Source organism: Carassius gibelio, chromosome A15 (assembly GCF_023724105.1).
Source record: "Carassius gibelio isolate Cgi1373 ecotype wild population from Czech Republic chromosome A15, carGib1.2-hapl.c, whole genome shotgun sequence".
In the NCBI taxonomy this organism is placed as follows: Eukaryota; Metazoa; Chordata; class Actinopteri; order Cypriniformes; family Cyprinidae; genus Carassius; species Carassius gibelio.
Window position 1 is genome coordinate 22,942,215 of NC_068385.1, and position 72,089 is coordinate 23,014,303.

Below are 72,089 nucleotides of genomic sequence, written 5' to 3' on the forward strand. Positions count from 1 at the left end.
TTGTACCGCACATGCTGCCTTGATGCTAGGGTGTTGCTCTCTAGGGTATTCTAAATGTTTGCTTGGCAGCTGCTTACTTGCCCGATTTAAAATAGACAGCAGAACTACTGAAGTTTTTCCTTTAGCATATGTCTATACCTAAAAATATATTATAATAAATAGCATACCGTAATTCCTCAAATAAAAACCGGTAGTCAAATAAACGCCGGGCCTCGTGGCCGGGGGCATGGTCAACATGGAAAAATAAAGGCCGGTCTTAAATAAAGGCCGGTGGAAAATTTGTGCAGAAGAGCCAGATAACGAACATACACACACACTGCCAGAGTGTTTCTCGTTCTCGAGTCAAGAACCGTTTGTATCGGTTTTCGGATCACCAGTACACTGAACCAAGAACCGTTTCTGTCGGACGCGTCCGATTCGAAAACCGATGAGTTGATGATAATGCACATGTGTGATTCAGCGTGAAGTGGTCACGGTCCCTGCCTCACATGCATGAGCATTAAGCATGCTTAGGTGGCGTTCGTGGATTAATAATAATAATTATTATTAATCGGAACCAACCTCCTAGGGACTGTCACTCTTCCAGCCTTGCAAGAAAACGGGTCAGGGTTGAAAAAGGTGAGAAGGATATTACCCCTCTAGGGGGGTCTGGGGCATGAATTTAAATATTCCATATTTTAAATTATCAATCTGGTGCATTTTGAGATGTTTTTTTTTTTTTTTTTGCCAACCTGGGGAGAGCTGGAGGAACGCAACTTCAGCCATTAGTCAAAAATTATTACTAAATATTATTACGATTACTGTAGCCTACTGTTCATCAGTCAAAAGGCGGGAGTGGAAGGGGGATCAAGTGGGAATCTTTATTGGTGTCAATATTCAGTCTCTTTTTAATGATAGGCTTTACGCATCTGTCAATCATCCCCACTTGCTATTTGGGGGAAGAACCTAGCACTATGATTGGTCGAACTCTTCTTCTTTTGCTGTTGCTTGATTTGAGGACTGCGCATGGACAGAGGCATCACCAGGTTTTTGCGTAGTTTAGAGTGACAAATCGTACCAGCGTACTTTGAAGTCAAAATGCGTATCCGCTACACAAATTGCGTACAGGTTGGCAGGTCTGCTTATTGATAGAACGGTGAACCACTTTACCTTCTGCCTTGTCAGTCCCCGTAGCTTTAGCTAGCTGGCTAATGTTGCGTTCTCTCCTTCTGTGTACAATGACTCAATTCATCAAGCTGTAGCTAACATTAGCTAAGTCTGTCAACAGAACTCCTGAGTAACTTAACTTAGATATACCATAACATATAAATTATTGAAACCATCACTCACCAAATTCAGTCAGGTAAATTGCCGAGGCCAGACGTGCTTTCAGCTTCTGATGGTGGTCTGCACTGGTAATGCAAGGCCCTTCACGTTAATATTTCCATGCACTCACGCTCTCTTCTGGCAAGCGCACCTGTTCGCAATTCACTGAATCGCAGTTCGCAGTTCACTTAATCTCACATTACATTCTGGCACATGCACCTGTTCGCAGTTCATTGAATATGAATACCCCCTCCTCCCCCCCAAATTTTTTCTCACATCCAAATCTACACAATTCACGTAGGCCACCTATTTTGGTTCCAAAACAGCAACTTTTGCTGGAAGGTGAGGGATTTTCATGTATGTTCCAGCACTCCGCAACCAGTTGAGCTCCCTCAGGAATATGTTGGGCCCTCTACAAGGAGTGTATCAGCAGTATCCTTTGGGGCTCCTCCCGACCATCGGATGTCGATTGCTGCATCGGAGGACAAGCTGGAGCTATTTGGAGAGGAAGATTTGTCTGAGCTCTGGGATGGTAACAAGGCCTGACTCGGATCCAAAGAAGACGGCTTTGCTTTCACTGGCTGCCGTGAGGGTAGGGCTCGAGTGGAGACCTCCACATCCCTCAAGGTTGGATGACTAGTTTTTTGGGGTGGCCGGTGCTGGTTCTCAGCATCCCTCAGATGTGCATGAGAAGCTCACCAGGTCATGGATGGCACCTTTTACTGCCAGGAACTGGCCTGGTAGTCCCTCCTCCCTCACCACCCTCGACGACAGAGCAGCCGGGGGTTTACAGCGATCCCCTGGTGGAGCAGTTGGTAGCGATGCAGTTGTGTCCTAGTATTGCCTCCACCTGGCGGGGCAAATTGTCCCTTCCCTCCCGGGCCTGTAGGTACTCATCTGGTCTGACCAGCAGTGCTTATGCAGCCATGCTGAGAAATGTCATGTAGCTTTACAGTTGCTAATCTTTTTTATCGAAAAAGTTACATGCCTGGTCAGCGCAGAGAAGTTTCTGTACGTCTGTTTGATTAACTGGTCAAAATTTATAGCAGGGCATGTAAATTCGGTCAGTTTTTGGGCAGACAGAGCTTGCGCACAGATTAAATGTTAATATAAGTAATTGGTCCTTGCGGGACGTGCAAGCCTAGACACCTGTCTAGAATGCCAATGCATAAATCCGGCCCTGTCTAGATTTTTACATGGAAATAGGTAGTAGATTGATGACTCTTGTTCCTCATTCCTCATTACAGGGCTGTACATTTGTTTTGGAAGTCTGTAGCAACCAGACGAGGGCGCTTCATTTCTGAACACGTGTCCACAATGCAGCCGAAATCAGTTGATTCGTTTGGGGATTGCATTCAGTTCTCAAATCTGACATAGTAATTTTAAAGATGATAATGATAAAGATTTAAATTTATATGTAATTTCACAACAGAGTGGGGATATTATATAATAAAAATATATTATACTACAATTCAAAAGTTTGGGGTCATTAAGATTTTTTTTAATAGAAGCTGTCCTTTAAACTTTTATATTGATCAGAAAATCCTGAAATAATGTATTAAGGTTTGCACAAAAGTAAATCAACAACACAATTGTTTTCAACATCAATAATAATATGAAATGTTTCTTGAGCTCCAAATCATATTACAATGATTTCTGAAGGATCATGTAACACTGAAGACTGCAATGTTGCTATTTTATGTGTATAATCCTGTTTCTGTAATTAAAAATAAATAAATAAATAAAACATGCTAATCTAATTTAAAGTATTTTTTTAAAGTATTCAATAATTTATGTATTATTAGTATATATATTATTATTTATTTTAACAGAAAATACATGCACATTTATGCTGAAATATTGTAAAAAGAATTTATTTACATTTTTTAAGTGAAAATGAAATTCATATGCTTATAAATTATGTAAAAATGCCATTTTCTAGAGCTTGGTGCTTCAGATGTCACAGCTTACACAGAAAATAATTAATTCTAAAGCATGTGGATATAGCTGACACTCATTTGACCTGCAGCCAGCCTCTGACTGCTTTAGAATGGATGTAACTGTGAGCACTCAGTGTCCTTTTGCTGTCTCTGGCTCATAAAATTTCTGCCTCTTTTGTTGCCAGCGGGAGGAGAAAGAGCCAAGGTATTTACAAAAAAAAAAAAAAAAACCTCCGGAGGACATTCTTTATTTAGTGTTGGATGGGATTCAGAAGAGTAAAACCTGTTAAGAACTGCATCATTGCAGCTCTGGGAATGGATTTCAACATTCTTTTTACTCCTTCACTCAAACTTGGAGAATTTATGTAAATGTAGAAGACAGTGAACGGCCCCTGGACCAGTTGAATGGATATTACAATTTTGCTGAAACCGGAACTAATGTGGCATCCCTGACGCTGGCACTAGATTTTAATACAAATTGAGGCTAATTATCCCTCCATCCTGCTCTGAGGTTTTACACTCAACAATATGAGATGGCTGAAGGCCAGAAGATTGAGGAGAACACCCAAGAATAAAGTGTATCGTTAATGAACATTAAATGCAGACAGGAATGTTACAACATTAAAACTGCTTATGGTTAAAACAGCAGGAAAACAACATTATTAAAGGAATAGTTTACCCAAAAATTAAAATTTGTTGGAAATATATACACCTTCAGGTCAACTGATATGTACAGTAGATGGGTTTTTTTCTTCATCGGAACAGAAGTTTAGCGTTACATCACTTGCTCACCGATGAATCCTCTGCAGTGAATGGGTGCCATCAGAATGAGAGTCCTCCAAACAGCTGATAAAGCATCACAATAATCCACAAGTAATTCACATAACTCCAGTCCATTAGTTAACATTTTATAAAGTGAAAACCTGTGTGTTTGTAATAAACAAATCCATCAAATCAACTTCAAACCGTTGCTTCTGGTTAAAATTTGTCTTATTAAGATGTCTTAACAATAGATTTGTTCATTACAAACATGCAGCTTTTTACTTCACAAGATGTTAAATGTGGTGTGACTTGTGATTACTTGTGTATTATTGTGAGTTTCTTCAGTTGTTTGGACTTTTTCATGCATTCGTGAAGATGCAAAATTTCTCCAAATGATATTGACATTCAATTCATTTTAATGCAAAAAATTTAAATGACACTTACTGAAATGTATGTGTGCTTATAAGATATAATATTTTTTGTATGTGTATTTATATTATTATTATTATTATTATTATTATTATTATATTTTTATCTTTTTTGTTTGTTGTTGTTTTTTTTGTTTTTTTTTTTACTAAAACAGTTATTTTCTTCATCAGACTTCTTTTATTACAGATTGACCATTTTGGCTTTTTGGAGAATGGCACATTCAAATAGAGGTACCTTCTTAATGACCAGCACTGGCACAAAGAAGGAGACCCAATTCTGTTTTACACGGGCAATGAAGGAGACATCACATGGTTCTGTAACAACACTGTAAATATACATTTTCTTATATCTCAGAAAAAAAGCAATAGAGATTTCGGAACTGACCAAAACTGTGAACTACCACTTCTGTTAATTGAACTGCCAAGCAGGAATGCGGCAAGTGCAACAGCAAGGTTCCTGAAGTAGAAAGAACATTATTTTTCTCTATAGGGGAATTTATGTTTGTGAATGATAACTTACAAACCTTTTAAATGCAGACCTACTGTGAGCTATGAGGTTGTTAATCAATGTTATATGCTTTTGTTGCCATCAGCCGACATTATTTCAACTTATTTTTAAATAATCATGTTCAAAAGTGGAATTCCTTGTTGAAAAACAACTTTATGAGTGAGTGAGTGAAGTGACATTCAGCCAAGTATGGTGACCCATACTCAGAATTTGTGCTCGGCATTTAACCAGAGCACAAACCCATCCGAAATGCACACACACAGAGCAGTGAACACACACACACACTCTGTGAGCACACACCCGGAGCAGTGGGCAGCCATTTATGCTGCGGCGCCCGGGGAGCAGTTGGGGGTTCGATGCCTTGCTCAAGGGCACCTAAGTCGTGGTATTGAAGCTGGAGAGAGAGCTGTTCATGCACTCCCCCCCACCCACAATTCCGTCCGGCCCGAGACTAGAACTCACAACCCTTCGATTGGGAGTCCAACCCTCTAACCATTAGGCCACGACTTCCCTGATTCATGATTTTGCAAAGAAAGTCTTGTACAGAGTCATGAACCTTTGTTGGTTTGTCTATTATTCACATACTTTTGCTTCATATCAAAAGTGTGTGAAGTTTTTAAATGGGTGGGGAAAATACTTCCAGAACCAAAGCTACTGAAAAAATGGACAGGCACTGTTATTCATTTTGGTGTTGATAATAATGCAGAAATGATCAACTTCGCCTTTAACAGTTGATGATAATAAAAAGCACAGTGTCCTTAGATAATCAGCATCAGCATAATGTACCTCATAATTATATCATTATTAAAAATACTGCATCAAATATGAAATATTGCCATCTGTAGGAAAAATGTCTTGCAAAAGTATAACATTTAGCAGAGATAGTATGCTAATTCATAGTCCAAACGAAAGCTCAGTATCTCCATCTCTATGTGGGATGTAGCAAAAGAGCTAGGAGCCATGCTGGTTTTTGATGAACATCGCTACTATGGAGAGTCTATGCCATTCGGCGAGGAATCTTACAGCGTGAGTCAATACCGCTGTCGAGCAATAAGGGTCATTTAGCTAACACTGTCCTTGACCTTCTGGGCTTGTCTTTGCTTTCCTCCAGAATGCAAAATATCTGAACTTCCTGACATCAGAACAGGCTTTAGCCGACTTTGCAATGCTCATCAAAGCTCTGAAAACAACCCTGCCCGGAGCTCAGAAGAGTTCGGTCATCGCCATTGGAGGCTCTTATGGGGGGATGCTGGCGGCCAAGGATGAAATATCCCATTGCAGTTGTAGGTTGAGCATTTGCCTCGTTCAAGTTTATATATACATTTTACATTATATTATAATATATTCATAATAAAACAAATTTTCATAAAGAATAACTTTCTATACATATACATTTATTCTACATAAATAAACATTGTACATAGATATTATACTTAACAATATATATGTGTATTTGGGTTGCACTTTATTTAACAGTACTTGTACTTACATGTACTTACAGTGTATTTATCTAAGAAAGTTCAGGTAATACAAGGTAACTACATGGGTTATGGTTAGGTTTAGGGGTAGGTTTAGGGTTAGTACCTAGTTATTACATAGTTATTGTAATTACTATAAGTACATAGTATGTACATGGGGAACAGGACTGTAAAATAAAGTGCTACCTGTATGTGTGTCTGTGTTTCTATGTATGTATACAATTATACACAATACATACTGTATACACACACACACACACACACAAACACACACACACATATATACACACACACACAATATAAATCTATGAACTGCTTAAGGGTCACAGCTTGTGTAGTTTATATCTAAATGTGAAATATTAGCTTATTAAAAATTCATAAGTACAGTATATATTAATGGAGTATTATGCCTAGAAACTAAATAATATGCCATGGGATTCTGGAAAATGATTTTTCTACTGTGAAAGAGGATGATCAGTGATTGTGACTTTCTGGTGTTCTCAGTGCTCTTGCCGCGTCCGCTTCCCATCTGGCAGTTCATTGTGCCATGTGGAGAGTTTTACAAAGTGGTCACCCATGATTTCACCATCAGTGGTACCAACTGTAGCAGCAACATATGGAGGTCATGGGCGGCTATTGACAGGGTCTCAGCAACAGGTTTGTGAACTTGATTGCTATGCTGCTTTGCCCTTTGTTAAATTTTTGTGATCATGTGATGCATGTGTAGATACTACTGTTGACATTGTTTACAAGGTGTGGTTCTGATTACAAAAGACACAGTTAAAATGATAATCAATAATACTAATCAATAATTTTTACTTAATGTATGTTTTGGCCGTCCAGTGCCACCGCCGCGCACCGCGAAGGAGATCACCCAGCCGGTGGAGGGCCGAGCAGCAGTGCGTCTGGGAACCGGATTTTTTATTTTTTTTCCTCTCTCCCCTCTCTCGTCCTTGTCGCTCCTCCTTCCATCTCCTTTTCTCTCGCCTCGTCTGTCCTACCCCCAGGTTCCTGCAGGTCCCCGTGAGCGGTCCCCCCCGGAGGGAAGGGGGGGGGGGGGGGAGTAGAGCGCAGTCTCGAGGGTACGCCCTGGCCTGCGAGGGGCGATGGGGGTATGTGGCGAGTGGGGCGGGGCCGAGAGGCGTGGGAACGAGGAGTGAGGCCAGGTGTAGTGATTGGAGATGAGCTACACCTGCGCCCCACCGCCAGTATCGAGTACCACGTAGGAGATGGAAGGATATAAAACTGGAGTGACGACCGTGAAGGACGAGAGAGGACCAGGCCTGGGACATTATTTTATGTGTTTGCTTTTATTTGTGCGCGTCAGTCGCCGTGAGGGGCTGACGCGCTGTTTTGTTTATTTTTGAATTATTAAAGTATTTTGATTGTGCGCCGGTTCCCACCTCCTTCTTCCCGATGATTACAAAGTTAATATTGTTACAATGGAGTATAAATTCAAGTATAGCAGTTAAATTAGTTAACTAGTCTAGTTTACTCGGGCACAATCAGTAAAAATGGTTAACTAATTTATTACCATTACCTGATACCTGGTAATCAATTCAATTCAATTCAATTCAAGTTTATTTGTATAGCGCTTTTTACAAAATAAATCGTTACAAAGCAACTTTACAGAAAATTATGTTTCTACAATATTTAGTAGTAGCTAGTAGTTTGTGCACATTTGACAGGATTTTAGAAAAAAAAATAATAATAATACAAGACGTAGTCAGCTAGACGATGAACTATCAATATTATTAAGTTATTATATGATTCAGTCACACATTTAGCAATAATTGTTAGTTCTGTTTGTTGATTCAAGGTTAGCATCATCTGGGGTCCTCTGAGGGTCAGCATCTTCTCTTCTCAGGTGTTCTGGATCCAGACTGGAGCTTGTTTAAATCCTAGTTACCACGGGATGTAAATCCCGTGGCGAAACATAGAAACAAAATACAGACATCATTAGCATAGCTGCTGATCCAACAAAGTAAAATTAGTTTAACCCAAGCTAATGAATAAAAATGCAACTTTGAACAGATGCAACTACACTCACAATTAAAAAGAAACATTATTCGAATGCTTGGCGAAAGAGATGTGTTTTTAATCTAGATTTAAACAGAGAGAGTGTGTCTGAACCCCGAACATTATCAGGAAGGCTATTCCAGAGTTTGGGAGCCAAATGTGAGAAAGCTCTACCTCCTTTAGTGGACTTTGCTATCCTAGGAACGACCAAAAGTCCAGCGTTTTGTGACCTTAGGGTGCGTGATGGGTTGTAGCGTGGTAGAAGGCTAGTTAGGTACGCTGGAGTTAAACCATTTAGGGCCTTATAGGTAAGTAATGATAATTTGTAACTGATACGGAACTTAATAGGTAGCCAGTGCAGAGACTGTAAAATTGGGGTAATATGATCATATTTTCTTGACCTCATAAGGACTCTAGCTGCTGCATTTTGGACGACCTGTAGCTTGTTTATTGAAGAAGCAGGACAACCACCTAGAAGTGCATTACAATAGTCCAGTCTAGAGGTCATGAATGCATGAACTAGCTTTTCTGCATCAGAAACAGATAACATGTTTCGTAGCTTGGCAATGTTTCTAAGATGGAAGAATGCAGTTTTTGTAACATTGGAAATATGATTTTCAAAAGACAAATTGCTGTCTAATATAACACCCAGATTTCTGACTGTAGAGGAAGTAACAGTACATCCGTCTAGTTGCAGATTGTAATCTACAAGATTCTGTGTAGTGTTTTTTGGTCCAATAATTAATATCTCTGTCTTATCCGAATTTAATTGGAGAAAATTGTGTGTCATCCAATCTTTTACATTTTTAACACACTCTGTTAGCTTAGATAATTGGGAAGTTTCATCTGGTCTCGTTGAGATATATAGCTGAGTATCATCAGCATAACAGTGGAAGCTAATTCCGTATTTTCTAATAATATTACCAAGGGGCAACATATATATTGAAAATAGAAGGGGACCTAGGACGGATCCTTGTGGCACTCCATATTTTACTGATGATAAATGAGATGACTCCCCATTTAAGTAAACAAAATGGTAGCGATCGGACAGGTAGGATCTAAACCATCTTAGAGCCTGCCCTTGAATACCTGTATAGTTTTGTAATCGATCTATGAGTATGTCATGATCTATGGTGTCGAACGCAGCACTAAGATCAAGTAAGACTAGAAATGAGATGCAGCCTTGGTCTGACGCAAGGAGCAGGTCATTTGTAATTTTAACAAGTGCAGTTTCTGTGCTATGGTGGGGCCTAAAACCTGACTGAAATTCTTCATACATATCATTTTTATGCAGGAAGGTGCTCAATTGAGCAGACACAACTTTCTCTAAAATTTTAGACATAAATGGAAGATTTGAAATAGGCCTATAATTTGCCAGTACACTAGGATCTAGTTTTGGTTTCTTAATAAGAGGCTTGATAACCGCCAGCTTGAATGGTTTTGGGACGTGTCCTAAAGTTAACGACGAGTTTATGATATTGAGAAGCGTTTCTTCTGCTACAGGTAACAGCTCTTTCAGTAATTTAGTGGGTACAGGATCTAATAAACATGTTGTTGGTTTAGATACAGTGATAAGTTTATTTAGCTCTTCCTGTCCTATGGTTGTAAAGCGCTGCAGTTTATCTTTGGGTGCAATGGATGAAACTGAAGTGTTAGACGCTGTAGAATCTACATTCGCTATTGTATTTCTAATGTTATCTATTTTATCAGTGAAGAAATTCATAAAGTCATTACTATTTAACGTTGGTGGAATATTTGAATCAGGTGGCATCTGGTAATTTGTTAACTTAGCCACTGTGCTAAATAAAAACCTAGGATTGTTTTGGTTATTTTCAATGAGTTTGTGTATATGCTCTGCCCTAGCAGTTTTTAGAGCCTGTCTATAGCTGGACATACTGTTTTTCCATGCAATTCTAAAAACTTCTAAGTTAGTTTTTCTCCATTTGCGTTCAAGACTACGAGTTAATTTCTTGAGAGAGTGAGTATTACTGTTATACCATGGTACAGTACGTTTTTCTCTAACTTTTTTCAATTTGATTGGGGCAACAGCTTCTAATGTATTAGAGAAAATAGTGCCCATGTTGTCAGTAATTTCGTCTAATTCATGTGTATTTTTGGGTACAATTAGCAGTTGAGATAGATCAGGCAGGTTATTTGCGAATCTTTCTTTGGTGGCTGGAACAATAGTTCTGCCCAGACGGTAACGCTGAGACATATAGTTAATATCAGTTATACGCAGCATGCACGATACAAGGAAATGGTCTGTAATATCATCACTTTGAGGTACAATATCTATAGCAGTAAGATCGATTCCATGCGATATAATTAAATCTAGTGTATGATTAAAACGATGAGTGGGCCCGGTGACATTTTGCTTGACTCCAAAGGAGTTTATTAGGTCAGTAAACGCAAGTCCTAATGTATCATTTGCATTATCAACGTGAATATTAAAATCTCCCATGATTAGCGCCTTATCAACTGTAACTAGAAGGTCTGAGAGGAAATCTGCAAATTCTTTCAGGAGTTCTGTATACGGCCCTGGTGGTCTATACACAGTAGCCAGAGCAAGAGATACATTAGATTTCTTTTGCATGTCTGACAGAGTAACATTTAGCAGAAGTATTTCAAAAGAGTTAAACCTGTATCCTGTTTTCTGGGTAACATTGAGAATATCACTATATATTGTTGCAACACCCCCGCCACGACCAGTCTGACGGGGCTCATGCTTATAACAGTAGTTTGGTGGAGTAGACTCATTTAGACCAAAATAATCATTTGGTTTTAGCCAGGTTTCAGTCAAGCAGAGTAAATCAAAACTATTATCTGTGATCATTTCATTTACAATAACTGCTTTTGGTGCGAGTGATCTAATATTTATGAGCCCAAACTTTAAAAATTGTTTTTGTTCATTTACTTTACATTTTTCTGGTTTAATTACGATAAGATTTTTTCTAGATCCTACATTATATTTATATTTTGACCTCACTATTCGGGGAACAGACACAGTCTTAATAGGTTTTACAGCGCAAGTACCTTTAGCATTTAAGCGGTTAGAACAAAACTCATCATAATGGTTATTTGAGAATTGTCTTACTAGTCACATGGAGCGAAGTGTCCTGGAGATGTTGTCAGAGAGAAGCTCCGCTCCAATTCTGCTGGGGTGTAATCCATCAGCGCGAAACAGTCTAGGACGCTCCCAGAAAAGATTCCAGTTATTAACAAATAGCAGTTTCTGTTCTTTACACCATGACAACAACCATTCATTTAAAGCAAAAAGTCTACTGAACCTTTCGTGTCCTCGTCGATACGTGGGCAGTGGTCCTGACACGACGATCGTCGCCGCGGGTGTCGTGCTGCGAACCGTCTCGATCAGGCTCCTGAAGTCCCTCTTCAGCGTCTCCGTCTGCCGCAGCGTGGTGTCGTTAACCCCGGCGTGAAGCACGACCGCTCTGGGGCTCTCGCCGTCCTTCAGGATCGCGGGTATCTGCGCAGAAACATCGAGAACACGAGCACCAGGCAAACAATGAGTGTGCACTTTACCTTCGGCTAACGTAGCACTTACGTGTCGGACGATGGAGTCTCCGATGATCACAGCGTCGCGTCCTGTCTCGCGGAGGGGAGCGAAGCGGTTCTGGATGGAGAGCTCGAAGGCAGGAGGGGGAGAAGTAGTCGCCCGGGACCCAGCTCGCGTCCTCCGCTGTGGATTCACCCAGGGTCCGTGGTGTCCCGGCGTCGCAGTGAAGGACATCTGGGAAGATCGCGTCCTGGGTGCACCGGGCCTGCGCAGAGAAACACACGGAGTAGACGTGGTGGGACTGTTAACAGCACGCTGTATACTTACCCCGGACTTGTGAGCGTCAGCCCGGGATGATTCCAGCGCGGCTCTCCGCTCTCTCAGCTTGGCCTGCCTCTGTTCCAGGTCGCGAATCTGCTTCCCCACGGCCTCGAGCTCGAGCTGCACAGAGTGGAGACATTCATCCGCCATTAAAGCAAGTAACAGTGAGTACAGCAGTGGTAATGTGTGAGAATAGAGTATTAGCAATGTAAGCGCAGTTAGCAGCAAACACGCTTGCTGATGCTAACTGGCTAAAAGCTAATAGCGGACCCGGGAGATCAAAATAAAACTAGTGATAGCGAGGCGCTCTGATTGTTTTTGTTGTAGAATACAATAGAGGATATATTCACGCGTTATATAAACGGAAACAATGATGTATAAAATTGATTTTTAAGTTAAAAATAGTCAATGAAAAGAATATAGTGACGGAGCTCAAACGCAGTACAGCCGTCAACAGCAAACAGCAAACAGGAAGTCTGAAATTATTAAAAATGAATAAATAAAACATACATCTCTGTAATCTAATTATGTGTGTGTAAATTCCAAGGACTTGATTTTTGTTTTGTTGATTTTGATTAGTTGAATATGTCATCCAGATTACCTGTACTTCTTTACTAGCCAACACTGATAGCTGCAGGAATTTGTTCTAGTTGTTTTACACCAATTCTCTTCACGGTTTTGTAATTCTCTTTTTGAAGCTTATGGGTTTTTCTGAACTTATTTGATCCGCTTTTCTTTTATAGGTGAGGGTATGCAGTGGCTGTCTCAGGAGTTTGGACTGTGTAGTTGTCACGCTGTCTAGTCTCTGTTTCCCTGGGTGTCCACTAGTGGGCTCACTTCCCCTTAGGCACTTCACCATAGGCACTAGAATTCCTCTAGTTTGGTCCTGTCTTCAGAGTAATTGCACTCCAGTTAATTGCACCAGGTGCAGGAAATCTATTGTCATTAGCCTCCTTATAAATACCTGTCTTTCCCTGTTGTTTGTATGGAGTCCTTACCCTTCATATGTCCAGTCTTCTCGCTCCCCAAGAATCTTCCTTCCTCACATTCTGAGTTTCCGTTCCTATTCCTTTCTTGTTTGTTTGTTATTGTTTGGACTGCTTTCTGGTTTTGACCCTGGCATGTTTGACAACGAATTTGGATTATCCCCAATAAAGCATACCTGCGATTGGATCTCTCGTCTCCCTGTGTTTCGTTGGTCGCGAATCATCACAGAAGGACTCCATCACAAAGGATCCAGCGGAATGTCTAATCATATTTCCTCCCCAGTCACTGAGCGGATGAGGAATGGCTTTGAGGGTACCCGTCTGGTCGTGTTCCGTGGAACCAGGGGAGGTCGCTCAGGAGTAAGTGGTCGAGAGGAGGTCCGGCAGCGATATCCACTGTGGCCAGGGGTTTGGATGGGAACCACCGTCTCCCCATTGTGGACAGAGAGGGGAGAGGAGGCGCAAATCGGCTGAGCCAGCGCCGCTGCGCAAGATGGCCGCCAACCCAGCACCACGAGGCAAGATGGAAGCCAGCCCCACACCACATCACAAAATGGCCGCCAGGTCAGCGCCACGAGGCAAGATGGCCGCCAGCCCAGCGCCACAGCACAAGATGGCGGCCAACCCAGTGCCACGAGGCAAGATGGTCGCCAGCACAGCGCCACAGCACAAGATGGTCACCAGTCCAGCGCCACAGTGCAAGATGGTCGCCAGCTCAGCCCGAACGCCCAAGATGGCTGCTGAGACGTTTTTGGATTATTTCTCCCTGCTGTCAAAGATCCTAGATATTCCCAAAACTGTTCACATCACGTCTGCTGAGCAAGCACTACAGTACAAGATGGCCACCAACCCAGCGACACTGCACAAGATGGCTGCCAGCCCGGAGCCACTGCAGAGGATGGCAGCTACAGTAGGCTTTCCTGAGTTGAGTCAGGTTCCCTTTGACCCTCCAGAGTTGAGTCAGATTCCTGTTGACCCTCCAGAGTCGAGTCAGGTGCCAGTTGACTTTCCAGAGTTGAGTCAGGTTCCGGTTGACCCTCCAGAGTCGAGTCAGGTGTTCATGGACCCTCCAGAGTCAGGGTTAGTCACCATCGACCTTCCAGAGTCAGGGTTAGTTACCATTGACCTTCCAGAGTCAGGGCTAGTTCCTGTTGACCTTCCAGAGTCAGGGCTAGCTCCTGTTGACCTCCCAGAGCCGAGTAAAATTCCAGTTGGTTATCCAGAGTCGAGTCAGGCTCCTGTTGACCATCCAGAGTCGAGTCACATTCCAGTTGATCCTCCTGAATCAAGTTAGATTCCTGTCAACCTTCCAGAGTCGAGTCAGGTGCCCATTGACTTTCCAGAGTTGAGTCAGGTTCCGGTTGACCCTCCAGAGACGAGTCAGGTGCTCGTGGACCCTCCAAAGTCGAGTCAGGTGCTCATGGACCTTCCAGAGTCAGGGTTAGTCACTGTCGACCTTCCAGAGTCAGGGTTAGTCACCGTTGACCTTCCAGAGTCAGGGTTAGTCACCATCGACCTTCCAGGTCAGGGTAAGTCACCGTTGACCTTCCAGAGTCAGGGCTAGTTCCTGTTGACCTTCCAGAGTCGAGTCAGGTGACCGTTGAATTTTCAGAGTTAAGTCAGGTTCCGGTTAACTCTCCGGAGTCGAGTCAGGTGCTCATGGACCCTCCAGAGTTGAGTCAGATGCTTGTGGACCCTCCAGAGTCAGGGTTAGTCACCGTTGACCTTTCAGAGTCAGGGTTAGTCACCATTGACCTGCCAGAGTCAGGGTTAGTCACCTTTGACCTTCCAGAATCAGGGCTAGTCACCGTTGACCTTCCAGAGTCAGGACTAGTCACCATGGACTTTCCAGAGACAAGGCTAGTCACCGTTGACCTTTCAGAGTCAAGTCAAGTCAAGTCACTGGTGATCTTCAACGACAGAGTCAAGTCAGTGGTGATCTTCAAGGACTGAGTCAAGTCACTGGTGATCTTCAAGGACAGAGTCAAGTCACTGGTGATCTTCAAAGACAGAGTGAAGTCACTGGTGATCTTCAAAGACAGAGTCAAGTCACTGGTGATCTTCAAGGACTGAGTCAAGTCACCGGTGATCTTCAAGGACTGAGTCAAGTCACCGGTGATCTTCATGAACAAAGGCAAGTCACCACTGATCTTCATGAACAAAGGCAAGTCACCATTGATCTTCATGAGCAAATACAAGTCACCAATGATCTTCATGAACAAATGCAAGTCACCAATAATCTTCATGAGCAGAGTCAAGTCAGCACCGATCTTCTGGAATCCAGTATAAACACCATGGGATTACCATAGTTTCGTCCTCCCGTTGGTCCGGCCGCACGGATGTGGTGGTCTTCTGCTCTGCCCTGGGGGCTTTCGGCTTAGACCACAAGGATGTGGTGGTCGTCTGCTCCACCCTGGGGGGTGTCTGGTTCAACCACATGGATGTGGTGGTCTTCTGCTCTGTCCTGGGGGCCTTTGGACTCAAACACAAGGATGTGGTGGCTTTCTGCATTGACCACAAGGATGTGGTGGTCTTCTGCTCCGCCCTGGGGGGCTTCTGTCTTGACCACATGGTTGTGGTGGCCTTCTGCTCCACCTTGGGGGACTCTGGCCTTGACCACAAGGATGTGGTGGTCTTCTGCTCCGCCTTGGGGGGCTTCCGCCCTGACCACACGGTTGTGGTGGCCTTCTGCTCCGCCTTGGGGGACTCCGGCCTCGACCACTATGATGTGGTGGTCTTCTGTTCTGCCCTGGGGGGCATCCGTCCCGACCACATGGTTGTGGTGGTCTTCTGCTCTGCCCTGGTGGGCGTCACGTGATGTCCTTCATGGACTTATGTTTTTGGGTTTTTTGTTTTTTTCTGTCTGTTTCCTCCTATGGACCTGGCCCTCCGTCCCTCCCCCTGATCCTCCGCCGGTCCACCTCCCTCCTGGGTTTCTAGTCTGTGTCTTTCGTTCTGTTTGCCTCTAGGATCTGGCCCTCTGTCCCTCCCCCTGATCCTCCACCGGTCCACCATCCTCCTGGACTCCTTGTTTTGTGTTGCACTTCTCTTGTCTCTGTTTCCCCATTTTACCTGGTTGTCTTGTCTCTGTTTCCCCTTCCTATTCCTTTCTTGTTTGTTTGTTTTTGTTTGGACTGCTTTCTGGTTTTGACCCTGGCAGGTCTGACAACGACTTTGGATTATCCCCAATAAAGCATACCTGCGATTGGATCTCTCGTCTCCCTGTGTTTCACTGGTCGCGAATCGTCACAGTAGTTCTTTAAAGACTCCAGACGAAGTGTATGGTTTCAAGGCTTGGCTACAGGAACCCTGGGTGAACTTAGCCATGGTGAATTATCCATGTGAAGCCAACTTCCAAAAAACAGCATTAAGGGACCAGTGGATGGAGTTTATTTTTACAGAGCGTCAATGGAGTTGTGCAAGTGTTTTTGTTTGTTCCCTGCACTTCGAAGATGCTTGTTTTACAAACAAGGCCCAGTTTGACGCAGGATTTGCACATCGTTTATTTCTTAAGGATAATGCAGTCCCAACGAAAAAGGGTCACGATCGTGTGTTGGAACCGCATGCGGTGAGTAAAACTGCTTCAAATATCTCTGTGTTGTTAACTTCGCTATCGGCGCGTAAGCACATCAAGTAAACAACACGCGATGTTGTCATCAAACTGCACTTTCCACATGTACAGCTTAAAAAAAAAAAAAAGACATAAAGTGGAACTTAGTCATTTTCCAAAACCGCTAAGCAAATATATACAGTTTCAGTACATACCGCATAGAGACGTCGTTGCTGGTGCTGCTCTTGTTAAATTTCACTCTCTGGATCTGATTCTGGATCATAAATATACACTGAATCTGACTGTTAGCCATGGTTTGTTTTGGATGTTTTTTTCCTCACGGTAATGTCACAGCTTCCAAACGCTCTCAACGCAAAAGCCTATTTGCGCTCGTGATTCTTTAGCTCTGCCCACACGTCACGCCTCCAGCCGGTCGTGTTATTCCGGGACAAATTGGTACAGACTATCTTTCTCTTATGAATATAATAAAACTAAAGACTTTTTGGAGTTATGAAGGATGCAGTACTACTCTATAGGTACTCAAGATTAACAGGATATTGAGTGAAAACGAGCATTTCACCCCCCCCCCCCCTTTAATGCATCCTTACATAAAAAAAAAAAAAAAACAAAGATTTTACCATGGTATTTATTTTGTCTTTTTTAGGAGCTTTATCCTAAAAAGTTATCATCTTTGTTTTTTGTTGGTAACTGTATCTTATCTCTAGCCAGTGGTGTAGCGTCTGGGCATGCAGGGTATGCCTGTGGAGCCTGTGTCTTTTTTTTCTCTCTCTACCCCATACACAAAATGCTGTTGCAGCCATTACAGTATTTCAGTTTTGGTTTTTAATGCCAGAGTGGTCATATTTCTTTTCGTTTCTTTATTAAGTTAATTTAGAAATATGTTTGAAACATTTTATGTTTGTTAAATTCAAGGTTTTATTTAAAAAATTTTAAAGGAGCGACCAATTAAAAAATTAACTGAAACTTAGCGGATACTTGCCTCATAGACATGAAAAATCTATAAAATGTTTTGAATTACTACTAATTACTACTTTAAAACAAAATAGTTCAATTTGAAAAGAAAAACTAATTCATAATGTAATCCGTAAAGAGGCATTTCTCTCTAACGGCGCGTTATATTATTATATTGTTAATGTCACATTTAACATGAAAAACAGCAATAAAAAGTTGACTTATTGAAGTTTTTTTAAACTCTGATTGATCGATTTCATGCGACATTTTTTGTAATAAATTGTTCTGATTTAAAAAAATAATATATATATATATATATATATATATATATATTTTTTACATACATTCAAATATTCATGTTTATTTCTTGTTGCAAATATTAAATTGCCTTTATAAAAATAAATAAAATTTGAATAAAAACACCTTTATTCTATATATTTTTATTATAAAATAGTAGTAACAAAGCAAAAAGCTGCAATTATTGGGTGGCTTGCATGCTACAAATTGACTTGAAAACTTTAAATATTATTTTCAAGCATTTAGGCCATAAATAAAACAGCTTGGAAAGCATGATCCACAAAACTTTATTTACTTCACAAAAATTAACAACAGGGCCTAGGTGAAATGAACCGAGCTGGACATTTGGGGGGCCCATACAATATTTTTTTGCATATGGGCCCGGACTGACACTGCCTCTAGCCCATATGAATATGCAGACTGTGTAGACTTTGCAAGAGCTCAGATGGTATACTCTTGAGTAGTTTTCTTTTTCCCTTCTCAGATCTGATAATCTATGCAACCCCTATGTGTGGTTAAAGCAGTTTAGGCAGTGGGTGCAAATAGGCTTTTTAATGACAGAGCTAATGTGATTATGTGAGTGACTGAGAGAAGGGGGTATTGAAGGCTTAGGAGTGGGAAATCTGTTGCTGGAGATGAATGTGTAAGCCTAATCCCATCTGAAAAGTAGAGAGAAGGTGCTTTGGACAGCCTCTGCTGCTTTTGTTATAGTATAAATCTCTGCTCGGACATGCGTGTAGCATACATTGTTCTCAGACCACCATCTTGGAAGAATAGGTTAGCAACAACCTCAAAATAAAACATGACAGATGTCAAACAAGGCATCCCATTAAGGGTGATGTGTGTTAATGTATGTGATGTGGGTAGGAATGTTAAAATAAACTGTACTTTCCTAGTTTAATCTGTAGAGATAGCAATGGGTAAAATTGTGGTCACATTTAATGATGCATGGCGAAATTTCGCATTTGAATTCATTTTAGTAGGAATCTGTGTGATTGGGAGTTTGAAATTAGAGCGGAAAATTTCTCCACTAAGACGCGAACGATGGTGAAACATTTGCGATAGCAGACAACAATACTCAAGGTGACGATAGTATCACCTTATGGCAATTTTTTTATTATTCTGGTAGCTGGCTTAACTATTACATTTAGCAAACATAAACATTCTTCACCATCACAGTAGTTGAAATGAAAGAGGATTATTGAAAAAAAAAAACAATTATAAATGCAGGCCAGGGATTTGGATTTCTCTGTTGTTTATTGATTGAGGTGTTGGCGTGGCACTTAAAAATGAATTAAAACTTCCAGTTGATTGTTGAGGAATGGGGTACTTTAAACTTAAGATTTTGACCTTTTCAATGTCAATTTTTAAATAAATGTAACAAAATGAATCATTCACAATAAGATCTGTAACATTAATTTACAATTCATATGAATTTTCATTTCATGCCAACTTCAGTTCTCTTTATAGCACCTCTTGTGGCAACACTGTCAATGCATCACATATTTGCATTATGACATGATTGTGCTCCAGTCCTATTTCACGTGGTGCTAGTTTCTGGGGTGGTGGGGGGATGAAATTTTCACTGCAAGATTGTTTTAAAATAATTGGAGCTTATGGAACATCTTGATGCAGATAAAACTTTGCTTGTTTGCTAACTGTAATTTGCACCTTTGTTATGCAATAAAGCTGAACCGTCGTCATCTCTCTGAACATAAAGCCAGCTGTTTGTTCTGTGACTTGTGTGTTTTTTTTCTGATTCTCAGGTGGTGTGCAAAAATCTTCATTTTGATACCGGTGTATTAGACAAACAGCTGTTGAATGGTATCTCTCAAGCCATAAAAGTGTACTACAATTACACGGGAGATGCAGTCTGTCTCAACACCTCACAAACAGCTACTGGGAATCTAGGCTTCCTTGGTTGGTACTACCAGGTAAAATCTTAAAATGTGTGGAAGTTTGACTTGATATGGTCACAGATATTAATATAGGTCATTTCATTCTGTTTTATTTGGAATCACGTTGATGAAGAATTATGATGTTGTTCTTTTCCATACATAGAAATTATTGTATTAAATGACAAAAAGCACTATGAAATATTTTTTGCTGCATTACAAAATTCAAATGTCAAAGGATAGGTTTAAAAGCCTTCGTAGATCGGAAAGAAGGAGGTGGGAAATGGCGAGCATTTAAACATAAAACTTTAATAATAAAATAAAATAAGACAAAAAGAAAGTAAAAGCGGCAGCCCCTCACAGACGGCTGCCACATAAAACAACAACATCATAAATGGTACTGAGGCCTGTTCTTCGTACCTTACTTAAAGGTGCCATATGCAAAAATTGAGGTAAAAATATCCATAACATGACCTACACGCATCAAAAGAATGAGAAGAAATAAGGGCGATGATGTCATAAAAAAAATGTCAAGTTATAGTGCTGCAGAGATATCAACCTTAATTAGCATTAGCATTACTAGCCCCGGCCCGACAGGTGTCGTAATACCAGTTTCGGCCATGGGAGGCGGTATGCGGGCAACATAACCTCCAGCCAACCTGCAATACACGAATAACTCGCACGGCTTGTGGGCGTGTACTTGAACCTGATGTCAATCGTGTGGAAAGTACAGCCTCCTACTTCATTTCAGTTCAGGGAAGAGAGAGAAATGATGTCTCAAGCCCTTGACAAGAGACCCCTACCACCACCACCCGCTACAGGGAAACAACCGTGCTCGGAATCACAAATCAAATCCGATAAGAAAAGGAGCCGAATCAGAGTAAACATCGGCACTGCTTTCAATCGCTGGAGACAACTGATGGACCATAAAGAAATGAGGCTCGACTCCGAACTTGACTCCGAATTTCTAACAGTAAGTTAGATGCTGTTAGTATTTCGCTAGAAGTTTGTTTTATATGTTTGTGTATTTGTTTTCGGGAAGTTATAACATAGCAATGTATCGAAGGCTGTTCAATAAACGTGCTAATGTTAGCGATGGCTAACTGTAGCTGCATTTGATAATTAGCTAGCTATAACTTAACGTTACCCATTTTATTATATCATAACTAACCTGCTCTGTCTAATGTGTTGGTCTCCGTGTCCTCTTTGCTTCGTGGTTTTTCTGTGCTTGAAAAAATTGATGTGTGGTGTGAAAGTGTTTGAAAAGAGTCAATTGCGTGTGTCTCACGGTGAATGCTTGAGAGTTGGCACATCAGTTCCCAAGCAGAATAAAGGACAGGTTGATTATTGCTGTTTAGCCTTTGTATTAATCTATTATGTGTCCCTGTTTGCGTACAGGGACATAAAAAATAAATTAAAAGTGATACGTGGACCAAGTTGTCTGAGATTGTTCATTTTAAGTAAAGGATCCTAATATTTCGTCCACAACAATATTTAATGAGGTTAACTTATAACTCCTTGTGGTTAGTCTGCACGAGATCAACAAGCTTGTTCGCTTTAAATACAAAATAAGCATTCGATCTACGTCAGAGCGTCTGAGCGCTCACAAATCTTTCTGCAGCGTCGTGAGCAGAGCGGCAAGATCGATTTTTGACGCTCTAGACGCCGGCGGTGTGAACGCACAGTTAGGCTTCAGCTATGGCTGTAGTGTTGTTGTGAAAGTAGGGGCGGAGCATAGAGACTATGCCGTTTCTCGTTTGTTACTCTAGAGTAGACCAATTCACTTTATTGAGGCATACTGCCCCCATCTGTTATGGAATGTGGAGTATGACTTGATTTTTTTTGCCAAACATTACAGATGGCACCTTTAAAACAAACTGAAGCAAGGTTGTTTGCTGAAAACTGATTTTCCAGCTTTATAGAGTAGCTCCTCATAGCCAATCTGATCTCCTTTGTTAGTGTATTCCTTGCCTGATTATACAAGATTCTGTCCCCACTCCTGTAGGCATCCTCTCTGGCTTGACAAAGCTGTCTAAGTTTTGCAGTGAACCATGGTTTTATGTCATTTTTGGTGTATTTTCATTTGTTATAAGTCTAAAAAGCTAATTTCTGGATATTAACATCATGTTGGTGAACATTCCATGATATGGTGTCGTATTTGCAGAGCTGCACAGAGGTAATGCCATTGTGTACAGACGGCATCGTTGACATGTTTGAGCCACAGTCATGGAACTTCCAGGCCTTCTCAGATGAGTGCTATAACCAGTTTGGAGTGCGGCCACGGCAAGACTGGGCAGAAATTGTATACGGTGGGAGAAACATAAGTGCTCACAGCAATATCATCTTCAGGTAGGACCTTTCATGTTTGTATAATATTAAGCACTGCCTTAATTTTTCACTTCCTACCATAATTAAAAATTTATTTGATGAGATTTTCAGTTTGGGGTTTAGATATTCTGTTCCAAAAGCCTTGTTGTCTAGTTCCTTCATAGGCAGCATCCTAAACATTATAAATCTCATAAATATCTTATTTGGAACAACACACTGATTTCAATATGGTTTAATGTTAGCATGTTGCTATAATACTGCACATAAAAATACACAACACAAACTAAGTAAAATAGTTAATTTAACTAAATGTTACATTCCATATATGTTCTATTTGGGGTACTGTACATTTATTACAGTTTTTCTCAGTCGCTTTGGTACGTTTCTCGAATCAAACTCACAATTTGCAAAACAGTAAGTCCATTTCTCAAAACAATTTTTACAAATAGCAAAACATCATTGATTACCTGCAAAAGCCAGTCTCCTGCTCAAAATCCTTAGTTCATCTCTCAAAAATAAATATCTGTGTCAATGAACATGTCAGTGCCATCAGAATGACTAGTCCTTGTGTCATAGTTTACGGATAAGACAGTCAAATTGTTTAGTCATGTTGTCAATATAACAGTTTATTCGGGAGGGATGTTCTGATGTAAACTATAGCAACATTTTAGATGACAGTTACTGTATTGAACAGTATGTCATATGCTTATGTATGCCATGTAATCATTTCAAAAGTACACATTAACACATTACTGTATGTGGGATATTGACTGAAAGAGACTGGATTGAATTCCCAGTTACACTTTTACTAGTGGTCTGACCAAAAAAAAAAAAAAAAAAAAACCTTTACAATGTCACTGTGATATAGAAATGGAAAAATAAATATGGGCACAAAGATGAAGATAAGTAAATTTTCAGAATGTGTAACTCTTGTGTCGTCCTCTGTCTATACAGTATACAGTTTTTCTCAGTCACTTTGGTGCATTTTTCAAAACAGAAATGAAATTCTCAAAACTACTTGTACAACCTCCACATCATCTAGCCATTTATACACATCATAAAACCAGTTTCTCATTCTTTTGAACAAGTTGCGATTGCTTTTGTACATTCATGCAATTGATTATGCATGTTTATCGGCAGTTTCCTACATTATCAGTTGCTCATGTCATGTTGCTCAAAATGTATTGCATAGTTTTCTGTGCAACAGTCTTACCCTTCAAAAAATCTAGTCTTTAGTTCATCATATAAGTCATTAAATGCAAAATGGTTAATCTAGTTGTCAAAAACTGCCTAGCACACTTTTTATATTTATTTTTACACATTATTATTAGACTTTTTGTACATTTGGCATGAATTGTCCAAGTGAATCTTGACTTATGAAGAGAATGTATATGATAAACCAATGATAAACCCTTTCTCTGAAATAGCTCAAAGGTTCATCTCATGAATCTTCAGTTGAAAAGCTTATACTGTATAGACAGAGGACAACACAAGAGTTACACATTCTGAAAATGGACTTATTTTCATATTTGTGTCCATATTTGTTTTTCCTTTTCTATATCACAATGACATTGTAAAGGTTTTTTTTTTTTGGTCAGACTTTGTAAAAGTGTAACTGGGAATTCTATCCAGTCTCTTTCAGTCAATATCCCACATACAGTAATGTGTAAATGTGTACGTTTGAAATGGATATGGCATACATAAGCATATGGCATATTGTTCAATACAGAGGTTTACATCAGATCATCCCTCCAGAGTAAACTGTTAAATTGACAACATGACTAAGCAATTTGACTGTCTTATCCGTACACTATGACACAAGGACTTGTCATTCTGATGGCACTGATATGTTCATTGACACAGATATTTACTTTTGAGAGATGAACTAAGGATTTTGAGCAGGAGACTGGCTTTTGCAGGTAATCCATGGTGTTTTACTATTTGTACGGGTTGTTTTGAGAAATGCACTTTATGTTTTGCAAATTGTGAGTTTGATTCAAGAAATGTACCAAAGCGACTGAGAAAAACTGTAAACTTTCCAACTGAAGATTCATGAGATGAACCTTTGAGCTATTTCAGAGAAATGGTTTCTCATTGGTTTATCATCTACATTCTCTTCATTAGTCAAGATTCACTTGCACAATTCATGCCAGATTGACAAAAAGTCTAATAATAATGTGTAAAAAAAAAAGTGTGCTTGGCAGTTTATGACAACTAGATTAACCATTTTGCATTGAATGACTTATACGATGAACTAAAGACACAATGTTTTGGGGGGCAAGACTATTGCACAGAAAACTATATAATAAATTTTGAGCCACATGACATTAGCAACCGATAATGTAGGAAACAACAGAGAATTGTACATAATCATTTGCATGGATGTACCAAAGCATTTGCAACTTGTTCACAGAAATGAGAAACTGCTTTTTTGATGTGCGCAAGTGACACAATGATGTGAGAATTGAACAGGTAGTTTTGAGAATTTCAATTCTGATCTGAGAAATGTACCAAAGTGACTGAGAAAAACTGTAGGTTTTCCAACTGAAAATTCATGAGATTAACTTTTGAGCTATTTCAGAGAAATGGTTTGTCATTGGTTTATCATCTACATTCTCTTCATTAGTCAAGATTCACTTGCACAATTCATGCCAAATTGACAAAAAGTCTAATAATAATGTGTAAAAAAAAGTGTGCTTGGCAGTTTATGACAACTAGATTAACCATTTTGCATTTACTGATTTATATGATGAACTAAAGACTAGATGTTTTGAGGGGTAAGACTATTGCACAGAAAACTATATAATACACTTTGAGCAACATGACATTAGCAACTGATAATGCAGGAAACAACAGAGAATTGTACATAATCATTTGCATGGATGTACCAAAGCATTTGCAACTTGTTCAAAGAAATGAGAAACTGCTTTTTTGATGTGCACAAGTGAGGCAATGATGTGAGAATTGAGCAGGTAGTTTTGAGAATTTCAATTCTGATCTGAGAAATGTACCAAAGTGACTGAGAAAAACTGTAAATGTGGTGATACTACCAAACCTAATGTTGTGTCGTCTTATTCAGTAATGGAAATCTTGATCCATGGATGAGTGGTGGAGTGACCACGAATATTTCAAAATCTCTGGTTGCCATTATGAACGATGGAGGTGCTCACCACCTTGATCTGCGATACAACAACGAGTTTGACCCGGAGTCAGTTATTAAAACACGTGCTTTTAGAAGTACGCTACTTCAAGGAGTGGCTCAAACAGGCAGCAACTAAACAATGATATGGAATCAAGATCACTTAAAATTTTAAATTTTAAGAAACATTAAGAAACACAAAATGAACCATTAATATTTGCTATGTGCCAAAGTTAGGGGTCAAGAATTAATTTACTTGGTACTTAAGTGGAAAAAAATAGTTTTTGTGGATTGTAAGTTCTTTTTGGGGACATGGTTGATCATAATTTTCTAAATTTTTTGGTTTTATTTGTTTGTTTTGTTTTGTTTTGTGTGTGTGTGTGTGTGTGTGTGTGTGTGTGTGTGTGTGTGTGTTTGCTTGCAAACCAAGAATGCGAAGTAGGTTTTTTGAAGAAAATTAAGGAACTGAAAGTGTCAGAAAACACCATATGCAAAACCACTCAGGGAAAGTGTCCTGTGCTAAAATGTTAAAGTTGAATTGTAGCAATACTAATCATACATATTCACAGTCAGCTATTGTTCTTAACTGAAGTTTGCTACATTTTCAAGGGATAGTTCACCAGCAATTAAAATTCACTCATTTATTTACCTACATATCCTTTTAAGCTCAAATGAGCCATGTTTTCTTCCATGGAACTCAAAAGGCAATTTTTTCTAGATGAGCCCATTTGACCCCTGTACCATATTTACAGTTCCGCCTTTTTCAAATGTTATGTATTGTGATTGGTTACTAAACATGCAAGAACCAAACATATCATTTGTAAACCACGGTAAAGGGGATAACTATGATGTGTTTTTCTCAGAAAGGTTTAGTAAATCTTCAGAATATTTGGAATATAGTTGTAGATAATGTTTATTCTGTTTTTATGTTTCCTTATTGTTCTTTTTGGAGCTTAACAGAATACCCTGGTTACTACATGCCTCTGTTGCATAGATAATAGCGATATGAACATTCTTCATGCGCCTTTGGTATTCCATGAAAAAACATCATATAGGGTTGGAACAAGAGTGTGAGTAAATGATGCCAGAGTTTTCATTTTGGGGGGTAAAGTATTCCTTTTAATCCGTTTTAACATTTTAGGAATAATTTCTATTATTTAGAACTGTTTGAAATGGTCACTAAAATAAGCTGGATCTATAGTTTTATTTTCAATGTCCATACATAATCAACACAAGTTTCAAAAGAAACAGTGAACACTCCTGCTTGTATTAACTGGTTTTGTTATTTTCTTAATTTTGCATATTTTTTTTAATGGAAATTATGTGTGAGTAACAGAATAAATGCAAATGAATGGAAGTAACTGTACGGGTCCCATTTCCTGTTACTCTTCAATTGCTGCTCCATTGTGATTTAATGAAAACCAGGCAATGAGCAATAAAGTAGCGAGCGGGTGGCATGTGGTGTACCTGCAGGACTCCATCAGACCAGCATTCACACACTGGCAGCTCCTGCTTCTCCTAACTGTGGTACGTAGACATCATCTGCTCTGTGCCAAGCCGCCTCCTGCTAATATTATTATTAATATCACAGCCAGAGTGCAGAGCAGGTTAGTTTGTGGGGTTTGGTAAGGTCATGAGGAGGAGTAAATGAGTGTGAGGTGATGGATGATGATTTTTGCTTTGTTCTCTAAAATATGAACAGTTTTGTGTTCATTCCCTGGTTTCGTTTTTTTTTTTTTTTTTTTTTTTTTTGTAGAATTAGTAAAAAGAGTGATTGTTTTCACACATATTTCTCAAAAGCAAATATCATCTGCCATTGGTCAGGTGAATATAGACCTGCCCCAAACTTACACCACTGGCTGAACTACTGTGTTTCAGTTTAGTCAGGAGGCTTAAACAATGAAAAGTATTACTAGTGCTGCAAAGTCACAGTAGTTGCACTTTTGGGGGGGATTCAACTGCTTGTATTTTTTATATTATGCTGAGTCAGGGGAAAGTATTGTAATACTGAAGCCGCAGCTATATCACCCTGTAGCCCAAGACTGGTAGCCCACTGAAGCTAAGTAGGGTTGAGCCTTGTCAGTACCTGGATGGGAGACCTCCTGAGAAAAGAAGGTTGCTGCTGGAAGAGGTGTTAGTGAGAACAGCAGGGGGTGCTCAACCTGTGGTCTGTGTGGGTCGTAATGCCTCAGTAGTGTTGGGGACTCTATACTGTCAAAAAGCACCGTCCTTTTGATGAGACATTAAACCGAGGTCCTGACTCTCTGTGGTCACAAAAAATCCCATGGCACTTCTCGTAATGTGTAGGGGTGTATCCCTGGTGTCCTGGCCAAATTCCCTCCACTAGCCCTTGTCAATCATGGCCTAATAATCCCATACACTGAATTGGCTCTATCTCTCTCTCCTCTCCACCTGTAGCTAGTGTGTGGTGAGCACACTGGTGCCGTTGTACTGTGGTTGCCGTCGTATCATCCAGGTTGTGGTGATTGAGGAGAGACACCCTCATATGATTGTAAAGCACTCTGTATGTACAGCAATACACAATAAAGTGCTATATAAAAGCCTCAATCATTATTTCATTCATACTGAAACAATTAACAATTAACTTTTTTCTCTGTTGTGACATTTATCCAAGTGAAATTACTTGGAAAAAAATGGCATTATTGGATTAAAATTGGATTAATTTTGTCCAACAGAAATTGACTGGTTTGTCATCATCCCATGTTGAGTCACAGGTTTCTGGAGAGGAGGGGTTGAAACTCATCTGGCATTTGGACAGTAGAGAAGTCAGAAAAACAAGATAGATGCATCCATTGTTAGCAATACCAGTCAATTTAAAGCAGATTTTTTGCACAGATAACTCCATAGTATCATTTCCACATAGAGGTTGTATAATACTGTGTGCACCAGTGTTGAGTTCAGTGAGACACAGACAAAGTGCAAATAAGAAATACATTAATACTGTTTCTCTTGTGTTGATGCACTGAGCAGTCTCATTGGTGTCAAAGTTCAGAACAGAGGACCCAAAAGCAGAGGTTATGCAGTACGGTTTATTGTCTAATAACTTCAACCAAGGAGACTACCATCAGCAGACGCAGATCTGAGAAATAACAAAAGAAGATCCTTGACGGACAGAGGTCAGGAACCGGAATCAGGATATCAAGACAAGACAAGACAAGACAAGACAAGACAAGACAAGACAAGACAAGACAAGACTAGGGAATACTCCAGAGAATAAATGTTGAAGAGATCGTAACTGAGAAACAGAGTGTAAACTCAACGTTCAACAATAATCCGACAAAAGACAGAGCAAACAGTGACTAGAAGTAGCCGAGGGAATTAGAGAGAGAAAAGGATCAGGTGAGAGATAATCAGTGTAAGTGTTGCTTCTAAAGGGAAACAGCTGCAAGAGACGAGGAGAAACATGAATGGGAATGATTAGTGTGTGCGTAGCGTGAGCGCTGAGATAATAGTAATCAGCTGTATGAGTGTGCGTGTGTGTGAATGAAGGTAAGCAAACAGAAGCAAGAGACCGGTTTATGACAATTGGATTTCAAAGTTGGAGTTGTTGCAAATCATCAGAGATTCCGAGTTGGAACTCTGACTTGGAAGGGCGTTCCAGTTAAAAGTTCCTACTGAGAACTCAGAATGTCCTACTTCCTATTAAAAATGGAACACACCATCATTCTCCAGCACTTGCGCTCATCAAGAAATTTCATTGCAAGGGGACAGTAATGTTTTTGATTAAAGGGTACCTGAAGTATAATACATTTATAATCAATACTACAATATTCCATTAAAAAAATTGAAAATTTAGATTTCATTGTGATTTTAAAGCATCTATATAAGTGACTATAGAGATTCAAAGACATTTGTACTAGGTCTGCAACTCAGTACTTTAGTGTATTCATATTGTCTGACATCAATGGAACAACTGATCTGAACAAGAATCTCATGTCAATATAGGCGGATCCCAGAACACACTCACCTATTCCATAATCATCATGGACTAATGGGAATTTGAAGGTGTTTACCAGTCAGCACAAAATTTGTGCTGGGAAGCTGTATTGAAGCACCAAAAGAAACTTCGAAAACCAAAGGTTTGTCTAGATTTTCTTAAAAATCATGTCACACCAGTTTGCTCTTTGATTTCAGGTTTACATAAACCAATGGTTAAAACATAACAGATGGAATGTGTCCTGTGTAATGATCCCACATCATGCAACCAGGGATGGGCAAAGGTATTTCAATACAAAATAGTATTTCAAATACATGTATTTGAAATACTATTTTGTATTTAAATACCTTTGGAAAAAGTCAATTGTAATTTGTATTTAAATACATTTAATCGTAGTAATCTTGTTTTTAGTATTTTTGTATACTTGTTGATACAGGAAACCCAGTCTAATAAAGAGGTTGATTGGCAAAAAGTATTTTATGTATTTTGAAACTAAAAACATACTAAGATTAAATTTATTTAAATTCAAAATACAAAATAGTACTTTGTATTTAAAGCGGTCTATAACAGATATTAAAGTATAGGTCAGTTTTCTATTCTAGGTTAACTACTGTTATGCCAGAGCAACAGTATAAAGAGTATCTTGCTGATCAAGTTAGCTAAATTGTGTGTATAGTTAACTTCATTATTTCTCATTTTAACGTGTGCAAGGAGACTCTATTACCCCCTTAAATACTGATGTTTGTTGCTGCCACAGTAACACAAAAAAGCATTTTTCCTTGTGCTTGTGACTCTTGATTAAGGTCAATTTCCGTTTGGAAATCCGACTTGAGAAGTGTCCCAAGATGCAATTAATTTAACATCCTTTCTTATCACCTGACAGTTTCATCAATCAAATATGTTACTATTATTTCACTAACTGACAATTTTTAGTGCTTGATGTGTTGATGGTTACCGCCAACTTCTGCTCCGGATGGTACCACTCCTTGGCCAGTCACGCAGAAAATTATTTGATGAAATAATGGCATAGGATGAGGTCGGAGAACAGTTAATCCCGAGGAGTGAGTCACTGTTGCTGTACCTCGACAAGTACATGACACTGACTGAGATAACAGAGAGAAAATATGTGAAAAGTGTTTTTTTTTTTGTACTATTTGGAGGTCTTGCATTTTGTTCTGCAAAGGCCTACAGTATATTAAGCATGCCCATGCAACAGGTGCATACATTTGTGCGCACATTGTTAATTACATGTATTTTGATTGTTTTTGTTGCCAAATTGATAAGGAACACAAAAAAAACAATTAAACTAAACAATTACAACTGCCTGTTTGACTGACAGTTTCGAGCACTGAGATAGCATTGACTTCAAACGTGTTCAACATAAAAATGTAATTTTAAAAGTAGCTTAGATGTAGCAAGCTACTGTTGATGTAGCTAAGCTTGCTACATTTCCCAGGGGGGGTAGCTTCAGTGTAGCGAAGCTTCATTTACTGTAGAGTAACTGGTAGCTTAGCTCACTACATTTTCCAAGTAGCTTGCCCAACACTGTTGGTTGCTTTTTCTTCTTTATAATTTGTTTTCCACAAGTGTTTCTTTTCCCTCTCTCTCTCTCTTGGATTTCAATTTCCACTCATGCAAGGACCAAATCATCTGATGCTGTCATTATTTCTATGTACAAAAATAATATACAAAAAAAGCACAATAAAAAACCCCAAAAATGTAGTCCACTCCGCTAATATTTTTTTTTTTTTTTGAATCTGTATATTAGCTTTCTGAACAAAGTAAACAACTACAAGTAAATAAATTATAAATTAACTTTTCTTTTTCTTTTTTAAAGTTCCTTTGCTGCATATTCATGATTAAACACAGATATACTAGCAATATTATTTTATTATTATTTCATGTAAAAAATAAAGTGCTCAGTGCATTTAAATTTTACTATTTTTTATATACTTTCAACCTCATTCTTTGGACTGGCCAGTGTAACCTGCACATTTGCAAGTGTTTAGGAATCCCCTAGTTTCTTTTCTTTAATGTCACACAAATCTTTCTTCCTTTTTTTTTTTTTTTGTTGGTGTCAGTATTCTACTCCTCACCCTCTTTGATCCCCTCAGCCATTATGTGGCCATAGAAACTTGTTTCCGGCATTAGTGCGTCAAGCCCTTAAACTTAAATGACTAGCATGCACAAAAGCTCTGTGTGGGAAGAGAAGAAAATATCAGCCATTAGTCTGGTGATGTCACTGTGCCAAAATTAGGCTCTAGAAGAAAGTGGGGAGGGGGTGCTTGTTGAAAAAGAAAATTAAAGCACCGAGTATATACCCCAGGGACTAGTATATTGCTTTTTTTAGTTAATATTAATTCACAAAAGTTAAAATAAATCGATTTATTACACAGCTCTCTGGAATTCTTGATTCTGACTGTTCAAAGCAGTAGTCTGCTAGAGAAAAAAATCTAAACAAAACATAATTTATCCCAGTGACCCAATTTCCTAGCTGGACTAGTTTTTAGCTAAACTTTAAGCCTACAAATAATCCAAACAATTTAATAATATTGTATAATTATTATATATTAAGCATAACAATTTTACCATTATCTTATCACAGTGGTCACTTTTATTCTGTGTGAGGGAAATGGAAATCAGTGTGGTTTAAAATAGCCTTAGAAACTATGGAAATGTGCCTATTTTTACACTATTGGTATTTTTCTATTGTGGTACAACTGTTTATTGTGAGGCCATGGCAGCTTCTCTGGGACCCCCATTCTGGACCAGGGCTTGAGCCGGGCTACAGATAATTAGATCAGTGCTATCAGTTTCACTGTCTCTTTTCTTCATCACGATTTACATGATAATAACACTCTCGACGGTCCCCCTCTCTCAAAAGCGCTTAGACTTTCTCTTTTTTCCCCTTTTCAACAACCAAATGATGCACTGCCTCACCTTAAAATGCACTAATGGGGTGGGAATAAAAAAAATAAAATCCCTGGGAAAACCTCTCAAAGTAAGACAGAAAGAGAGTATGGCAGAAACTGTCCATTGGCACGTGATTTCACAACATGCAAAGTGCAATGTCTGTGATAATTTTTTTTTTAATGACTGGGAAAGTACAGTTTAGTGGAATGAATTGAAATTAAGATTAAGGACATAGTAACTAATTTAACATTAGTCTGCTTAGTGAGCTATCGAAAGATAGATAAGTGAAAAACTATGTGTTTAAAGGTCATCATTTACTTAAATTTCAAAGCTTTGGGCCAAAAGTATAAATGATCAAAAATCCTTGTTTCTGGGCTATTTTATCGAGATAAACACAAAATCAAGCAGTATCCTTTTTATACTCAATGATGGAAATCTCACCAATCTCCCACTATCCTAAGTGTTCTCGTAAATTGTTTTCTTTCTCTTTTCCAAACCAGAGCTACATCCTTTAAGTGCTTTTACTGAAATCGGGATCTGATCAGACCCCAACGAAAGTCCCAGTCTTGGATCCCTCCTCAGTATTCACTGCCGGCCAAGAAACTTCCTGCAAATGCTGAATTGTTTACAGCGGCTATTTCACTCATGCCCAGGATTTCTTTAAGGTCAACATTTCTTCTGGCACACTGGGCTTGAACTGCACTTTATTCCCCTTTAATTTAACAGCTCCGGCAGCTTTTCTAGTTAAATCGACTGTTCATTATTGAGCCTCATTTTACGAAGGGGCTGTGAGGTGCAGTTTAATGAATCTCTGGCACAAAGATCCCTTTCACTGCCCGAGGAATAATAGAAGCTATTTAGACCATGTAGGGCTGTATGTCAAAGGCTGCCTATAATAGTTGTCAGGCAGAGGCAAAAATTCCCACTGTTGCGGGAATGCACAAGAAATCAACTCCCATTGCGAACAGATTGAGATAGTTTTAGGAAGTTAGAGGAACATGTAGAAAAATCTGCCGAAAGCTGGAATTTGGGGGAAGGGAGGATTATTTAAGAGGGCAGGGCCAATGAAAACCTGTCCCAAAGCATGTATTTCCATTTACCTTTATTCAGGACTTAATGCCCGTGTTGTGAATGTCTTGTCAAGTTTATGATATATGATATATGCATACAAATTCAAGAGGTGGATTTTGTGAGACATGTGGACAAGTATATAAAATGTAGATCAAATTGCAGGAAATTTACACAATGCCCAGTATTATTCAGTCCAGCTTAAAACTAAACAACTTTATAATCTCCCATCAAGTTTTATTGTATTTCAAGACCTCAGAGGGATTCAGCATTTGTTACATTAAGTATTTGTAGTTAAAAAACTAACAATTTATAAACTACATTGTGTCAGGAAATGTTAGATATTTTATCACTCATGTTTTAACATTTTGAGTTGGATGTTTAATTTACAAGCTATTAAACTCTGTCATTTTCAAAAGATTAAATATAAGCAATTCAGATGCCCTGAGGACAGTCCAATGTAGATGTTCTCATAGATTATATATAAAAATAATGTGTATATACATTCATATACAGGCAGACTTGATCAGGGCAGATGAACCCAAGACTATTGTCTTTTTACTCTGTGGGATGCCTCAGACTAATCCCTTTTAGTTGCAGGTGGTCAGGCGTGAGCAAAGAGTTAAGTCTTCTGGTCCCTCGGCCCCTCCCCTTTGATGTCCTGACATCATTGGCCCTGCCCTCTAAAATAATTCCCCCTTCCCCCAAACTCCAGCTTTCGGTGAATTGCAGAGGAACTGTAAGGGTGTCCTGCACAGGATCAAGGCTTAGCAAACCTCCCTGGAAATGCAGATAATAAATATGCTTTAGGGTCTCTCAGAGACAATTGTATATATTCACTGCAAAGGTTTTATGCTTGTGGCAGAGAGAGATGGCTGTTCAGGCAGCCATCATGAACTCGCAGTTCTTAAACTTTTGTTTTCCTGGCTCGGTCATGGATTATGAGGTGGAAAAGGGTCTGGAAGGGGGACTCCTGGGTGAGGTGGACTGTGAGGGTGACTTTAAGGAGACAACTAGAGACCTGCTTAGCTTTATTGACTCAGCTTCCAGCAACATCAAACTTGCACTGGACAAACCTGTCAAGTCAAAGAGGAAAGTCAACCACCGAAAGTACCTGCAGAAGCAGATTAAGAGGTGCACAGGAATCATCTCACCAGGGAGCATACCGGTTCAGGAGCAATGCAAGAGACAAGGCTCGCCCCATAACCCAACAAGCAACCTCTCCAGCAAAATGCCTCCCAAGAAGAATGGGATGCAGGCCAACCTGCAAAGCAAGAGTTTGGCTGCCCTCTTCAACTCGGCAAAGGATGTACGAGCAGAGAGAGCCAAGAAGCCCCCGCTGCGGCATCGAAACCTTCCTCCATCCTTCTTCATGGAGCCGGCCAACAGCTCCAGAGTTACATCTACTTCTGGCATGTCGCTCAAAGACCTGGAGCGAGGGGCTCCGGAAGCAACAGAGTTCTTGGAGCTTCTTGGACCTGAGTACAGCAACATGGTCTCAGAGCAGGATCTATTCCACACCCTACCTAACAGGATTCAACAGGAGGTGACTGTGGGGCCTGAACCATATGACTCCCACCATTTTGTAAGTGGTGGGTTCTTGTACACAGAGCCTTGGAGCACTTGTAGCAGCACCCCCAAAAAGTCAGGAGACTTGCGGACAGTACCTTTACAGCCAAATCTTTATACTCACACAGACCTTTCTGGCAGCATGCCTGTGGAACAGAGCTCACCATGTGCACTTACCTTTTCAAATTTCTTTACAGACTGCAACGCAACTCCGGTCTCCTACGATCTAGTGAACGGATACAACAGAGGGAGCTTTTCATCTCTTTAAGCCAGAGATTTTCTGTTATCTTGGGCATTATATTGGAACAAAAACACGTATGCATCTTTCAGTATGATATTGATAAAGGACGCTACCAACATGTAATTGCCCTTTTAACCTTAAAACATTTTGACTCAAAAAAAAAAAAAAAAAATCTATTTTAAACCATTGCTTGATGGGATAACATGCATACAGTAGACACCTATAAAAAAAAAAAAAAAATCTTAAGAAGACCTTTGCATCTAAGGACAATTTTTTCTCCAATTATTGAATAAAAACAAAATGCATTTTACAGATTTCTAATAATAAATTAAAAAAAAACTATATGCTTCAGAAATTAATTTTTATTGCTCCCTGAAAAAAAAACAAAACAAAAAAAACAAAAAAACAAAACATGGACCTCTTATCCTATGCATTGTTTGATTTATAATATTACCAGTTTGAAGCAACAGCTCGTTACAGAGCTGATCTCAGGGGGTTCTGCTAATTTGTTTAAATATATCACGGATCAAATAATCACAAATATACAGTGACCCTTTTAAGTATTTGAATGCTTAAGCCACAATTAAAATGTATGGGTTTATTTCCATGAGATAACAAAAATATAAAATCAACTGTGTGTGTATATATATATATATATATATATATATATATATATATATATATATATATATATATATATATATATTTTTTTTTTTTTTTTCAAAATTAACTACAATTGATCCTTTTTAATCATAAGGTATTGAGGTGGCTGTATGAAGTCTATCAAGTTCACAGAGCTGTCCTAAGAGTTACAAAGTGTAGTTGATCTTTGAACATGATCCACTACGATTTAACAACCATGTTTAACGTCTGATTATAAACAGTATTTTGGTTATTTTATAATTTAAAAGCAAACCATCTGATATTTTGGGAAATTTAGGGCCAGGACAAAAAACATATATGCAACATCCTGCAATAGAGGAAAACAAGACAATCGGTCTGTATTTTTTTTTATTTTTTATCACTGTTAATCCACAGTTTATTGTTTGTTGACTGCTAATTGTGCAATATCTGGTTTGCACATCTAAAGCAATGGCTTACAGTTGCCGAAAAGTAAGTGCTTGAATGAATATACATAAAGAAAAAGTTCTAGGTCTGGATTTTGGAGTTTCTTGGTATTTTTAAAGAAATGGAAAATGGCACAACATGAAAGGAAGAAGTTTACAACATTGTTTTGTAACACCATGGCCTATTGGTTTATTATTAGAATTAAGTTAGGAATCAGACATTTCCAAATGCACTGGGAATCAACAAATAGTTAAAATACATGAAGCTTATACATTTTTAGTTAGTTGTAGTTTTAAATTAATGTCATGAGATGCATCAGCCAAGATAAAAACAAAAAACAAAAATGTGTTCATAATTTCTATGCTGAAATTAGTGCTTACTCTTCACTCTTTTGTGAAGAGTACACTCTTGTTTGCAGTAGCTACAGAATCAAAAGAACACTTGGTTTGTCTGACATTTACATGTTCAAGGGTTCTTATTGTCTGTTAACTAGAAATGAATCGCACACCTAAATCTATGAATTTACAGGGGCACTGGATTTAAGTTTTCTTTGGTTATGAAGTGATGGGGTAAAATAAAGCTGGTCTTTATGTCTATCAAAGAAGATATCTCTCTGCATGTTTTTTTTCTTTTATCATAGCAAACATAAATATGCGTTTATTAAACTCAAAACAATTAAAAGACATGTTTATTATCAAGTGCAGGTATGTCCATTTCATTTGAATCTGTAAGGATTTCAACCAGCAAACAAGGGGGTGTCAAGCCTCTGTTATACTTTCCTCACTTTACCGACACTTTTCAAGTTATGGCTCCCTCTGTTGGCCAAAAGAGTTCTTCATCCTCATTTGATGAGTTCAGAGTCGGTGTGTTTCCTTAGAAATCACTACACACCTGTTTATGTACATATTTACATGTAGGAAGTCTATGGCAAACTTTTTTTTTTATTCCCATCATGCTCAAACTATATTTTTTTTCTTTAAAAATCTAAATCTATTTAAAATTATGGTCTGCAAAGCACACCATAGAATACGTTCTTTTGGTAAGGATAACTACTAATACAATGTGATGCATTAATACTGTACAGAAAGATATGTCATATATGTCACAAAAAAAAAAAAAAAAAACATGCTTTGAATAATTGAAATACAATAAGCAAAAGCCATTATTATTATTATATTTGTAAATTTTTGCTGTTTACTTTAAGTAGCACTAAGACCACCACCACTAATAATAATAATAATAATAATAATAATAATAATAATAATAATAATATTTTACTGTTCCATTATGAGCCCTGGTTGAGAAACTCTGCTCTCGATGTTTCAGATTCACAATTACCAAAAGTTATGGTGGATTTTAACACCATTTGTGTGAGCGCGCGCACAGCTATATTAGGCTATAGTTAAGAAATAAATATAAATTTCAGAATTTTTGTCTGGTTAAAACATCAGTGCTGCAGTTAATGAAAAATGTAAATTTAGACTCACATTAGATTTCCTATTTGATGTGCTTTATTTTTATTGCGCAACCTTATTTTACTAAACTTAATGGATCCTGCAAAGCAATCTCTAGTTTAATCCAAGCCATGTGGTATCTTAAGAACTTCTTCAAATGCCATACATATTTCACCTGTTCTATTAAACAGTAATGTTTAATACGTGTTACCAGTTTATATCTCTCATCTCAGATATTAGCATGCTTTCTACAACTGCATAACTTAAATCAGGGTGAAATGCTTTACAACATCATACACACCTCACACAATCATTACATGACATGACTTTGTTGCAGGATTAGTTGTTGTTTTTCTCATTTACAAAAGATGGCAGTATTGCTGCTTTGAGCAAACCCTTCCTCTACAGTACATCAGCAGGACGATATATGGTATAAGTAAAATATTTCTTTGTAGTTTGTTTCATCCCACTGATGTTTCATTCAATATTTAATTTAAACAAAGTAGGATATATGAAGGAGCACTATATATGATTAAATTCAAAGAACATATATATATATTTTTAATGCAATTCTGACTGTTATGAGGACAGGCTGCAACCTAAACATTATCTTACTGATAACATGTGATTGTTTTATTGGTCATACACAATGGCATAATAGCTTCTGTTTTATTGGCAGAGGCCCACCAGTTGTGCCTTCTCAAGTTTAATATGCATTTGGGAGTTTTCTCATCAAACATTACTTCAAGTGATTTTCATGAGGTATTGTGTGTGTTTTCTTCGTGTCTTAACATTGCGACTGATGTAGACAAAGATTTTATTCGAATTTCAAAGTTTGTATTTAAACTACTTTTAGCTACTTCATGGCTCAACTGGGACACAATATCAGGCCCGGAAAATCTCACACTCAGCCAAAACTGTACCTTTTGGGGTACAACAGCCTGACACTGTAGCAGTACTCTTAAAACCCTTATGAAACAAAAATATATTGCAGTGTATTGGGAAATATCATGTAATATATTAGGCATATATTCTTTTATATATTTATTTTTTCCAATATATTGCAATATATTGAAAGCGGCAATCATTTGTATTTTTTTGCAATATATTATATAATGTATGTATCATCAATATATTATTAAATGTATTCAAATATATAAAATATTAGAAAATAAAAAGGGGAAATAATATATTACAATATATCACAATATATGTTGGGAAATATATTGGTAAAAATAATTAACTTTCGTAAGGGAGGGACATCTTTTTACCCTTTTTTTTTTAATACCTATAGGAAAATATTAGTACCTTAGAGAAGTAATTCATACCTTTAAGATACTAATTTGTAGGCCTATATATTAAGGGTGTAAAAAGGTACAAATATGTCCTTTTAAACTGTTTTACCCCAAAAGGTGCAATTTTGGCCCCTTTTTCTGTATATAGCCTATACATCCAAAACAATTTCTGAAACCACAGTCAACCCTATTATTTGTATGGCCATCACAAACTGTTTTTTTTTCTAAACCTTTAGTCTAAGGCCGTGAAAATAATCAAAGGTTGTCTCTCTCATTGTACCTCCACTTCCCTTTTCAACCCCACCCCCCCACCATTTTTTTACTTCTTCACCAGCAGGTCTACTGTTATGAATAGAACTGTGCCGCCTTGTTTTCAGTGTGCTATTAGCACATAATGTTATTTATGACAATGACTTAAATACCCTAGATTTAACAAACCTGTATTACATAATTTTACAAAAGATTTCGATTTCAGATAAATGCCATTCTTTTGAACTTTCTATTTATCAAAGGAACCTGAAAAAAAAAAAAAAAAAAAAAAAAAAAAAAATCAAATCTGTTTAGATTTAGGTAATACTAATACTACTGCTGCTGCTTATAATAATAAATGTTTTTTTTTTTTTTGAGCAACAAATCAGCTTTTTAGAATGATCTCTGAAGACTGGCTAATGATGCTAAAGAGTTCAGCTTTGAAATCACAGGAATAAATTACATTTTAAAATATATTCAAATAGAAAGCAGCCATTTTATATAAATATTTCACAATATTGCGATTCTTGCTGTATTTTGGATCAATTAAGTACCAGCTTGGTGAGCAGAGGAGACTTATTTAAAAAGATTAAACATATTACTGCTCAAAACCTTTTGACTGGTTTTTGACTGCTAATTTCTAAAGTTCCTAAATGTCAAAATGAGTATAATATATTTGTTTAAAAAAATCTAATACTGAACACACTATTGAATTATTAGGCTGTGACTCATTCTATTTTTGTGACACAAGCTCCCTCCCTCCCTGTTCAACAAATAACTTTACAATTGATATTGATGTCCTTTAGCACATTATTCTGAATGATGATGATAATGAGGTGCTACTGATAGCCTAACAGATAACCTACTAGCAGTTTGATACTGAACTAGGTTAATAAAGACAAAACTATCTGGCATATTTACAGATAAAACTGACCTGTACTTGAAGTCCTTTTACTGCTCCTAATGGCCACCTTCTTGTCCAGTACATCAGTTCTGTTCGGAACCGTTTGACAGAAGAAACCAATTTATGATTTATTATGGATTTATTATCGAATGACAAAATCAGAAATGATCACTTTGGTACACTGAAAATGCATAAATGTAAAATAATAATAATAATAATAATAATAATAATAATAATAATAATAATAATAATAAAAACAGGGCAGTGGGCCAATTCAGACGCAAGGTCACCAGGAATTTCCCCAGGTGCTCCCGATGGCCAGTCCGGGCCTGGGCTACTTAGAGGATCTGAAATCGGATTATTCATTTTGAGAGCTACAGTGTAGGAAGTTCCAGCAAAAAACTGATGAAAAAAAAGTATAATAAAAAATGATAATAATAATAATTAATACATGTACAAAAATGTGTCATTTTCATGCATAGCCTACTATAAATACATTTACATATTTATGTACTTAATAGAAATATGCTGCAATTGTACATTTAGTATAGACTACTAGACTGGTATACTTAAAGTCTGCTAAATTGGAACAACTAATAATGTACTTAATGCACTTTTATTGCGTGGAAGTACTGGTGATATACTAAAGTATATTTGATTGTGCTAAAGTGGAGCTATAACAAGTATAGCTTACTTCAGGTACTCTTTAAATATATTGTATTTAAAGACTGATATTATTCAAAGATCATGTAATCCTCATCAATAATGATATTAAATCACATTTTAGGCTTAATATTAAGAAACGTGCGTTGTGCACAAGTTGTACGTGTATAAAGTATAATCATATATTTTTTTTTAGATCAGTAAGTCTCGAGCGATATGACAAATAAATATGTAATAAATTAAAAACTATATTTAGTATGAAATAAATGTATTTTAAATATATTACTTTTTACAAGAGAAGTCATCCACAGGTTTTTATTCCACACAAGTATTAATTTCTGTATGCTACACATGAAGATGTTTATCATATGAACATGACAGAAACTTGATGCTTCAGATATTTCCCCTGAGAGAAAAGAAAATCACACAAAAATCCGCAGGTGAGCTGTTTAACATCACAATCTGATCTGATACCAATACTGATAAGTGAACATTTTAGTGACAGTCTTCACACTTCACCTTCTCTTGACCCACAGTGTTTGTATTTTGTGGTTTGCTGAAAATGTAATTGGTCTTGCAGCATGACATTCAAAGGTTTTTCGATGTTTTCAACAACTCATATCTGATGTTGTACATGGTTCTGTATTCTAATACAAAGTGACATTCAGCATATTGGAACACAGCAAAAATGTTGATAGATCTGGTTTTACTATCATTATTTTTAAATGTTTTACTATAATTCCATCAGTAGCCTATACAGTTTACTAGTAATTTAAGGGTGATCATTAGGGAGTTGTTGAAGTACAGAACCTCTAAGGGGACATGGTGGTGGAAATAATATGAGAAGAGAGGAAAAATTATATTGCAGTGTTGTATGTAGTTTGTTGACAATCACCAAGTGGTTGCTAGGGCATTGTGTTGTTGTGTTGTTAAAGCTTCTGGTTGATAGAGCGTTGCTCCTTTAATTATCAAACTAAATTTTTTCCCATCTGCCAGTGTTTTAGAACATCTTTTCTCAACAAGCCTCAAGACTTGGGATATCATTAATGTACAAACAAATAGCATAGTACATGCCAACGTGTAAATACTTTTAAATAAATCATTAATATTAAACATGTGAAACAGTGATGCTAGTTTTCGCAAGTTAGCAACCACCACTATTCAGGTTTATCCAGTTTAATTGCACGTATAAACAGTGGGACTGCATTTTTACGTTACAACAATTTTATGTTGCTTTACTATTTTGTCTTAATCTAAGGATAATGTTGCTAAACAGCAGGGATAGCGAATCCCCTTTAAACCGACTGGCACCAACCTCCAGGCTAAATCACACTAATAAATCTTCCTCTAAATACTTTTTCCTGTCTAGCTGCCAGATCTCTTTTCTCACCCAAAAACATAAAGAAATAAGAGAAGATAGATAAACTCCATTTCATTCTTACCCATGCATAATGCTTCTCTGTGAGAGATTTAGTCTTATTGCAGTGAAATAGTCTTCTGCATTTACACCATTTGGAGCCCTTTCATCCATCACTGGACAGCTACAATTTCACAAGAATATATTCCTATGTGTTTGGATTGGGTTATTAAGAATGTAGTAAAACTTGTCACTAAAACTGTCAAAATGCATTGTCTCCCAGTTCTATTTTGAATTCTCTGCAGTGTTGTGCAATGATAAATAAACAATCTACTGCACCTGTCTTTCTATCTAATTTGCAGAGGAGTGAAAGTAATTGTAACAAGCTGACTGTTTGCTGTTAACGACTGGCAGAGGATTCAGATGACACCTTTAATGAATGCCGAATTTCTGCCCTGATGCTGGAAGGTCACGGTGTAAGATAAATGTCAAGGATATCATTATGTGAGAGCTGCAGAAATGAGAAACTTATTTCTCTAGTATGTTTATGAATTAGAGAGTTTGTTTTTTAAATCATCATATACTGGATTTATTGCAGTGCCTTATAAACACTATAAGTGTAGGAAAATGTAAGGAACTATGTTCCCTAACAATGTTAGGAAAAAAGTTATTCTTATGGATTACTTACATTGATATGAAATAACATTGATTGTATGTGCATCTTGAAAATGTTAGGTTTAACATGAAATCCATATTGCACATTTCTGGTCTAATTGTGAACAATGCAGTGCACATTATTCCAAATAATCCACATCACCCTAAATTACTAAATATCTTTGTAATCTTTAATCCAAGTGAAATAACTTGCTCTTCCTCTGAAAATATTTTCCATCTTTATGTCCTACTCTTACTTTACCTCACTTAAAGAAATATATTCTGGTTTCAATACAAGTTAATATGGTGAGGCATTAATAAGCGAAGGGCCAGTTATTATAATATATATTTTTTAATATTCAGAAGCAAAATTGTAAAGCTTATTTTATAAAAGCACTCACATTAATTATTCTATTCAAATTTGTGTACTTGAACTGTTAAGTTGGTTTTGTTTTAGCTATTGTATTGTACTGGAAACAAAGTTATAAAATAGGATTTAATTTTGCAACGTAAAGCTTAGTAGACCATTTTAATGTATATACCTAATCTAATTATTAATATTTCTGTGCATATTTCCCAATATTTCATTTTTTTAATCTTTAATCAAAATGCAATAACTTGTAAAATTTTATACAACCAGGAAATTATTAATACATGATATAATGTTTACATATATTGTTTAAATATTGTTATATTATTTATGCAGTGAATATTTAATATTTATGGATTGTCTCCGTTCTATTCTTATTTCTGTTGTGATTCACAGATTTATCTTTATTTTTTTAAGAAGTGTACAATTATTTTCATGGTAATCAATATTATGCCACATAATATTGTTTTAATAAAAGGTGCATTCATTGCTCCATTCATTTAACTGTCCAACCAACCCAGTCACCAGCCCTCTCACTTCAGAACTGTGCATTTTCCAGCAGGCCTCCTGGTTCCCACCTGCACTTAGTCAGCCATCACCACACCTGCCATGGATTACCTTCTCATCAAGAGTCCCATTTAAAGGTGGAGCACTGTAAGTTATTTGTGGTAGCCAATTTTGATATTTCAGATCACCAAAACAAACACGCCCCTACCCCAAAATGGTGTTGCCCTTACTTTTGTAGCTCCGCCCCACACATACGTACGCAACCTTGGCACAATTAGTTCTGTGACTCTGACTCTCTGATGTCACATGGACTACTTTGAAGATGTTTTTATCACCTTTCTGGACATGGACAATATACCGTGCACACAGTTTCGATGGAGGGACTGAGAGCTCCCAAACTAAATCTAAAATATCTTAAAATGTGTTCCGAAGATGAACAGAGGTCTCACGGGTTTGGAACGACATGAGGGTAAGTTATTAATGACATACTTTTGATTATTGGGTGAGCAAACCCTTGTCTTGTTGTGCACTACCTGTGAGCTACTTACCCAACCACCTACCTGCTTTACTTATGTGTTGTCATCCTGTTTTCTGTTTTCTTCAGTCCATCCAGTTCAGCTCCTGTAAAGGAAAGTACAGTTATATTACAAGTTAGTGATGGGAGAAACAAACCTTTTCGAAGCTTCATATCAACTGGACCAATTGCTTCGCAAAATGAAACACTATTTTGAAGTGCTTGAAACACCACACACTGTGTAAATGCAACAAAAACTCAAGCCAAAACATGTATAAAAATCCATTATATTTTAGTCTAAAATAGGTGGGCAATATGGAAAAAAATATCACAATTCTTTGTCATGTTGGTTTTACTTTTGCAAGTTGTCTGAGCACTAATATACAATATATATATACGCATCTAATATACAGACAAGTATATGTTTTTATCTCAACTGTTTACTTTCATTTTAGACATAACCAACTGAATCTACATGTAAACCTTGTGTGTTTTGACAGTATTAGAACAAAAGATAAATTAGTTCAATAATCAGGCACTGTTTGACAGGCTTTAGCATGCGTGTGCTTTGGGTGTATATAGTGCTCAGAAAAAGCACAGGTCAGACCAGCGCACTAATAAAACATTTAAAAGCAGAAGCAAATAATGAGAGAGTAACTCTACCACTGAGTTAATACTGCTGTGAATTCATGTGGCGTTGTACAGTATATGACTGAGGCGGCAGAACTGCAGCTGATAGAATGTGCGCTGTAGCACAATATTACGATCTTTCTTCAAAAGCAGATCGTGGAGACAATTTTATCGTCCACGATCAAAAATTGTCATATCGTACACCACTAGCCTAAAAGCAATTACAATAATTAAATTGCATTAAATATGTGTGTACAAAATGTTTTTATTTAATTTATTTTGCAGGGCTAGTTTTGTCTTTTATTTATATAAGAACAGACTAATAAGAGAACGTTCACTACTACCCATCCTTTTAATTACACAAATGTTTCATTAAAATGTCTACAAATTGATATAACTGATCAGAGATCAGGTAGAAGGCATATACTCTGATTTAATGGCTCGCTTCTGGGAAACTTCATGAAGCAGTGTTTCAAAAGTGGCCATCACTATTACAAGTGTTTGATGCCATTCCCTGGTCTCAGTATCTTACCTTTTGACTTCACTTATTCCATTAACTCACCTGTGAATAAATATCTGTTTGTTGACGTTACTTATGAATCCACTTATTTCCCAATTGATTAAAATAAATCCACCTCCACATTTATTCTCAATCAATATCAAGGTTTCACTTGAAAATGTCACATTACAGAAGTAAAATATGTTGTGAAAAGAGACTCACGTTAACTTTATGTTTTTGTTTTTTGAATCATAAACAACTTTGATTCTGCATCGCTCTTACTGTATATGTTGCAAATTCTCAAAATCCTCCTTGCAGTCAGGCTACAAACTGACAGCAAGATCCAATCTAAAATGGCAAACTATGTCCTGAGCTCCTCTAAAAAAGGGTTTCAATAACCCTGAAGAGTCCTTAGAGAGGAATACAATTTTTTTTACGAAGTGCAGAAAATCCTATTCCCCACCATAGACCTCTCCTTCGTAATTACCAGATCTGCCCCTTCTCAAAGGTGAAGGACACTCTTCTCTTCAATGTGGGCCATTTAAGTTTCAGACTATTTTATGGTCATTCTATGTGCATTTATTATTTTTAATGACTAATTGGATTAATTCAGATAATCTTAAACTGTGTCCACTGCAGAAAATTTTACTTAAAAAGATGGTCAAATAGTGAAGAAAAAAGTAGCAATGGACAAGTAGTTGTAATTATTACTTTACTTTCTCACAGTCATAGCAAAGTTTTAAATTTAATTATAAGAGTACATATGTTTCTGGCTCTAAAACATGAATGGATAAATCATTTTCGAATCAATCAAATAACAACAAAATATTTTGTCATTTAATACTGTATGTTGTTTTATTCCTGACATGCACTTGCTCTTTGTTCTTCAATAATGCATGAGTAAATGGATCAGAGGACATGTTTGTGAAGTTTATTTCTGATTTGCTATATCTATATTGCTGTTGTTTCATGAGATTTTTATATGATTGATATCTGACTCTCACTGACTTACTGACAATTTTGAATTCTGATTGAATGAGCTGCGATTGAAGCCGTAAAAATGCTGAAAAACATGTAGCTGTGACAGCTCAATCTATATGTAAAATAAATATTGATTCTATTGATGATTATACCATGTGTATGAGCCATATTAATTTGGTATTGTATGAAGTTTTGTCCTGTGCCACTAGTGGGCTGGATGTGTTTTGTGGCCTAGCTGATCTCAGATCAGCCAGGTATGTTTCAGAGGAAACCCAGACACAGGTGTTGCTGATTTGGGAAGCAAACAATTTTCGTCTATGCTTTTGTGTCTTGCCTTGATGGTGAAGAATACGGTTTGTTATTTTGGTTACATGTATTATGAGTTAAGATATTGCCGATGTATGATATGGAGGAAAATAAATTTGCTAGGTAATAGTAACATTACTGAACTCTCCGTTTGTATTATGTGTGGTCGCAAGGGAACACGACTAAACTTAATCCGCTGTATTAGCAACCAGTACTAGACTTCGTTTAGGACTTAGTCAGTACAATTAGGTCAAAAACTGCTTCAGCTTGGATAATCGCTACTTGTAAGGACCTGTTATATTGTGGATTTAACGGTGTTCGTTTGGAAACCACGGATTGAAGCTACGGATGTGAGGTGGGCAAATGTTTGGAGTTGCCGATTGCTGAAAGGAGCTGAATGGAGCTAAAGGGTCACCGGAATATCAGCATCATCACATCTGGACATCATTCATCAAAGCTGGCCAACGCTCTATTGGGGTACGTGGTGATCAGCGCTAATATTATGAATGGTCATGGTAATTTGTGTGCACATATTCACGTGAAACCAATGCATTGGTAGCAAACTTGCAACCGTCTACAAATAACTGCGCGTCTAGACGAGTTGTTGCGCAACACAAAACTATTTGCGGGCGTATTGAATAATAAGCCAACTTTGCGTGGTCATTATGGCCGAAAAGGAAAAAGGCCAACTTGGATTTAAGACTGAACTTTGTGTGGGTGTAGGGGTAAAATCTTTAACTGAAAAATGTGTGGTTAAATTAACACCCAAAGCTTTGTTGGAAAAAAATAAGCGCTTTAGAAAAGGAAAGAAGGTCTAAATGTAGTGGTGAACTGTTCAACGCAAAAACATCAGATGCAAACATCTATGGCTAAATTGATGGATGATAAAGAGCATGTAAGTGAGGTTGAAAATGAATGTAACATGTTCAGTAAGTTGTATGACGAGATAAAGCATGTACACACATCTTTATTGGGTTTATTGCCTACTGATGAAGCAAACAAACATGAAATATGGTACCAAGCTAAAATGTTGAATTTTAATGAATTTTTTGTGGGTACAAAACAATAGTTGTATGATACTTAAGCTTGTTCAGTTACTAAAGTAGATGATGATCATGATGATTTGCTGGGTCAAATTGAAATGAAAACTGTTGATGTCAATGCTGTAATGTCAATGAAAGCAATGGAAGAAGTGCTGCTGGTGGAAAGAATGAGGAAGATAATGATCAGATTCAACATCAAGACAACATTTCAAACGTGCAGTGAATGCACCATGGCTCAAGTAGCGGATGCTCCAGTAGCAGATCTTCCACTTATTCAGCCAGACACATGGCGAAGGTGGAACAGGCCGCGCTCTTGGTGTGAGCTGCTACCTTAAAGGATAAGCATGCATTGGAGGAGCAGGAGCTCATCAGGAGAAAAAAGGAGCAGCTTGAGCTGGACATTGAGATAGCTGCCACTTCTGCTAAGCTAGAAGTGCTACAGGGTGGTAGCAGCGTCCATTCCAGGCCCTCACAGCGACTTGTATTTCTTCCACTACAAAGTAATGCTTCAACATTAGCCACGCCAACTATCTTGCCAAAGCCAACTGTCATTCAAGGCTCTCAACCTTCTCAGTTACAATCAAAGACAACTTTCAGTCAAAGCTTTCAACCCACTCTAAACCAATAAGTGTTTCAACCCCTGCAAGATCAACATCAGACAGCAGGTCTCTACAATTTGCTGCAACAAGAGAATGACATAACAGCTCTCTTTGTTAAAATGCAAACGTTACATTTGCTGCCGAGCCGAGAAATTCCAATTGATGAGGGAGAACCTCTAAGGTAAACACATTTATAAAAGCATTTGAACATTGCGTGGAAGCAAACACCAGTTGTAAAGGAGACTGTTTGTACTATCTTGAGCAATTTGCTAGGGGACAGCCAAGGGATATTGTGTTACGGGGATGTAGCGATTGTGGAAGTGACCACCCATCAGTTTGTGCCAACAGAATTGCCATTGACAAATTGAAGAACTGTTAACTAGCCAGTACATCTAAGACTTCAATGAGCAAGCTTCTGCAGAACAGGAAGAAATGTTAAGGGAATAAAATAAGTTTGTGGAGATAATGGAAAGGCCTGCTCGACTTCAAAACTGACACTACACATTTTAAATGCCTTTCAAAGGGAAAGATGTTTAGATGCCAAACAACCTTGGTGTTGCCATGCAACGTGTTCGTGGTCTGAAAGGGAGACTTCAGGAAGACGCAGGCTTTCATGAAGAGCACAAACAACTTTCTTGCTGATGTCATTAGCAATGGCTATGCCAAAGAAGTGCCGAAGCATAACATCCCGCACCACTGCTTGTACCATCCACTGAAAGGAAAGCTATGAGTGGTGTCTGACTGCGGAGCAGAGTACAAAGGGATCTCGTTCAACAGTCAGCTCTTGCAAGGACCGAACCACACCAGCTTGTTGGTTGGAGTTCTTATGAGGTTTAGACAGGAACAGGTGACCATAATGGCAGACATAAAGGCTATGTTCCACCAGGTTAGGGTGGCAGAAAAACACAGGGACTACTTAAGATTATTATGGTGGCCTCAAGGTAACCTGGAGCAAGGTCTTGTAGAACATTGACTGTCCATTTATTTGGAGCCGTTTCGTCACCCAGTGTTGCCTGCCTTGCTCTTAGAAAAACTGCTGAAGACAATCAGGCCAACTTTCCAACAGAAGTGATTGGAACGGTCAACCGAAACTTCTATATGGATGACTTACTGAAGAGTCTACCCTCTGAAGAAGATGCAGTCACCATGGTTAGGAACCTTATAACCATTTGCGGCAGTCACTCAGTGGATTAGTAATAGTCAAAGTACTGCACAGCCTCACAGAGGATCTCAAGGACCAGAACCTGTATGAGCTTGATCCTGACATGGATAAGCTGACGTCGAACAGAGCTTTGTGTTTGCAGTGGTTTATCAAGATGGATACTTTCAAATTCAAGCTGAAAATCAAGGAGAAGCCAGCAACCAAACAAAGCGTGCTATCCATCATCAGTTTCATCTACGATCATTTGGGGTTCCTTGCACCTGTAGTAATCCCTGCCAAGCTGTTGTTGCAGGGGTTATGCAGGACGAAGTGTGATTGGTATGATCCTTCAGTTTTCCAGCAGAAGTGGCACAAATGGCTGACAGATCTTGAAAAGGTGGCATATTTAAAAGTCCACAGATGTGTGAAGCCTGCAAGATTAGGGAGGACTATCAGTGCCCAATTGCATTCCTTTGCCGATGCGAGCGAGAACAGCTATGGTATGGCTACTTACCTAAGGATGCAGAACATGGATGAGAGGGTTCATGTTATTTTCTTATTTGGCAATTCCCGAGTGGCCCCCCTGAAGACTGTCACCATTCCCCGTTTAGAGCTCACGACTGCAATTGTTGCAGTACAAGTGGACAAGATGCTTCAATCGGAGCTCCAGTTTCCACAAAAGAAGACTTGCTTTTGGACTGATAGCACATCAGTTCTTAAGTATATAAAGAATGAAAACTGAATATTTCAAACCTTTGTAACAAATAGGGTAACCACCATCAGGGACAACTTAGAAATTGAGCAGTGGAGATAGGTTCCCACATCCCTTGACCCTGCTGACGATGCTTCACGTGGATTGAAGGCAGAAGAATCTTGTAAAGCAAAGATGGATAGAAGGCCCGGAATTCCTACAGGAACCTGAAGAAAAGTGGCCAACATTTCTTGGGGATACAATTGTCACTGCTGACGACCCAGAAGTAAAGAGATGTCTGATGGTCAATGCGATACTTGTTGACACCAACACCATATCGCAACTGATGACCCCTTTCTCTGATTGGCAAAGATTGAAAGTTGCAGTTGTGTGTCTCATTAAGCCGAAAGGAACTCTTCTCAAACTGAAAGAAAAAAGAAAAGAGTTGGAGCAAGCAAACACCAGTGCTATTGGAGCAGCAAGGTTGGATGTGCAAAAGGAGATGCAAGCTTTCTCAAGATCGCTTGGGAATCAGAAGGTGTCTCTTGGAGGCTGAGACCTCCATAATCGCTTTTTGCCAGCAATATAGATTCCCTACTGAATTTGCTACACTAACATCTGACAACTCACAAGTGCCGAGAAGTAGTAGCATCCTCAGATTGGATCCGGTTCTAGAAGGAAGACTTCTACGGGTTGGGGGATGGCTGAAAAAGGCAGCAATCCCTGAGGACATTAAACAGCCCCTCATCTTGTCAAAGGACCAACATATTTCCGATCTTATCGTTCGTCATTTCCATTTACAGCTTGGACATGGAGGTAGAAATCATGTGCTTTCTGCTACAAGGAGAAAATACTGGATCACAAGTGGACCTACTGCAGTAAGGAAAATCATAACAAGATGCCTCATTTGTAAGCTCCATGCTTGAAAAATTGGTGAGCAAAAAATGGCAGAGTTGCCAGAAGAGAGAGTGGTTCCTGATTTACCGCCATTTACAGTACTAGCGTTGGTGTAGATTACTTTGGGCCAGTTGACGTGAAAAGAGGGCATAGCATCGTGTAAAGATATGGAGTAGTATTCACTTGTATGGCGAGCAGGGCTGTGCACCTGGACGTGGCATATTCTCTTAACACAGACTTGTGCATCAATGCTTTGCGAAGGATCATCTGTCGAAGAGGACAAGTCTCGCATTTGAGATCTGACAATGGCACCAACTTTGTGGGTGCAGAAAGGGAGCTGCAAGAAGCCTTAGCCTCTTTGAATCAGGACTGCACTGAAAGAGCCTTGTCTAAGAAGGGAATCAAGTGGAGCTTTAACCCTCCACCTCAATCTATAAAGCATAATTGCGGCATTTTTCACATCACTGTGCTTGATCATACTGATGTTCAAAATAACAGTACCTATTAAATGGTAATGCCTGTTCGTGGCAGTATTTCTGCATTTCCTGTTTGTAGACTGGGGACAAGCTCCACTTTTAATTAATTGTTTACCAAGCGTGCTTTGTTGCACATTGCTTTTGATTCTTGCTGAAAGCTGACAGAGAAAGTTGAAAGCTGCCTGCTTTGTTTCATTTCAGTTTTCTTGTAATCGTGAACATAAAACAGAAACAGTGAGAAACTCGGTACCAAGGTGAAATGTGGGATGAATACAATATCTTTGATGACTTTTGAGCTAAATATTTAAAAGCTATGGAGATGTTGCTAGCTTTTCTTAACTAAAAGTTTGGATCACCTGTCATCTGATGACACCTGTGTTATGACATATTGTGGAGCTATTTTGTGTTTGTGTTAAGTAACAATTTTACAGTGGCTTTATCACATAACTTCAACTCTGTAAAATCTGAATTTCTGATACTACCAATAACTATGAATAAAAACAGAATACAATGATGTGGAAGTTTTAAATTTCAATATTTTATTCAGAATAAAACAAGAATGACATATCAGATGTATGTAAACTGAGAAAATTTATAATTTTAAGGGGAAAATAAGTTGATTTTTAAATTTCATGGCATCAACACAGCTAAAAAAAAGTTGGGACAAGGACATGTTTACCAATGTCGTCTTTTTACAACAGTCTGCAAATGTCTGGGTACTGAGGAGACAAGTTGCTCAAGTTTAGGAATAGGAATGTTGTCCCACTCTTGTCTAATACAGGCTTCTAGTTGCTCAACTGTCTTCGGTCTTCTTTGTTGCATCTTCCTCTTTATGATACTCCAAATGTTTTCTATGGGTAAAAGATCTGGACTACAGGCTGGTCATTTCACTACCCGGATCCTTCTTCTATGCAGTCATGATGTTGTAATTGAAGCAGTATGTGGACTGGCATTGTCATGTTAATGCATGATCTTCCCTGAAAGAGACAACGTCTGGATGAGAGCATACTGTCAACAACCCCCACCTTTCAGATGAGACTTTAAAGTGAGGTCCTGACACTCTGTGGTCATTAAAAATCCAATGGCACTTCTCATAAAGAGATGTCCTAGCCAAATTGCCCCATTGACCTTTTTCAATCATGGCCTCCTAATAATCCCTAACCACTTGATTGGCTCTATGACTCCTCTCTACCTGTAGCTGTTGTGTGGTTAGCACACTGGCGCCTTTGTCCTGTGGATGCGGCACACTGGTGGTGGTTGAGGAGAGACCCCCACATGATTGTAAAGCGCTTTGGGTGTACAACAATACACAATAAGGCACTATATAAATGCATCATTCATTCATTCATTCTAGAACTTGAATATGCCTTTCCAGACGTGTAAGCTGTCCATGCCACACACACTCATGCAACCCCATGCCATCAGAGATACAGGCTTCTGAACGAAGCGCTGAAAACAACTTGGGTTGTCATAGTCCTCTTTAGTCCGGATGAAATGGCATTCCAGTTTTCCCAAAATAACTTCAAATTTCCATTCATCTGACAACAGAACAGTTTTCCATTTTGCCATAGTCCATTTTAATAAACCTTGGTCCAGATAAAACGCTTGGGCTCCTGGATAATGTTTAGATATGGCTTCTTTTTTGACCTATAGAGGTTTAGCCGGCGAATAGCACGAAAAATGGCACAGTGGATTGCGTTCACTGACAATGTTTTCTGGAAGTATTCCTGAGCCCAAGTTGTAATTTCCATTACAGTAGCATTCCTGTATGTGATGCAGTGCCGTCAAGGGCCAGAAGATCACGGCCATACAGTATGGTTTTCCGGCCTTGACCCCTACACACAAAGATTAATCCAGATTCTCTGAATCTTTGGATGATATTATGCACTATAGATGATGAGAACCTCAAACTCTTTGCAATTTTTCTCATAGAAACTATTTTTCGCAGCAGCATTGGGGGAATTGGTGATCTTCTGTCTATATTGACTTCTGAGACGCACTTTTTATACCCAATCATGTTGCCAATTGACCTAATAAGTTGCAAATTGGTCCTCCAGTTGTTCCTTAAATGTACTTTTAACTTTTTTCCAAGTTTTTTTGGAATGTGTAGCTCTCATGAAATCCAAAACGAGCCAATATTTGCCATGAAACTTCAAAATGTCACACTTTCAACATTTGATATGTTATCTATATTCTATTGTGAATAAAATAAAAGTTTGAGATTTGTAAATTATTCCATTCCTTTTTTACTCACAATTTGTACAGTGTCCCAACTTTTTTGGAATATGGTTTGTATTATTATTATTATTATTATTATTATTATTATTATTAATAATAATAAAACTGATTCAAATCTAATTCTGATTAAATTCCAGACCAAAGTCAAATTGTGTTAAATGAAATATAATCTAATGTCTATAAAAAAGACCTGTATCATATCTGATACATCAGTATAGATATTTAAAGCATTTTTTTTTATTTCTATAAATTTTCTAATTTCTAGTCACAAAATAACCTTTTATTTTTGTTTCAATGGCAATAAAGGATGAAACTAGTAGTATATAAAGCAGTGAATATATTGGGCTCCACTCAGCCGGTGTGTATTTGTTTATACACTTCAAGCATCGCTTCCCTCAACATGAGAGGCTATTTGGGCAGTTCTCATGTAATTGTCAAGAGCAGCTGCAATCGGATCATTCTAATTTGTGAATGAATTGTTTGGTACAATGTGTTTGTCTTTGGAATCATACACCACTTCTGCGTGTCAGAGCACGTTATATATATTAAGGAACGACATGTTTTATGAAATGTAGTGAAGTTAAAAGTACGATCTTATACTTTGGAATGTAGTGAAGTAAAAGTTACTAAAATTAAAACTACTCCAGTACAAATGCTTGAAAAATTTGCTTAAGTAGCCTACAGTTAAGAAGTAAAGCTACTCTATTACTGTCCACCACTGACAAAAACGCATGAAAAGTGGAAAGGGAATCAGAATCCCGGGGATTGTGAAGGAGTGGGTGGAGCTGCAGGATCTGGCTTGGTGGTGACTCTGTGAACGCCAGAAATGGATTTCTGGCATTGACAATAATAGAAAGCAGTGATGTCCAATTTGTAAAGAAAACACTTCTTTGATTCCATTTTCAGTGAATCTCATTTCATTTTCCTTCTGAATCAGATTTTTTTTTTTTTTTTTTTTCAGCTATTATTTGAGAATCAATGACTGAGCTCAAAGTAAAATAACTCTGAAAGAATAATTTTGCTTAAGTGAGCCTATTGGCTCTGTATTGGGAAAGAGAAAAGAGAGGCAGCTAAAGACATATGACGTCTTTGGTACAAAAAGTAATAACCTCATTTAAACTTTTTCCATAGAGATGACCTTTATGCATTGTATTAAACAAAAAAAGTTTTCTGGAAGTTTGATATCTTCTCTGAGACTGTAAGTTCCAAATTTGTTATTTTTTAAAATGAAAATGGCCACTTATTTTTTTTTACTTTTTTTTCTTTTTTCTGAAAGGTGAACTAGACAGCATTGTACTCACTTGTGAACTCACTGCTCTTGTTTCTCAGGGAACAGAAGCATTAATTAAATATCTTTATGCAAAATAACACATTTTAATTAAAGCTCTGTGTGCTAAGTTTCAATTCTGTACATATAAACTTATCATTTAATAAAAAAGTAAAAAAGAAAGACTTGACAATATTATACTGACAGAAATGGTTGTTTCATAAAATATATAATATTTGATAAAAAAAGCTTACTGTAAATATGTCCTCAATGCAACAACTAGAGAAATATCAGGCATGTCTATACTCACTTGACAGTAGATAACAGCGTCATTTCTTAATAACTTGGAAACTATAAATAGTCAGTTTTAATAAGCAATGACATTAAAGGGAGATTTATTCTAGTGTGAAGAGCTACACGGAAGTGGAAAATGATCTCAGATTGGCCATTTAGATTTCATTCTAATCAGGTTAGACATCACCGCGGCTTGAAAACTAAAGCCGAGCGTAAATGGAGGTGGTAAAACTTTATAACAAGGTGACCTCATCATCTCCTTAAATTGCATACCAAAAAAGTCATTTTAAACAACTAGTGCAAAATCCTTATACAATTTTAGGCTTAAAATATCAAAATCTGTGAGCTTTTTATTCACCAATTAATCCTGATTAGTTAATACTGATTTTCACCTGTAAGAAAAAAAAAAAACAAGTTTTAAAGTCTGTTGTTTTGCAGAGCATAACATATAAGACATGAGAATAAGGCCTGCAGTTAGGAAGAACATTTGAAGGGAAATATTTTTCATAATAATTTTCTTTTCAAACCTTGTCTATGGTGTAAACGGGTTTGTGTAATCTCTGAGACTGTAAGTACCAAATTTGTACAATTTTTAAAACAGTATTTTTAGTCCAGTGCCTGTATATAAGATTAGTATTGACCAATTTAGAGGCTCTGGATCAACTTAGTATGTTGTGTATTTTCATCAGTTGAAAAACACAGTATGAAAAATAACTTTCATATTGAAATTGCAATGGATCTATTGCATTTTGAGAAAAATAACATACAATTTGATAATAAATCTTTGAAATTCAAAATGCTATGTGAAAGTTTGAAACAGAAAATAGTGGTTTTCATCTTGCCACATATATTGGTATATTTTTTTCAGATTAATCAAAATTGATTTATTGCTTTTTTTGAACAAAACTTTTTATTCATTTTTGCCATTTCATGAGTTGTTTGCTGCAACACTTTACATTTTTATTGTGGATGTTTTCTCTTCTTTCTTTATTTTTCTTTCGTTCTTTCTTTCTTTCTTATGAGTTTTAAAGCATTATCATAAGAAAATCATCAATGTGTCCATAATATATATTTTTTTTCATTCGTTTTTATTGATCAATTTCAATGTTATGTTTGCTCTTAGAGTGACTGAACTGAAATACATTGCTGTGGTGAACACACAATACCTTTTTTATGTCCTTGCTAGTTTTTTTTTTTTTTTTTTTTTTTTTAATATGCAAATTTATGGAAATTCTTCCTACATTTGCATCTTCATCTCTGAGGATATGTCTGCATACATAATGGTACATTTAATGCTAATGATAGATTATATATCAAAAGCAGAAAAAAAATGCATTTGTGGCATCAAGTCTGTGCTCAGGTTAATCTTTTATTGTAAAAAAAAAAAAATAACAATAGTTGCTCATAAAGACACAAACTTTTTACTTTCAATAAAACAAAGGCAGGAATACCATCTGAATTGTTTTGCCTGTAAAATCAATCAAGGCTGGATCTGTTTGCTCTCAAAAGAATCTCAAACCAATATGCACCAGTACACATCAAATCCTTTGAATGTATTTCATCATTTTCACTATGCCTGGCCAGAGATAACATTCAGAGAGAAACAATATTGACATGTAGAGAGAGCGTATTAATCAAATAGAGATAAATCCATCCGTTCAGAGCCGGCACAATGGGAGATGGACACCAAGTGGAGCACTCAAGCTCTGTAGACCCCATAGTGTGGCCGAGAGTAGGGCAAGGACAACAGGAAGGTGAGTGGCATTCAATTCATTATGTATCTGTCATAATGTATCTGGAGCGGAAATAGTTCTCAGCAGTCCTTGAAATGTAAAAAAAAAAACCTTTGTGTGCCTTTGTATTTTAACCGATATTTGTATTGTTACTGTTCCTGCACTATTTGCACTACAAACATAAATGAGTAGAAGTATGATATTTATATTGTAAATGTTCAAAAATCTAAATTATTTGTATATGTTATATTTAAAAAAGTGCAACATCCCCATACATTTACATAAAAAAAAAACTTGTCATACACAATAAAATGAGATAAATAATACAGAATATCAATTATATGCATAAAATGGTATAGATACATGTATTATAACTTTGCAATTATATCATGATAATAATGTCGTAAATGTGCATTGTTTTTCTATACAGTAGTTATTTTGAAGAAAACATTTTTAAAAAGCTTACATTTTTCATCTTCAGAAGAAAATTCGGTCCCACTTTATATTAGGTGGCCTTAACTACTATGTACTTACATAAAAAAAATAAGTACAACGTACTTATTGTGTTCATATTGCATTGTAAAACACTTTTGCTGCTATTGAGGTGGGATGGGGTAAGGTTAGGGAGTGTCACGTACGGTCACAACAGATGTGCTTGTTAAGTAGGATCCTCTGGAGCAGCTGTGTGTTGACTAATGGTTCATTGACCATATGAAGACAAATGGATAACAGCTGGTTTCCCCCACTGCAGTCCCACCTCTCAAAAAAGAAAAAGAAGAAAAAAAAAGAAATCTCGTTTAAGTTAATCGCTCAGTGAATCCCAGGCCAAGGTAATGCAACTCAACCGAGAAGCTTTAGATGGATTATGCGGCACTACAGCGTTATACTTTTAGGTAAAGTCCACATATATACAATTTAAAGAGCCAGTAAGATGAAAAATCTAAGCTTCCTATCACTGTTTATAAGTCCTGTACATTAGGTTTAAATCCATCCAAGGTTAAAAAACATTGTCATTTTGTCAAAATATCATTTAAAAATTACCTCAATTCTCAGAGATCCCCAAACGGTTCGCACGAAGCTGTTCAAAAGATTCAGTTTCCTTAAACCCCACCTTTCGGTAGCATACTGTGTTCTGATTGGTCAACTAACATAGTCAGGTTTGATTGGTTGTTCCGCACACACCTCCACGGTAAACTATGCGTTAGCATCTGTTTGGGGTGAATTATGTCTTATTCCTCTCACCTCGAAGCAAACATTAAAATAAACTTGAACAGTCTCGCTGCTTTTTCTTCTGTGTGGGTTTATTCCAGTTGTGCGCTTCAGTTTGAATCTGAATAGTGCGTTCAGCGCGGGGACGTGGTCACATTAGATATATTGAAGGGAGACGTGAAAAACGGACATCACGTTGTTTTCATATGGATTACTTTATCACAGAATATTTTCAGCAGCACTTGTTTAGTTTTAAAGATATGTCAAGCTTTCTATAGATATCTCTCTCATGTCTGTTCGTTGAGAATTCACGGAGTTACACTTCATTTTAATGACACGTTTGTACATGACGATCAGCGCAGACAGGCTGCAGACATCACACAAACTGATAAGACGCTCGGGAGAAAACAAACACATAACTTCATAATCATACTTTGCATTGTGATTCAGAGATGCTCGTTTGTGCTTATGTGTTTACGGCTGTTGTTGGGGGAAATTGCAAAAACAGTGCGCTTTTCGGCACCTCCGCCTAGTGTTTATTTTACTCTCTATGGTATCTGCAACTGCATCAAATCCTCATCAAATTCTGCTTTAAAAAACTTCCTGTCAATACAGAACGAAATATGCTGTAGCCTATTTTGCCGTCTATACTGCCGACATTGTCTTTGCTGTATCAGTAGGTTATATATTTATGTTAAGTATCCAAATGTAGACTGGTCTGTCTGTTGGCGCACAGAGCCACGCAGTCGCAGACAGCACGTGAAGTTTGTGAACACCAAATTCCCTTGTCTTTCTTATCAATTTGTGTTTGAACGAAAAAAAAAAAAATTACGGTGTGCTCGAAAAAAATATGTCAAAGTAAAGCTGAGTCTAGACTGCACTCATCAGTAAACATGAACACTGAGCTCCCGTTGATCACGTGGAGCTGATAGTCTCCGAAATCGGTCAAACACATTTTTAAATAGACGATGTCTTAATAAATAAACCATAGATTTGAGTTTTAAACAACTACATTCTCACCTGAAATACTTTTAAAACTAAATTTCAAGGCACAATAACAGTCATATTTAGAAAATTGTCCGAATAAATGGTGGTTGAAATCAAAATGCTGCATGAACTCAACCAGTCAGCATGTTTATCACCCAAGTCCCGCCCCCAAAAGTTCTGGACTTTTGATAAAAGTACTATCTCGCAAACAGACTTTCTGAGAGGCAATTTTTTACCCAGAACTGTATTTAAGAAACAGCCCAAAGTCCCTAGTTCCTTGGTAAAGTTCCAGGAGTGGAAACACAGCTTAACATGTGGTACAATATATGCATATGACATTATATACAGGTTTTGCAATTCACATATTTTTCATGCATACATCCATTAACATATTTGCTCAAATAACCATTGCTAAAAAATTAAGCAAGTAAGAAGAGTAAATTGCAGGATTATCCTCAACAGCCATGTGTGCATGGCTAAACAATTTCATGGATGTTTTTACATCTAATATGAAAAATATTGATCACTAGGTAGTAAATCAATCATCTAAACTGTGATTACAGTGCATCACAGTTGCAACAATACTTTTTTTTTTCATATGGTAACATTTAGTAGAATAATGCTTAGAAAAATAAAAGTGAATGAATGCTGTCAGAAATATGTGCATTTTTGTCTGTAACACACATAACAGTAATGGCTAACAATATCGGCACCCTTGGTAAATATGATCAAGGAAGGCTGTGAAAATGAATCTGCATTGTTTGATCTTTTATAAAAATAAATGCTAACCTTTCATTGGATAATAAGGATTTAAAATGGGGGAAAAATCGTTATGAAATGTTTTTCTTAAAAACACATTGGACACAATTATTGTCACCCCTAGAAATTCTTATGAGTAAAAAATCTCTGAAGTATATAACCATTCATATTTACAACTTTGACACTGCAGGGTAATTACGAAGATGAAATTGTCAAGCCATGGATACAATAAATATAAATAGGTGGCAAAACGAAGACAAAAATCCCTTAATTATCCATAACAATGAGAAAAACCAAATAATATATTTCTAAAATGCAGCAAAACATAACTGAGCTCTACAAATTAGTGAATTAGTGAAGTGGCTTTAAAAAGAGAGGTAAAGCAGCGAGAATCCCCATTTCCACAAGGGCAATAATTAAGGGGTTCCAATCAACAGAAAATGTTAACAAATTGCCTAAAAGAAAACAAGTGTCTACAGTATATTGTCCTAATGCAGTCAGAAGGAGAGTTTGAGTGGATCACAGCTGGAGAATTGCAGAAAATAGTTGAGTCCTGGGCCAGAAAACCTTAAAGGGGGTTAGAAATGCTATTTCATGCATACTGAGTTTTCTACACTGTTAAAGAGTTGGATTCCCATGATAAACATGGACAAAGTTTAAAAAATTAAGTTGTACATTTGAAGGAGTATTTTTGTTCCAAAAATACTCCTCCTGGTTTTTCACAAGTTTCGGAAAGTTTTTTTAGAGTTAGATGGAGCGGAATTTCCTTATATGGGTCCTAAGGGCACTTCTCCCGGAAGAGCGTGTGCTCCCTTATAGCAGAGCAGAGACGAGACATTCACTGACCAGAGCGAGAGCGAAATGTCACAAAAGAAGTGTGTTTTTGGTTGCTAGGGCAAGACAACCCTGCACAGATTACCAAAAAAAAAAAAAAACATCAAGGGACCAGTGGACGGAGTTTATTTTTAAAGAGCATCGACGGAGTTGTGCAAGTGTTTTTGTTTGTTCCCTGCATTTCGAAGATGCTTGTTTTACAAACAAGGCCCAGTTTGACGCCGGATTTTCATATTGTTTATTTCTTAAGGATAATGCAGTCCCAACAAAAAAAGGGTCACGATCGTGTGTTGGAACTGCAGGCGGTGAGTAAAACTGCTTCATATACCTCTGTGTTGTTAACTTAGCTATCGGCGCGTAAGCACATCAAGTAAACCTTGTACACCTTTAAAGAAAAAAAAAGACGACGTAAAGTGGAACTTAGTCATTTTCCAAAACCGCTAAGTGTAACGGAGGCCAGCGAGTAGTGTTGTGCAGGTAAACCTCCCCGATCTCAAGAGACGCACTAGCAACATACGCTAGTGGCTGTAGCCATTTAGCCTCCTTGTTAGAAAGGACCCGGGAGAGAGGGGTTACATAAGCAAATACAGTTTCAATATATACCACATAGAGACGCTGTTGTAGTCATTGCTGCTGCTGCTCTCGTTCAGTTTCAGACTCGGGATCTGATTCTGGATCATAAATAAATGGCTGAATCTGACTGTTAGCCATGGTTTGTTTTGGATGCTGTTTTTTTTTTTCCTCACGGTAATGTCACAACTTCCAAAAGCTCTCAACGCAAAAGCCTACTGGCGCTTGTGATTCTTTAGCTCCGCCCACACGTCACGCCTCTAGCGGCTCGTGTTTTTCCGAAAAAAAAAATCGGCACAGAACATTTTTCTCTTATAAATATAATAAAACTAAAAACTTTTTGGAGATATGAAGGATGCAGTACTACTCTATACGTACTCAAGATTAACAGGAGATTGAGTGAAAATGAGCATTTCACCCCCCCTTTAAAAAAAAAAAAAAAACAGTAGGTGCACAACCTAAATGGGGATTACCACCGTGCGTACCGCTGCCGCAGTGCCACGGCGTTAACTGTAATTCTGTCGCGTGTTAAAATCATTCGCCAAACTAATGCCAGTTTGCGCAAAGGGACGGATTGCAAAAATGAATGTAATTCTAAAATGAGATAAAAGGAGGAAGTAAAACAACAATAACATTGATATAATATTATAACATCTTTAAAAAACAGGCTACAGTCTACAAAAATACTAACACTTTGTATTTTTGAATTATGCCTTCTGTGTGACCAAAAATTGAGTATTTGAGTATTGATTATCTGTTTCAGCTACTTGATCGCGCTGGTGCCTCGCGCACATATTTATTAGAAACAGCAGCCGTTCACCGTGACATTTGGCACGAGCAGCGGTTCACTTTAACATATTGCTCATCATGATTTTTATTTTATTTTTATCATCGATACTAAAATGCGTGAACTGCAAAGCCTATTTTACCTCATGAATAATAATTAAGCTTCAAATGGGCAACATCACAAATATGGAAACGTTTGGATTTCTCACGAGTAAGAGAATGAGAGAGCCCAACCTTACCTTATATTTCGCTTTAAATTATTATAATTTTTTTGTTTATAGCTAAACCTATATTATTATATACTGCAATTATATTCATCCATTAGAATTATATATTTTTAATTATTGTTTTGTTCTGATAAATTTGTTAAATTTAAAGGATTTGTTGTAAAGTTAAGGGAACTAAAATATCCTGTTTGTACATTATAATATTATTAGGCCTGCTGTTATTATTTCTAAATGTAATAAAATGCAACTTGTACATGACTTTTTTATTTTCCTCCCACAAACTTAATTATTTTTTTAGTGTTTAAAAAAACATATAGCAAACGAAAATAGCTGATTAATACGTTAAAATGCAACTTATATATGACTTATATACTATTTCCTCTCACAAACTTTATTTTTTAGTGTGTAAAAGAAAAAGAAAAAAAAACATGCAGCAAAAATAGGTGATTAATCCATTAAAATTTGTTACTCTGGGTTAACAGTAATTATAATTATTATATTATACTTAGGAACAGAGCCTGGGCCTAATCTAGGCTATGCATTAAATTTTTTCATTGCATCTGAAAATAACTTTGTGCATCACATTCACTTCGCGTGCTCTGGCGCAGATCATATAAAGGTTGCTGCCCCATTTTATACAGGAATTGTTCATTTAAAAATAACTAATTATATTGTTAGTTCTAATTATATTGTTAACACAAGTTCATGCAATGTGACATTTTACCCTTTCTAACTTATAAACTCCTTGAGATTTTAAAGTTAGTTTAATAGTATTTAAATTAAAGTTAAAAAAGTTTTAATTGTTTAAATTATTTCTATGAATTAATAATATTAAATTTTTCTGACGTAATATTACATTGTAGCTCATCCAAAAACAATGACAGGACATGGAATTCAGACTGCACTGGCTACTATGGTCAGATGAAATTAAAATATGAGCTTTTTAGCAGCAGACACTCAAGTTGGCTTTGGTGCACACAGGGATAAAACAATGAAATATATGGCTGTATTTCTAATGTTTTGAGCCTATATTTCTGCTTTAGGTTCTGGATATTTTGTTTAGATACATGGCATCTTTGATTATATCAAATACCAACATATAAAAAAATAACTGGGTCACTGGGCACAAAACCAAGCTTCTGCTATGGCCATTCCAGTCCTCTGACCTGAACCCAATATAAAGTGAGTGGAGTGAACTGCATAGAAGCTGGGAATCTGAAGGATCCGGAGAGTTTCTGGATGAAGGAATGATTTCTGGACTCTTATCAGGTGTACTCTAACCTTATTGGGCACTATAAGATAAAACTCAGTGCTGTTAAACTGGCAAATGGAGGTTTCAAAACCATTGAATAAAAAGGTGCCATTAATTGTGGCCAGTGTGTATTAGAGAATAACATTTATTCCATAATGATATTTCCCCCCATTTTAAATTCTTATTATCCAATGAAAGGTTTGATTTTTGTAATAAAAAAAAAAAAAAAAAAAAAAAAAATCAGAAGGATTTACAATGCAAATACATTCTCACAGTCTTCTTTGATCATATTTACCAAGGGTGCAGATATTTTTGGCCATGACTGTATGTATGATTTAATTTGTGTAATAAGTCTCGTATACAAAATGCCAATCAGCATTAAGCTTTCAGCATCCATGGAATCTGTGCTATTATCTTAAGGAGAGGCGTTGGATCCGATTAATGCACTCTAACTGCATGGCTGTGCCAGTGCGATGAGAACCATCCTAATACAGAATTTAAGGGGGCAGGTGGAGGCTCACAGCATACCTCTGAAATGAGTATGACAGTATTAAAGTGCAATTCTCTTTTGTTACATAGGTTCAGAACATCACTGAATGTTTTTTTCTCAACAGTATGCAATATTGAAAGCAAGCAGAATTAATATTTTAATTCTTATTTTAATTAAATTTTAATAAGTGTACTTTTTCTAATACATTTCTAACACCTTAGTTTAAGGACCAATTCTCACTTTTAACTAGTTTCTTATTAGCATGCTTATTACCAACATATTGACTGTATATAAGTACTTATAAAACACATATTAATGCCTTATTCTGCATGACCATATTTTAGATCCCTTAATCTAACCTCAACTTAAAAGGGTAATATTATGCCATTTCAATTTTTCCTTTCTCTTTGGAGTGTTACAAGCTCTTTGTGCATAAGTAAGATCTTTAAAGTTGCAAAGACTAAAGTCTCAAATCCAAAGAGAGATTCTTTATCAAAGTTAAGACAATCCCCCCTAAAATGGCTTATTCAAACATGCCCCCACATGTCTACGTCATTGTGGAAATATTTGCATAATGCTGCCCAAATGTTCAGGCAAAGAAAGAAGGCGTGGTTTCAGTAACCGCAGTTGGTGTTTAAGCAGCTATGTCAGGGAGATGATGTGTGTATTTAATCAACATGCTCTACCACTTGAGCCACTGGAACACTACAGTTGTGTGTGTGTGTGTGTGTGTGTGTGTGTGTGTGTGTGTGTGTGTTTGTGTCTGAGTAAGTGAATGAGTGAAGTGTATTGAGAGAGAGAGAGAGAGAGAGAGAGAGAGACAGGGTCACACAGTGGAGTCAGCTGTCTTAACTGTCCATGGCTTATGTACTGCAAACACATACTTCATCACTGTCTGTCAAGCCACTCTGTTCCCCCTTTCAGGCTGAACTGATGGTAAAACAAAGGACATTATTAACTGTCTTTACATTTATTTTAAACGATGAAGCTCACGATTATGGAAAGGGCCATTATATTTCCAACTAGTGATTGCGGTATTCAGCCAATCACAAAGCACTGGGTCAGTTGGCCAATCAGAGCAGACTGAACTTGTCTGAAATAGGGACTTAATAGAAAACGATGTGTTTGAGAGAGGCAGAGCATAGAGGACATACATTAATGTACAGTATTTAAAAATGTATGTGTTTTTTGAACATTAAAGCATGTCAACATATTCTATTACACCAAATATACAAATAATGATCGTTCAAAAAACACATCATATGACTCCTTTAACAAAAGCCTTACTAACTATCAATAAGCAGCAAATTAGGAAACTTCTACTTTGCTGCATATTAACAGTTAGTATTAAAAAATACTTATATATAATTTTTTTTTTCAAACAATGTAATGGAGGTTTCTTCAATTCCTTTTTTTTTATTAAAACAATATAATTTACATTTTGTGGACTTTGTTTTGCAAAAATTTAATGGCTGTTTTAATTTGTATTAATCGTCAAGAAGAAAAAAAACCTAGAGTAGGTGGTAGTAGCACTCTTTGTACTTGATACTGATTTACATATTTTAGCGGTAGGCAGAAGATTCAAAATCTATTTATTTTTGTAGTAAATACAAATGTAAATAGATCCTATAAAGCTGAAGTACAAAGTTTTTTTAATTCCTGCTCTCCCCTACAGTGACGTGCTATTCAAGAGACATACAAAAAAACAAAACTGGAACATTCTGGAATATGATCACGGAAGCCAATACGAGAAATTTAATTGACAACCACATTAACTAAACATTTGTGGTGCACTCCTTTAGCTATCAGTATTATTTGTACAAATGAAGGATGACTAGTTACTTCTATGACTAATGAATGTATCTGTTCTCAACAAACCAGTAGGAAGAGCTTCTTCCGAGACAATCCATGACACAGCTGTCCTAGATAAATGTTAAAATACTCAAAATATTGTCACGGTTCATGAATTCACTCTCTGTCTCTCTCCTATCGAGTTGTTACGTGTGTGTCTATGGGCGTGATCACTGATCAGCGATGACCAGCAGCGCCAGCTGGTTTCAATTGTTTGTGTCCTATATAAGTTCAGTAACTGGTGTTTCATGTTGTCAGATCGTTGTTTCTCCCCGGTCTGCTCCCATACCTGTTTCCTGTTCCTGCCTGAGTCTTCCTGTCTAGTCGTCGTTCTTGGATCTTCACCTTTCACTGGATTACCGTTCACCTTCACGAGGATTGCACACTCACCGGGATTCGAGGGATCATCACCGAAGCAAGCACCATCATCGTTGCCCACCGAGGTCCCTGTGTCACCGTGCCATCAGCCTTGTGTCCGCCCCTGTGTTACCCTGTGTAGCAACAATGAGTTTTACAGAATAATTAACTCAAATGATATATAGGGAATTTGAATAATTAATCAGGAATATGATTAATTTATATCTCAGATGACAGTTACATTAAATTTGATTGATTATGAAAAATAGCTCAATTGCCTATACCAATAACTAATCACAGGGCACTGTAACTTACTCATTAATATGTCAATATTCCATTCTTCATACCAATTATTGTGATATCTCTTACTGTAAATTACTGCAAATCAAACAGTGGTATGTCCAGCAAACCACTGTTGACCTATCAATTTTCAATAAAGTTATCACGCCTTATAATTCAAGGAAAAGTATTCTCTGGCCATGAAAATATTATCCTATCCTTATGATAAATTTAGTTTCTAAATTTGGGTTTTATGGGTTTTTAATAATTAAACTAGTAATACATCAAACTACACATCACACGGAGTAAATATACGTACGACACTACAAACAGTAAGCTTTATACAAGACATAACAAATCCAAATAAAAGAGAGAGAGAGAGAGAGAAAATAGAATGAGATCACATAAGGAGCTCAGGTATGAAAATCATAGTCAGTAACTTTTGGAAGCCAACAACAAATCAGATCATAGCAACAATTTAAAGCAGCATTTAAATCTCCATAGAAAAGTGATACTTGCATGGCCCAGCGCGTGAGCGTCGTCTTTTTTTGACGCTTTGTGCGCTTGTCCTTTTGAAAACAGCGTGCGTGTGCTGGAGGCCATGTGACGCGCGTGCACGCTTCGCTGGATCTTGCCGTGAGCGTGGAGCACGTGGTCCTTTGTTCTGTCCTCGCGCGGTATTTGAAAGGTTCAACAAACAATGTTCCAGAATTCGTCTTCCTTGCGTGGAGAGGCGAATAGTTGAATAAACTTAGTAAAGAAAAGAACGAAAGCTTCCAAAGGAGCCATTAAAATGGCTTTTTCTCTCAGCCCCTGTGCTGGGGGGGGGGGGGGGGCTTGCGCTATGAGCGCGGCCTAAGGCCGCGCGGAAGCAACATTGGAGAGCAACGTGTCCGAGAACGGAGAAGGAGAAGAAGAGGGAGGGCGGACCTTGTTCGGTCGTTCTTATGGCTTGAAATGGTTCACGCCCCTTTTTCGCGTAAACAGCCAATGAAAGTCCGCGATCTGAAGCGGAGGGAAAAGTTCCTTTGTCTCTGTGAAGACAACCCCCTGGAGATCTAGGGCTTGTCCAAATTCCAGGGATTATTCTAGCAAGTTTGTAATTCAGATTACATACATTTTTCATTACTTTGCTCTAGATAAATGGGTTTGTCAGAACATGACGATCACAACGATACTAAACATATGTATAAATGATCAAAACATGAAGTTACATTCAAATGCAGAATTACACATATTTAAAGATTTGATTAACACATGATAACACTGCAAATAGTCCCAATTTATATGGGAAACATCTAAATGTACCAAAAGGGAATACGTTATACATTTATAAAACATAAAAACAAAAAGGTAATGAATACATTCCATAGAATGCATTGGGGAAAAGAAACCAGTGATTTGGCTTCTCTCCTCTCCTGTTTGTCCAGGGTGGTCGTAAAGTTTTACGACCTGCAAAAGTGGGGGTTACATACACATGACTATTTGAGAAAAAGCCAGGCTGAGGAGAACATTTCCTAAAGTATAAGCTTAGCAACTTATACTCTTCACATAACAAGGATTAACCATTTTATGCAATCCATAAACATATTTAAAATACATATTAATAATAAAATGAAAGTAAGGAACTTATACGAAAGGTTTCCTTTGTCTCCAGTGTGTTGGAGGAATTTGGGTTGGGGGTTTTCATTTCTTCTTTGAGGCTCGCCCACGTGACTCTGGAATTTCTTGTAGTAAATAACTGTCACGTAAAGCAGGATGTGGCCGACTTCAGGGCGGCCAAAATGGTGAATTATGTAAACAACGAAGGTCCTTGTTTACTCACGTTCTGGTCTTTTGCTCCGAACGTGTTAAGAGTCAGGAATTCACTAGTATGGACAGATGACTGAAATACCATCAGCTCATTAGTGTTACATCTCCCCCTTTTCCGTCGGGTGAAGTCCCTGTGTGGACATCATCGGACGGCAATCATCACTATGGGCAGATGAAAGGTGGATCATGATGGCAGGTGGTTCAAGATGGTCATGTAGCAGGTGGGTCATGATGACAAGTGGTTCCTGAAGCCGACGATTCAGCTTGATGAGGTTCGGTGTTGTCTTTGACTTTGCGTCCCTTTTCCGGGGATTCCATCGGAGACCTCCAGCCACAGTTGTCATGAGTTTGGCTGTAGAGGTTTGCATCTCGTTGAATATCCTGTATAGGATGAAGGTCACGCCAAGAGTCAGGGCGGGACCAATGACAGTGGAGATGCCCCGTGCAGTGTCGGCAGCAGTCCAGGCTAGGACCGCAGATGACTGGTTCAGAATGGGCTGTCGAGACAGTGCTTGGAGGGCTGTGTCGACAGGAGTAATGTCAATGTGTTGGGTGGTACCTTTCAGTGCTTGGTCAAGCAGGTTGGCACGGGTGGCGGTGTCATGCTGGTCGTAGGTCAGCGTAGCTGAGCGCACCGGAGTGTTGACGAGCCATCTGTTACCCACAATCTCTGCTTGCGTTTCTGTGACTTGTGTACGAGGCTTGGCTTCGGCAGGGCAGCGCGTATCGCTGACCCAGGGTTGCAGCTCGCAGATTCCTTCAGAGTTGTGTCTGAGGAAGGGTTTGCTAAGGCAGAGATAATGAATGTCTTTGGACAAAGCACACATGTGCATGTTTGGGGCCAGGTACAGCTGTGTGTCGCTGTCGTGGAAGGCAACCACATTTGGAATGTGTGTTTTGGTGTGGGTGTTGCTTTTCCACATCCTGACACTGACAATGTCTTTAGGTCTGTAGACTTGGCTTGACTCGCTGATGGGTTGGTTCAGGAGCACGTTCACTTCTCTCTGTTTGGGGTTGACGTGCCGTAGGAAGGCCCTATCCAGAGAGTTGGCCAGGTGTATTTGTCGCAGGTCAGCTGGCATGGTGATTGCGTAAGACAGCACAGTTAACACAAGGCTTAAGGGTGTCATGTATGGTGAGGTTTTACTCGTGGTTAGGCTGTCGTTGGAGGAGCTAACCTCCCACAGCATGTCTGTTGTTAACGCTGTAAACAGCTGAGTCTGGGTAAAGTTCTTCTGGAAGACAGTAAACAGTGGTTTCAAGGAGTTTACAGTCTGGTTCGCTGCATTGACACTGGACATAACAATGTTAAACATTCTGGCGGCAGCAGCGGCTCTAAGCAAAGCTCCCGGGAACTGTTTGGAGCGGTGGTGGTGTCCACCTAACTCCATTTGCGTAACCGTCACTTTCTCATGTTGGCTGAACAGGTGTTTGACATCGGCCTCAGTGTGAGTGAGGGAGTCCTCTCTCCATCGGGACCTTGTACAGCTGTATTCGGTTACAGTGCTGGGGTAGTGTGCCCTGTCATCGGTAGTCAGGAGTCTCAGCGGTTTTCTCGGTGGCAGCTGTCCTCTCTTTGGCTGACAGCACGGCACGGCAAACCACAGCAGCATCCTGGTACAGATAATAGGGAGAGAGAGAGAGAAAGGGGAGAAAGAAACAAACAAGGCCTGTCTTTGGTTGGACAGGACAGTCTCTTTGCTTCGTGGGCGGCGACTGGGTTTAGCTCGCCCTCGCCCATGTTTTGCCACATCTTGCTGCTGGCATGATGCTTGCTTCAGTGTTTTGTCAGTGGCTCTGGTGCTGCGTGGTGCAGCACATGCTGCGTCATGGAAATATATTGGCATTATCCCCCTTTTGCTCCGTGGCATTACAAGCCCTGGCATTGTGATGTCAGACGGTGCACAACCCACAATATTGTTCTGTGCACGCAGCATGGTTTGTGTATCATGTAGTGGTCTGGGGCTTTGGTTGCCAGTGACAGTAGACTGGTTGCCAGGGTGGATGGAGGGGTCTGAGAGGTGGTAAAACAAAGTCATTATCAAGGTTTCAGAAGCCCGCATGTCTGCTATGTTGGTCTGTGTAGACAACGGAGCCAGCGTAAGCGATTCTGAGGTAGGCAGTTTAGCTAGTAAAGTTCTTATGCTGTGTGTAATCACTTCAACCTTGAATGTGGGTGGGTGGGTTGGGAGTGACCTTTTGTTTTTTGGCTCTAGCAACCTGTGTGGCTGGAGAGAAAGAGGTTCTCGCACTTGAGCAAAGTCTTTTAGCTGTTTGAAGTTCAGAAAAGGGTCAAAGTGTTCTAGCAGGTCTTTGTCGATGAGCAATGTATGAGTGTTCATTGGTGGGACATACATGGGATGTATTAGACTCATTGGAACGAATGTCAGGTGAATGGAAACAACCTGTTCAAACTGGATGTCATCCTGTCTGTACACCTGTACATTCAGTTCATAAGTTTGAGGTGTAAGAGTTCGATCTTGTCTCTTAGCTTCAAATTGGAGTCTTTTGAAAAGGTGAGATGAGATCACCGTCAGGTTTAATCCTGTGTCGATCAGGTCTTCCCTGTTGACTCCTTTTCGGCCCACCCCCTTTTTGACAAGGCTGCCCAGGAATGTTGGCATCAGGGCAGGTGTGACGATCGGTGGGTGGTGAGGACCGGTCTTGTGTACCTCGCTGCGAAGGCAGGTAGTCAAAACAGCATTTTCTGGTACCTTGTGTTTGTGGTAGCTGGTGTGAGGACCTGTGCTGTCTCGTTCAGGGTGTGCAGCTGTTGACTGTGGAGCTTGGGTGTTGTTGTCACTTTGTGCTCTAACAGTTAGCTTTGTGGTCTGTAGATGACGGGCAGTGTTCTGGGTGCTTGGCTCATCTTCCTTGCGAGTATTCATGTGAAGAAGATCTTTCAGCACCCTCAGGATCTCTGCTGTCTCAGACATGGCTGCACTGTGTTGCCCTCTGCTGGCTTGGAACGGTACTGACTCTCTGTAAAAAATGTCTGTGACTGTGGTGTTGTAGGGCGCCATCTAGGGTTAACTCCAAGCAGTGCTCAGAGACAGAGACTTTGGGTTTTTTCACAGTCTTTTCACAAATAGTCTTTTGCTTGGTGCAAGCTTTGTGGGCTAAGTTCCGTAACTCTTGTGTAGTCCTGTTACGGGGACACGCTGGGACACGCTGGGACTCTGAGATGAAAACTCCAACTGGCATGGAGGAACAGAGTTGTTAAGTTGATATCCTGTTCCATACCTGGTTCGTTGCATGCTCCGAAGTAGGCTTTTCGTAGCTGACTACAGAAAGTCTGTGGGTTTTCAAATCGGCCCTGTTTGAGGTCCATAGCAATAAGGAGCCCATGGTCTGAGTTTGGATCAGAGAATTCAAGAATCAAAGTCTGTAGCAGTTGCTGGTAGTACGCTTTGACAGTCTCTGGTTGACGATCCAGAAAGCAATGCACATCACGGCTGGACGTGATTTTTAACAGGTACAATGTGTTCACATCTGTCACGTTGGCGACAGTTTGCAAATGAAAGTCAATGGCTTGTAAAGAAGCATGCATGTCATGTCCTCCTGCAGGATCTGGATTGAATGTAGAGATGCTTCTGGCTAGCTTGTGAAGTTCTCTGTGAGCAGTGCAGGGTTTAGTGACATGCGTTCTCTGGAA

The 72,089-nt window shown here is 38.2% G+C and overlaps 1 protein-coding gene and 1 pseudogene across 1 annotated transcript; both read left to right on the forward strand.

Moving 5' to 3' along the window:
* The first annotated feature begins 5,858 nt into the window (after nt 1-5,858).
* On the forward strand, nt 5,859-25,588 carry LOC128028784 (lysosomal Pro-X carboxypeptidase-like; annotated as a pseudogene).
* Nucleotides 25,589-32,824: 7,236 nt separating this feature from the next.
* LOC128028777 (protein FAM181B-like) lies at nt 32,825-35,851 on the forward strand. Its single transcript, XM_052616105.1, has one exon. It carries the CDS (start codon nt 34,253-34,255, stop codon nt 35,216-35,218), a length of 966 nt encoding a protein of 321 aa, XP_052472065.1. The 5' UTR covers nt 32,825-34,252; the 3' UTR covers nt 35,219-35,851.
* Nucleotides 35,852-72,089: the final 36,238 nt, after the last annotated feature.

Coding starts and splice junctions, on each gene's coding strand:
- LOC128028777 (XM_052616105.1), top strand. CDS start 34,253: ATGGCTGTTCAGGCAGCCATCATGAACTCGCAGTTCTTAAACTTTTGT.